This window comes from Fundulus heteroclitus, chromosome 10, assembly GCF_011125445.2.
Source record: "Fundulus heteroclitus isolate FHET01 chromosome 10, MU-UCD_Fhet_4.1, whole genome shotgun sequence".
Classification (NCBI taxonomy): Eukaryota; Metazoa; Chordata; class Actinopteri; order Cyprinodontiformes; family Fundulidae; genus Fundulus; species Fundulus heteroclitus.
This window is the reverse complement of record NC_046370.1, coordinates 2,023,313-2,080,149: the sequence shown is the minus strand read 5'-3', so window position 1 is coordinate 2,080,149 and position 56,837 is coordinate 2,023,313. Positions and strand designations below refer to the sequence as shown.

Here is a 56,837-nt window from a genome sequence, read left to right as displayed (position 1 = left end):
TCTCTCACACACACACACAGTCACATTTAGATGAAGACAACTTTGTTGGTTTTGTTTTAACCAGATGTGGTTGTAACTACTTACTTGAGTAACATTTTGAACAAAATGTACTCTATACCTCTTTTACTTGAGCAAAAATTATGAAATATCGCTACTCTTACTTGAGTAAAATATCTGGTGAGTAACTTCACTGAATAAAGAGCAAACTTGTTTCAATCAAAAATTCACCAGAGACACATCTACAGTTTATATTAAGGTGAGATTTCTTGTTTGTACACAAGTTTTGTTGTTTTAATGGTATTTTCTATCTGCTGAGCTCATTGAGCCATTTACAGGCAAGGTAACCACAGGAAACAGTAGATATTGTTATTGGAAGCACTTTGCACTGTCCTAACTTACTATATATATATATATATATATATATATATATATATATAGCATTTTGAGCTTCAGACACTTTTTTTTAGTTATTTTGAATTGTATATTACCTACCAGCTTCTGACATTGGTTTCCACACTTGATATCATAATTAAATTCGCATTTAATCTGTCCAGAATAAGATTGGAAGTGATGCTAATGGAAATCACGAGAAATTGTTTTTTGGGGTTTTCACAGTTAGCCCTATTAGTCCTGAGCAACCCAATCATGTCTGTACCGAGCTAAATACCAGATGGGAACGCACTTTCAACACTTTTCTTCCGACCGCTTTTAGTCCACATTGTTCAACCAGGCTGAACCTCAAGCAGCAGAGGAAATACCTGGACGTCTCCTGGTGTAAAAAAAACCAACAAAAAAAAAAAACAATCTAAGTCTGCAGCTGTTCAACATATAACGATTAACCAGAGAATATAGAATTTCTTTTGGTTGAATTTTTATTATTTTTGGAGTTCTTGTGCCACTCAGGATAGTGAGCCATGTTGCCTTTATCCAAAAATGTACACATATTTATGATAGAAAATAAAAAAATAAGTTACAAAGTAATTATTTATAGCCATCTTTATTGGTCGATTTAAATAAAATCAAGACGCAGGGTTATGCGATATTAAGTGATGTCATAAAACCCTAACCTGACTCTTGCCAGATGAATTTCGCTCCGCCTAGCTTCACTCACATCCATCTGGGACATCTCCCATAGAGAGTGATTTCTTCAACCAATTTTATTGTCCAGCCAATCAGGACGCAGGGCTGGAGTTTCATAGATGTGACGTAGTGGAGAAGCGACCATGAGATTCAGACAACAATGGCGGCTCGCATCGAGGAAGCAAGCGTTAACATTGATGCTGCTATTTCTTCTGTGTTGTCCAATCTACCTGATATTGTTTCATTAAAAGAACATCAGAGAACGCCTCTGAAGGCTTTTGTTGGTGGAAACGATGTTTTCGCCCTTCTCCCGACTGGATTTGGCAAGTTTTGTTTTTTCCTGCGTCGCTCTCATCAGCGTCACGGCTTAGCTTCGGTGTGAGTGGTTGAAATAGCACGTCGATATAGATGACAGACAAGTGGCTTATCCAATCATATGCAAGGATTTTTGATAAGGCCCAGCCTTCTGTAACACCATTCCTATGGATCTGTTCCAGATGGATGAGAGGAGTTAGGCGGAGCGAAATTCATCTGGCTAGGGTCAGGTTAATAAAACCCAACATTGCTCCCAGATTACTAACCATGAGGTAAACATTAGACAAACTGACTAGGGGGAGTCATGCTATAATAGCTGGATAAACCTACATCTGCAGCGCTTTTATTGGAACGGTACTCTGGAAAACACTTTTCTTCGTGTGAACAATGATCACACTGCAAAAACTGATCTAAAAATAAGTAAAACATTCTTAAAGTTAGTGTATTTATCCTTGATTTGGGCAGGTAAATAAGATTTTCTGCCAATGGAATGAGTATTTTGATCCCTAAAATAAGATAATTAGACATGCTTCACTTGAAATAAGATGATGGAGATGAATTGTTCCTATTTTAAGTGCAAAAATCTTATTCCATTGGCAAATCATCTTATTTACCTGCTCTAATCTATGGCAAATACACTAATTTTAAGAACATTTTACTTATTTCTAGTTCCGTTTTTGCAGTGCACGACCAGCGCAGACGTGGGTACCGCTGTGAAGCAGATTTGCTAGACATGGTAGACAACGTAGAAAAACAACAACATGCACTAATCTGAAGTTCTGGCATAATTGTGTTCTCTAAAATGATCTCACACATGCAGCAATCCCTGCGCAGCAGTGTGCCGTGTGTCTACATGTGTAAAAAAGGAAAAGTCTTTTTTTTTTTTTAAGGGCACGAGCAGCGAAACAGCGGGACTCTCCCTACTGCAGCTCCCTCCATGCTCGCTGCAGCTGCAGAGTCTCTCCGATGTGGATCCTTTGGTGTCTCTTCAGGTTCTCCCCTCGGCTAAAGCTCTTTCCGCACTGGCTACAGTAGTAGGGTTTCTCCCCGGTGTGGACCCTCTTGTGCTTCTTCAGGTCCCCCGCCTGGCTGAAGCGCCTGCCGCACTGCACGCAGCCGTACGGCTTCTCCCCCGTGTGACAGCGCTGGTGGATCCTCAAGTTGGCGAGCCGGCTGAACGTCTTCCCGCACACGACGCACAGGTGGAGGTGGCTGCTCCCGTGGTGCTCCAGGCGGATTTCCCTGCGGCTGACTGCAGCCCTGTTGGGGTGTGTGCTGCTCCCCTGCGTCCTGTGTGAATCGGGGTTTAAGCTGACAAAGACGACCTGTGAGCCGGGGTTCTCCGTAGAAGAGCCGCAGCTCAAGTCGACACATCCGGGTTGCTGTTGTTGCTCTTGTGATGCGTTCTGGGTTTCTGTTTTCACGGCATGCAGAAGGATCGCGCTGGTGTAAGAGTGGCACACGTTGTTTGACGGCGCGGCGTCTGAGTCCCTGGTGGCACGGTGCGACGCTTCAACTTCCTCACTCGTTGCACTCGTCTCCTGTGGTCGTGCTGTGCAGAACTCGGCTCCTGATTGGTCACAGTCGGCGCGTCGCTCCGGCTCTTTGGGTTCCTGCTTCACACCGAAATCGCGTCCGGCGCCGTTCGGCTCTGTGGTGCTTACATCCACATCATGTTTTTGAAATGGGCTCAAATCCTGTCGCCGATCCTCCTCGTCATCTGCTTTGTCGCGTAACGGCTTGGCTGCAGATTTAGATTTTAAATAAAAGAGACGTGTTTATTGTTATCCATCATGAATTAGACCGCTGACAGTAAACAGGTGAAGACAACGCTCCGCTCACCTGTGTTTTCTTTGGTTAGTCTGAGCCGAAGCTCGTGCACTGTTCTTTTCAGACTTTCGTTTTCCCTCTGCGTTCTGGACGTTCTCTGTTGGTACTCGGACACCGTCTCTTTCACCGCCTCCAGGACCTCCTGCACGGCTGCAGTCAGCAGTTTGGCCACGCGGGCGTTCAGACGTTCCAGTTTAGACATCCTAAAACAACGAGGCCAGATTAGGGTAACACAAATGGGATTGATAAAATGCACCGATTATGAGAACAAAAACACTTCCGGTTACAGCTAAGACAACCTGAGAGACGTTTTGATTCCAGGGTTCCTACAGCATAAGGCAAGTTAAATTCAAGACTTTTTAAGGCTTTTTAATGCCACTTGAAATAAAAAGTTAAGACCAAATTCACGATAAACAAGATAAACCTGGTTGCGACAACTTCACCCAAATGTTTATTTTAACATAAACCATTACTTTCTGGCCCAGTAGACATGTTTAAAATTTTGAAAAACATTTCATATAGGAAGAAAGCTAAAAAAAACCCCACAAATTACAGATATATTTTTTAACAACTACTGAACTGAATTCACAAACTATGTTTTGTTCCCTACTAAAATAAACTATAAATCAGTTTTAAAAACCACAACATAACCAGTGCCAATTCTTTTTCCCAGCTATGGTCCGGCCGCAACAGTTTTTATTGGTTCCAATAATGGTTACATTGAGCCGTTCAGTAAATTAAAAAATATATATTTGTGTCAATTATTTTACTGTTTGGTAAGGATTACAAAAATAAAATCCTACTTATGACCTGGTAACAATTTTAAGACCTAAGAAAGACTGATTTAATACATTTTAATGCCAATTAAGGCCTTAGTTTTATGTTACAGAATTCAATGCCTTTTAAGACTTTTTAAGGATCCGCGGGAACCCTGGATTCAATTGGCTGTAGGTAAATGAATAAAAGCGATAAGTTTCATGTGGAGAATTGCAAAGACTTGAGATCCGTTAGCATTTGAAGAGAAAGTGTACCGACTAGGCTTTTACAGGCCCATCTTTGAGGTCTGATTTTCTTTGTGAGAACTAAAACACCAACAAACGTGTTTGTTTGTTTTCCGGTTTCTTTTAAAAGATAGTGCCGGATGTTTGTGCAGTTGTAGGAAAAGGCAAGCAGCTAGTCAAACATAATACACTGCTATATTAAATATTTAATGAATAAACTTTCACTTTTAGGATGTGGTGTAACGAGAAATTGAAAACATTGATGGGCACCCGATGAATCTTCAGCTACTGCGTTATGCTGTCATGTCCATATGGGCTAGCCTAAAATGTTTGATAATATCCCCACATCTTGTTGAATCTATGTCACAAAGAACCAAGACGGGGGCAGAAGGCTAAAGCTGTGCCTCATAAAGTGGCTGAGGATGTTTTATATTCACAGACCTAAAAATAGGGTGTGTTTTAATTAAAAGGATACTGAAAAAGTTCTGTTTTTCGTCATTTGATCAGCAGATTAAAAGAAATTGGCTGATTTTGATCAGAGCCTGACTCATCAATAAATAGGTCTTTTTAGTCTTTTCCAAGGAGAAATTTTTATAAGCTCTATGACCCAATTAAATGTGGATCTTACAGCTCAAACAAACAATAACTTAAAATTCCAATTATGTAAAACCAATTATGCCCAATCCAGGTTGTTTCATTCAGTCACTATAGCTTTATCTCCCGTATTTCCCCATTGAGGGACAATAACAGAATTTCTATTTTAGTAACAATAATTATTCTATAGCTATAAAATCTATAGCTATTATTTCGAAGAAAAAAATTGCATACCCGTTTAATATCAAAAGTGTATCTGTTACGATTAAAATTCCCTTTATTATTAATGTACATTGGAATAATAAAAACTCTTGATTAAATGTAATTTTGCTGTCTGCATCCCTTTGTAAACAGCTGGTAGCCAGCTAGCATTAGCTACATTAGCTACATTAGCTCCGCTCCGTTAGCTTCCCCTTAAACGTCTCGGCGGTGGAGATACGCAGAAACTTGGAGACATTTTTTATCCGGAACCACCCTGACCCAGTTCGGCTCGGTGTGGACCGGTTAACTTCATACTATATTGATACAAGAGACAACAACACTGACCTATGAACGCCACCGAGACCTCAGGAAGCACAGCGGAAGTGACGTCAGCAACCGGGTCGTTTTCAAAACAAAAGCCGACATGTGTTTTTATAAAAGCTCAGTGTTTGCCAAGTCCGTTTAATATGAGCTACTTTGGGCTTTTTTTTTTTTTTTTTTTTTTTTTTTTTTTTTTTGGCCTCGTCTTTGACCACCATGTGGATTATCACAGCTCAGTGATTCTGAAATCTGATTAGTAACATTTTATCTAGGGAAATATTTAAAAAAACCGTGATTTCCAAATCTCACAGGTCTGCAATTTTTGGCTAAATAACATTTAATGGATCAGACGTGTCCTTTAGGTGTCTAATTTAATTACTTGTTTTAGAGTTTAGATTTTTATCATACTTTTTACCAGAAACTTTCAGGAAGCTATACTCAGCTATATTTATCCATAAATCCTGATGAATCCAATCAGTTACTTCGACTGCAGTCATGTCTTGATGACATCAAAAGCTGGATGACTTTAAATTTCCTGCATCTAAATTCTGACAAGACCGAAGTTTTAATCTTTGGGCCAGAGTCCTCAAAAAATAAACTTCTTAACCAATCACTTAATCTGGGTGGCATTAACCTGGCCTCTGGTAATAAAGTAAAAAATCTTGGTGTTATTTTTGACCAAGACATGTCATTTAAATCCCATATTAAACAGGTTTCCAGAGTTTCCTTTTTTCACCTCCGGAATATCGCCAAAATTAGAAACATTCTGTCCAGGAGTGATGCTGAAAAACTAGTCCATGCATTTGTTACTTCAAGGCTGGACTATTGTAAATCTTTACTATCAGGAATTCCACAAAATGCAGTTCAAAGCCTTCAGCTGATCCAAAATGCTGCAGCAAGAGTTCTGATCAAAATCAACAAGAGGGATCATATTTCTCCAATTTTAGCTTCCCTTCATTGGCTTCCTGTTAAATCAAGAATAGAATTTAAAATTCTTCTTCTAACGTATAAAGCCCTTAATAATCAAACTCCATCATATATCAGAGCTCTGATTACCCCGTATGTTCCTAACAGAGCACTTCGCTCTCAGACTGCAGGTCTGCTGGTGGTTCCTAGAGTCTCTAAAAGTAGAATGGGAGGCAGATCCTTTAGCTATCAGGCTCCTCTCCTGTGGAACCAACTCCCAGTTTTGGTCCGTGAGGCAGACACCCTGTCTACTTTTAAGACTAGGCTTAAAACTTTTCTTTTTGACAAAAATTATAACTAGTGACTCATGTTACTCTCAGCTACCTTTATAGTTTTACTGCTATAGGCTTAGGTTACTGGAGTATATCAGGATCTAATTTTCTCACTATATTGAGTTCTACTGTTCTTCAATTATGCATTATGTGTTGTCATTTCTGCTTTAACTTTCTGTTCTCTCTCTTTTCTCTTCATAGTAGGTACACCTGGTCTGGCGTTCTGTTAACTGTGACATCATCCAGAGAAGACAGATCACCCGCTACTACCATCTAATGTAGAACAGATTACTAGATCAATGTGTGCTTCTGTGCTTTTTTGTTTCTCTTGTTGTGTCTCTGTTCTGTCTTCTGTAACCCCAGTCGGTCGAGGCAGATGACCGTTCATACTGAGCCCGGTTCTGCCGGAGGTTTTTTTTCCCCGTTAATGGGTGGTTTTTCTTCCCACTGTCGCTTCATGCTTGCTCAGTATGAGGGATTGCAGCAAAGCCATGTACAATGCAGATGACTCTTCCTGTGGCTCTAAGGTTCCCCAGGAGTGAATGCTGCTTGTCGGGACTTTGATGCAATCAACTGGTTTCCTTATATAGGACATTTTTGACCAATCTGTATAATCTGACCCAATCTGTATAATATGATTGAACTTGACTTTGTAAAGTGCCTTGAGATGACATGTTTCATGATTTGGCGCTATATAAATAAAATTGAATTGAATTGAATTGAATTGAATATAACCATAGCATTAAGTACCGGTCAAACTTTTTAATACATAGACTTGTTTGTTGGCTGCACTTTATGTTCAAGAAGGATTGATGTCCAACTCAACAAGTTATTTTCTTGAATGATAGTATTCTGATTAATAATAATAAAAAAAAGTCAAACTTCTTGTTTTAAACAGTCCTTCTTTCCAAACTTCTTTATTTACAGGCCAGTTTTGTTGCTTGTGGTCAATGCAAAGAAAAGTTTAAAATAAATCGCAGTTCTGGTTAAAATGTGTCGCAATTTTGATTTTTGGTAAAAATAGACTTAATTTTATCAGTGATAAAATAAGAGATTATTCATTGTTTTAACCCTGTAAGACCCACTGTTGCAGAATTACAATTTTTTTTGTTGTCATCACAACTGCAACTGCAATGGTTCAACTGCATTAACATACTCATTGGGTCCTGTTGTTTGGTCTCACAATGCTATACATTTGTATACCCTCAGGTGAAGAAGTCACAAAACCTGCAGATTTTTGCTTGCGCATCATCCCCTCGATTTACTGCACTGGATTTATCTGACTGAATTAAGTCAAAGGCTTTGCATAAATTTTTCTGTGTTTATTACAGTATCTACAACATGTAAATATGTAGTTATTGCGGAAAATGTGCCCTACATTTTATCTAGAGCTTGTTTGGGTGAATGTGGTAGTCAAAACAACCCTGTTTTTGAGAGGAATGTCTTGAGAGAACTTTTCCCAATATAACTTTGAACCACACATAATTTACACATTCTAACCCTCAGCCTTTTATCGGATTATATATATTATTGTGTTAGAACCTAATATACAAAGATATATTTCCTTATCTAATCATTTTAATTTACTTAAGGATTTCTAACCACCTTCAACACTCAGTATTTTTCCCTTATCGCAGAAAGCATGGCTTTCTAACATGTCTACAACACAACAGACGTGTTGTGCATGTCTGCCCTTTGTCTTGGCTATTGATAAGAAAACATTCCAATCAATTGATAGTCAAAGCAGGTGTGGGGGATGCTTGGAGGGGCATTTGCATTGCATTGCTCTGGAACAGGTGTTAATGTTCAGGAATGTAAGGTGTGGCTGTAAAGTGGAGGCTATACTTGCATTCCTATTTTGATGATAATCAGAGTTTAGAATTGGTCGGCCACATAGTGTTGTGTGACCAGTGAAATGTGTGAATGGGTTACTTCAGTGCAATGTGTAAACACTTCAAATTAAAATCTGACTGCCCAGCCAATGTGGACATTAAGCCCCAAGGTGAAATGAACGCATCATGCCCCGTGACAGACATCGCAGTCCCAATACCGATTTTTCTGGTCCACCAGTCACAGATGATGTAACCTTCCTCCACACACCACTCCAATACTTCCAAAAGTTTGTGTTAGAGGACATGATTCAAGCTCTGGTTACAAGTACAAATGAGCCAAGACTACAAGTTATCTCTCGTTAAAAATAAAATAAAAATAAATGTTTGGACTGATCAAACTGAACAAATTTTTGCAAAAATAAAATATTTATATGAGGCATTTGTTCTATTCTTGAATGCTTTTGTATATTTTTTGCCATCAGGATAACCTAGACCGTGATAAAACCAAATGTGTAATTTCCATCATTCCCAGACTTTTTAAATTGACCACATTTATCTATTTTACGGTGCATGACCGCCATCTGGTGGTATTGATGCAAAACAAACACTGGTTTCATTAAGTTGATTTTATTGGATCTAAATACAACCTAAAGATCTGCCATAAAAGGGTCTGAGGACGTTTTGGCGGATGCCTTGACCTCGTTTTGGTTTGGGTTTAAAAGAATGGCGGTGTTACATGTCTGCAGGACATGTTTGTGGTGTTTTTTCTTCCTTCCTCCTCTTGTTTCGTGTTTGCACACAGGTTCAGTCTGCAGGCTGGTGCTAATTGCCCTAATTGGCTCATGATTTGAGAGGAGCCAATCAAGACAGGCCTATATAAGGTGGTCAGCTGGAGAGGAACTGACACGTGTGCTGCTTGGCTTTCCTTATGTAGAAGGTTGTTAGGGGAGTAACTTGAAATCTTCTCTTTTAATTGCTCTCTTCAAGACTCTTGGGTTCAACCAAGTTCTCAGGACATCTGTTTTCTTTTGCGCAACAACCAGCGAGCTGACCCAGCTATTTTCTTGATGACCCCCCAGCTTTTCCACCAGTTCATCTTTCGGTTTATTCCGCAGTGCGAACGGGATCTTCCTGCAAGGATGCACGTTTTTAATCTTTTGTGTTCTCCAGGGAGACATCCAAGTCCTTTGAAGCAGTCTTTATACTCCTGAGAGTGAATCGTGAACATTTGCAGTGTCTGGCGACGTCACTATAAACACTCTTCTGACAAGACTGAGCTTTGTACGTGCCTTTAGTCCCAGGATTGGTTGTGCCCTTGTATCTACAGTCAGTAGCTGTGCTTGTATCTGCTGACCTTTGTGTTTGAAGGCTGCGATGCACCCACATTCATTTTTAACAAGATAACAGGTTTATATGTGCATCCATATCTAACTTGAATGGTATTACGCTCTCATTTACTTTGATTGGCATTATCCATTCCTCCTTTTCAGTTGCACAAGCTTGTACCACATCAACGATGAACTTACTAAGGAGCTGGACCTGTTTCTGTTGAATTTGCATGTTATCTAAGCCATTACAAGGCCTTTGTTAGGCAGTAGTATAAAGCTTGTTACTCCACATTACTCCAGACTTTTTGAATTGTGGAAGCGAAACGTCTTCAACTACGAAAAACAAGTCCAGTTGCTTTGTTTTTTTTACTTTTTTTTTTGGAATGACCATGACCTGGATGACTGAGACTCTTCCCCAGCAAACTCACCATCATCCTCATCTACTGGGTGAACTTTGTTTTGAAGCTGCTTTGCAAAATCTTGCATGGTGATTGCTTGTTGTTGTTGGAGGATTTTCCAAATGCAGGACATGATTTCGGCGTATGGCTGCCTGCACATGTACCACATTAAAACTCTGCAAATTTCCCTCTCTTTTCCTTTTGTTTGTTTAAATGTCTTCTTTTTCATCTGCTCCTTGTGTACCACGTGCAGTTTCACCTCTCCGTAGCGCTTTTGCTCAAGTGGTTTCTGCTGCTCTGCGCATAGCAACACACTTATCTAATGTAAGTCCAGTCTCTCTGAGTGCATTATCCACTGTGCCACAAATGATCCTGTCTCTCACTAATGAATATCATATAATTTTCTCACTCTATAGAGTTCTACTGTTCTTCAATTATGCTTAATGTGTTGTCATTTCTGCTTTAACTTTCTGTTCTCTCTCTTTTATCTTCATAGTAGGTACACCTGGTCTGGCGTTCTGTTAACTGTGACATCATCCAGAGAAGACGGCTCACCCGCTACTACCATCTAACGTAGAACAGATTACTGGATCAATGTGTGCTTCTGTGCTTTTTTGTCTCTCTTGTTGTGTCTCTGTTCTGTCTTCTGTAACCCCCAGTCGGTCGAGGCAGATGACCGTTCACACTGAGCCCGGTTCTGCTGGAGGTTTTCCTTCCCGTTAATGGGGAGTTTTTCTTTCCACTGTCGCTTCATGTTTGCTCAGTATGAGGGATTGCAGCAAAGCCATGGACAATGCAGATGACTCTCCCTGTAGCTCTACGTTTCTCCAGGAGTGAATGCTGCTTGTCGGGACTTTGATGCAATCAACTGGTTCCCTTATATAGGAATTTTTGACCAATCTGTATAATATGATTGAACTTGACTTTGTAAAGTCCCTTGAGATGACATGTTTCATGATTTGGTGCTATATAAATAAAATTGAATTGAATTCCTCAGTATCAAATTCATGTGTTTCACGTAGCGTGTGGAGCTCTGCTGAGTACTGCTCAAAAGGTACTCTTTGCCTTTGGTCATGGATAAAAAAAACAAACTTGTACCTCTAAAAGGTCACATTCTGACCAGCCCTGCTAAGGTCAGATTAGCTTCATCCAGCTGGAAGCTATAATAAACATCCAGTCTTCTCCCATCACATGCAAAAGGATACGAGCTTTCAGGTTTTCATTATCACCTCCTGCTAGGTATATATTAAATCTTTGCTTGAAACGCTTCCAGTTATGAGCAAGATTACCAGTCAGTTGCATAGAAGTGGTTGGATTTAGCTTATCCATGACCGTACGTCAGGGTAGAGGGACATCCACCACCTTCTCCTGCTGTTGGTCGTCTTCCGATTCAGGTACCAGATCCTCTTCTACTTGTTCGATCTGTCCCCTGCTTCCACTTCTACCACGACACGCCATAGCAAACTCTAGTAGCCTGTTGCATCGCTATCATGTCTTTACTCACGTGACCAGAGGCTTTGGGTTGTTTTTTTGTTATTTGTTGTTTTTTTTCTGTGGCAAATCTTCCATCTGTAACTGCTCAGCCACTTCTGACACCATGTCTTGTCCTTCTTTCTATAAGAAACAGACGAGGCGTGTAAACTGTGTTTTTTGTAGGTTTACTTAATAGCACCAGCATAACTCCAAAGTACAGTGCTACATTCCACCACAGACATTATATTATGATATAATATTAATATTATGATAAAATCATATTGTCTATGCATTCCACAACAGCCTTCTTTTGGAGCTACATGCACCTGAACCCCGTTGCATGCTGGATATTGGAGTTCTAGACCTCCCACGCTCATAACATCACAAAAACAGTAACAGAAATGAAGAAAACAAACCCTGACTAGTCAGACTTTGCCTTTTCCTAAGCTTCATAGCCACAGCGGACACTGCAAGGTGCCTGCAAACTTTTCTTTTGCAGCTGCTTAGGGAAAATTACTCTGGGCTTCATCACACAATTGATCACGCCACGGCAGTTTTACAAAACTGTCTGCATTTACACAAATCTAAAAAATAAAAAAAGTGCTTTAAAGGTCTGATTATATATTCAAACCCTTTCCCTGAATCATTGTTTTTCAAAAACACTTTTTTTTTTAAAAAAAACCTGCAAAAACTTACAAAATGCAAAAAACTTGGTGTTGCTTTGCATTATGTGAAAACGCAAAGCGACACTAAATAATCTTAGTTCATATGTCCAAGAGGGATGCACAACGTTCCTAAGGCTCTCCCTCTAGAGTCGTTTCATCGAACAGGCTGAGCAGGTTCTTTGGTTCAAAGTTGGGGCGCGGCGGCGCCGCCTTGTCTGTGGCGACCCAGTTACGCCTGTGCCGCTTAGAGGACGAAGAGCTTGGATGATGCTCTGCGTGTATGGGGCTGGCGTCGGGTGTCGGTGAGAGACAGGAGCCGCTCGACTGGATGCTGGATGGAGTCAGAGTCAAGTTACAGGAGGACCAGTCTCCCAGAACCGACTGCGTAGATATCAGGGACGTGTGGTCGGGGCTCTGCCGGCTGTGCATCGATGAACCTGGGAGAGGAGTGGATGTGCTTTCCACCGGCAGTCGGAATTTAACCCTTTAGAGGAAATAAGAAAAAAAGAAAAAAAAAAAAGCAAATTCAATGTAAATTAAATTAGGGCTGAACAATTAATCGCATTTTCAATATAATCGCGATTTTAAAAAAAAACGCAATTTCCAAATCGCAGAGTCTGCAATTTTTGGCTATGTAACAATCAGGGAATTAGACACGTCCATTAGGTGTTGGTAAAATGTTTAAAGTGGGTTTGCTCCACATGGAAGGGAAGACAGTTGCAGCAGTGAGATAATCTAATTTTATTACTTGTTTTAGAGTTTATATAATCATACATAGCATTAAGTACAGGTCAATCAGTTTAATACATAGACTTGCTTGTTGGTTGCACTTTATGTTCAAGAAGGATTGATGTCCAAATCAATTAAAAGCTGTTCTCTTGAATAATATTCTGATTAATAGAAACATTAAAAGTTCTTGTTTTAAATAGTCCTCGTTTACAAACATCTTTATTTAGAGGCCATTTTTGTTGCTTGTGGTTAATGCAGAGAACAGTTAAAATTGCAATTTTGGTTGAAATATATTGTAGGCAGAACGCAATAATTTCTGCTCTGAGTTTAGATGCTGTGGGTCTTTTAGCAAATAATCTGCACAGTGAGGAAACAAAATGATTTGTTGTTTGTATACGTTTAAAAAGACATGATAAATTAAACTGGGAAAAAAAAATAAATAAAAAATAAATCGCATTAAATCGCAATATTAAGAAGAAAAAAAAATCGCAATTAGATTTTTTTCCCCAAATCGTTCAGCCCTAAATTAAATAAAAAAATACTTCAGGCAGAGGCTAATGAGTTCATATTAGTCAAAATCTTCACAAAAGCAATCCTGAGCACACATGTGGTCAGATTTAATGAATTATGCACAGGAAACCATTTCACAGGTAAAATTATTATACAAGAGAAAACTGCAGTGATGTCTGAAAACAAGAATCTGGTACGCAAGTTTGACTTTATTGTGGATTCACACGTCAAAGCAGGCTCTAACGATTTTTTTTTTAAACATAGTTTGTAAATGAGTGACTAAAGACTGCCTCTGCTAAATTGAGTCAGTAGTTTCAACACTTTCCTTATGTAGAAGGTTGTGGTGAGAGTTAGGGGACAAGGTGAGTCTGAGGTACCCTATACATGTAAAGTTTTGTGAGCCTTTTGTTAGACTAGGATAGTAGGATTTCCGTTATTGTTACTTAGATTAGATGACAGGTAGGCCCCGTTTTGTTTTATTTATTTCCTTGATTTGGCACAGCCAACAGTCTTTTTTCTCCCCCACAGTTTGTACAACTTTTTTGGGATTTTTGCAAAGATCAATCCGTCCATCCATGGACACAGCAACTTACTAAGGGCCACCTACTGACATTAAAGTGGCTTTATGCCAAAATTTCACTTTGTGTGGATTAGAGAAAACCCACAAATCAAAAGCATCATCAAAAGCCCCCGAATTAATCCCACATCCATGCCAAAGATGAGGATGCTGACCTGCACTGCGCGCCATAATGATTCTGTACCTGTGTGCAAAGGTGGGGGAAAGTTCTGGGTCCGTGTGATGCAGAAAAACCCCCTCATCATCCTCGGGACTTCCTGGGTCAGTGTGCAGGGAGCTGAGGCTCAGCGTCGCGTCTCGGTCGCAGCTCTCCTTCGGGGGCGTACGAGGCTCCGGCTTCGACCAGCAAGGCGGAAACGGGAAGGGAACCGAGGAGAGGAGCTTGCAGCCGAAGCACGCCACAAGCTGGCGAAGAGGAAAGGAAGAATTCAGTCATGGTGATCAGATTCGCTTAGTGCTAAACTTATAAACCAGAATCAGCACCTGGCAGAAGGAGATCAGTGCCAACATGGTCTCAGCAACCGTGAGATAAAAGCGCCTTTTCCATCGGCGTTTCCTGACAGAAGGCAGAGCCAGGAGCTCTGAGACTGTAGGTCTCTCAGACGGTTCTGGGATCAGCATCATCCTCAGGACTGACTGCAGTTCCACAGACAGGCCTGGAAATACACACAGAAACAGTAAAAAAAACGTTCAGTATTTCATCCCGATAGCTTCGCTACTGAACGACAGGGAGGCGACGCTACCGTTGGTAAACTCTGAGGGAAGGTGACCCCGTCTGAGCTGCTGCCATCCCGGGCCGCCGTTAGGAACTTCTAGGTTACAGGCGAGCTCCAGAATAGAAACACCCAAACTAAGCACATAAAAAAAAGGAGTTTTTAATGAAGCTCAGGACCAAGCATGGTTAAGGACGTTCTCTTTTTCTACAGACGTACCTAAAAACATCTGCGGCAGGTCCGTATTCCCCGCGCAGCAGCTCCGGAGCCATGTATCTTGGATCTCCCTCCTGGATGTCCTCCTTCGCCTTGCCGTTTCTGCACTCATCATCTCCCGCCTGACTCATGTCCAGCATCAGCCCAAAGTCGCCCAGCTTGAGTCGGCCGGAGTCCGTGATCAGGACGTTGGCGGGTTTGAGGTCCAAATGTATAAAACCACGAGAGTGGAGGTGGTGCAGAGCAGATAGGAGGTCGCACAGGTAGCCCCACGCCGCTGGCTCGTCTGGATCAACCAGCGTTGAGGGGAAAGAATGGAACGGCAGTCAATAAGTCAGGAAATGAGAGTTTCTTTTAAACAGATAATGCTATACAGCATTCTCACTTTTCGTTTTCCTGTTTTTCTTTATTATTATTATTCCGTCGGCGTCTAACTACTCCCGCATACTTCAACAAATTTCAACAATTATGGTGTCAAAACGTTCGGCTCGTTCCCGGCATGCCTGCTATGACCCATGGTTATGCTAACTTTTACACTTTTTAAAATATTTCACTTTTTGTGCGTTTTTGGTTGCTCCCATTGAAATCAACGCAAATTCCTTCAACTTCTAAGTTCTTCAAATTCCTTTAAATTCTTCACATTCTTCAAATAATTTAAATACTTCAAATATTTCACATTTTTGTCGTTTTTCAAACTTTTCAGGTAGTCCAAACGGTTCGAACCCTTCAGATATGATAATTTTTTTTCAACCAATTTCAACAATTTTGGTGTCAAAATGTTCGGCTCGTTTCTGACATGCCTGCTATGACTCATGGTTATGCTAACTTTTACACTTTTTAAAATATTTCACTTTTTGTGCGTTTTTGGTTGCTCCCATATAAATCAACGCAAATTCCTTCAACTTCTTCTAAGTTCTTCAAATCCTTCAAATTCTTCACATTCTTCAAATTCTTCAAATAATTTAAATACTTCAAATATTTCACATTTTTGTCGTTTTTCAAACTGTTCAGGTAGTCCAAACTGTTCGAATCCTTCAGATATGATATTTTTTTTTCAACCAATTTCGACAGTTTTGGTGTCAAAACATTCGGCTCGTTCCCGGCATGCCTGCTATATCTCATAGTTATGCTAACTTTTACACTTTTTAAAATATTTCACTTTTTGTGCGTTTTTGGTTGCTCCCATTGAAATCAACGCAAATTCCTTCAACTTCTTCTAAGTTCTTCAAATCCTTCAAATAATTTAAATCCTTCAAATATTTCACATTTTTGTCGTTTTTCAAACTGTTCAGGTAGTCCAAACTGTTCGAATCTTTCAGATATGATAATTTTTTTCCCCAACCAATTTCAACAGTTTTGGTATCAAAATGTTTGGCTCGTTTCTGGCATGCCTGCTATATCTCATAGTTATGCTAACTTTTACACTTTTTAAAATATTTCACTTTTTGTGCGTTTTTGGTTGCTCCCATTGAAATCAACGCAAATTCCTTCAACTTCTTCTAAGTTCTTCAAATCCTTCAAATAATTTAAATACTTCAAATTCTTCAAATATTTCAAATATTTCAAACTGTTCAGGTAGTCCAAACTGTTCGAATCCTTCAGAAATGATAATAAATTTTTTTTTCAACCAATTTCAACAGTTTTGGTATCAAAATGTTCGGCTCGTTCCCAGCATGCCTGCTATATCTCATGGTTATGCTAACTTTTACACTTTTTAAAATATTTCACTTTTTGTGCGTTTTTGGTTGCTCCCATTAAAATCAACGCAAATTCCTTCAACTTCTTCTAAGTTCTTCAAATCCTTCAAATTCCCTCAAATACTTCAAATATTTCACATTTTTGTCGTTTTTCAAACTGTTCAGGTAGTCCAAACTGTTCGAATCCTTCAGATATGATAATCATTTTTTTTCAACCAATTTCAACAGTTTTGGTATCAAAATGTTCGGCTCGTTTCTGGCATGCCTACTATATCTCATGGTTACGTTAACTTTTACACTTTTTAAAATATTTCACTTTTTGTGCGATTTTTTTGGCTGTTCCCATTGAAATCAATGCAAATTGCTTCAAATTCTTCCTATACTTCCAATTCTTCTAATTGTTCTTAATCTTATAATTCTTCAAATTTTTCAAATTCCTTCAAATTTTTTCAAATTCTTCAAATCCCTTTAAAGTCTTACATTTTTTCAAATTCTTCAAATCTGATTTCAATGTTTTCTGCATCTTCTGCTCAATCATTCTGCAGATTTACATTCTCACTCGCTGTTACGCAGGAACAGCTTTTTCTAGTTTATAAAGTTTTTCTTTTTTTAAACCAGACCTGGACCAGGAGGCTTGTTCTCAGCGTACAGCAGCAGGCTGGTGCTGCACAGCTCCGTTTGGATGAACAGTCGGCCGCTCTCCTCCCACGCTGCCACAAAATCCAGAATGTGAGGATGAGGACAAATGCGCTCGTGGTTCCTGGCTTCTCTAACGCTTCGCTTCCGCTCGCCGACACCCCTGAAGCGCTGGGCAGACAGCTTCACGGCGTACAGACGACCATCCTTTTTGTTTTGCACCTGCAGAAATACAGAAGACGCTTAAAAAAAAGTCTATGTGTTCATTAGGGTACAGTGTCTCGTTTAAACCACAAACTTCAATACATGTTGGGATTTAATCCGATAGACCTCAACTCAGTAGTTCATATTGAACTACTGTATGTAAACGCATTGTTTACATAAATTGCTGCTGCATCTGGATACCGTGAATAGCATACTGTCTATTTCCCATGCATTGTTTGCTTTGTTACATTGTTTTACATTTCAATTGTTTACATAAATCGCTGCTGCATCTTTATCCTGAAAATTAGTGCAATCTACTGTGATTTTTGAAGTGATTTCTAGAGTGATTTTTTTCAAGCTGTATGCAAACGAAATTTTGTTCTGTACGCACTTTGTGCATACAAAATGACAATAAAGATATGTATTTATCTATCTCCCTATCCATCTATAATCTGACGTGGATGAAATTATACAAGGTTTTCAAATTATTCCCCTTTGCGTTGACATATCCTGAAGGCACCATCTCCACAGTAAAACACGGTGGTGACAGCAGCATGCTACGGGGAAGCTTTTCTCAAGTAGGGGACAAAACACCGCAAGAGATTGGGGGAGTTTTATCTTCTAGCACTCTGCAAACATGGAGCCAGAGCTCCAACTGTGAACGGTTCAGATCAAAACCTGGTCTGCAAACCCTTTTTACTGTAACGTGTAACAAGTAGTAGAAGAAAGTGACTTTAAATTTTCTTTCACAAGGACCACACAGACAAATGTGTGTTTCTGTGGCTGGATAGAAACAATGGAACTCCCTGGAAAATGATTTCAAATGTTCAAATATTAACCAGTTTAAATACAAGTACAAATTAAAAATCTTCAAATTATATGAAAAGGAAGGTGATATCATCTGAAATGTACACGGTTTTCTTTTTTGTTGTCAAACATAAATCTGACAGCTCCACTTATACACTTTTCTTTTTGAAATACAAAAAAGAGGTAGGAGTTAATAATTGCTCTTCCTACTCCTATTCTTTTTTGCATGGAGTGTGTCGTTGTCATTGTATTTATGGATTGTGACAGCCACACTTAGTTACATTACTATGGAAAAAAGCATGAAAAATAAAAAATAACATTTGTGTGCTAGAATGGCCTAGTCAAAGTCCACACTCCAATTCCACTGAGGATTTGCAGTAAAACTTGAGAACTGATGTTCACAGATATTATTTCATGTGGCTGAACTTGAGAAATTTTTACAAAGACAAATGTCAGGTTCTGTGTATTCTATGTCCCGACCTAAAACCTTCATTACTAGACATAACTGCTGTAGAAAAGTGGCTCTACAATGTATTAACTCAGGGGCTAAACATTTTTTATAAATAATAATAAAAAAAGAACTACCGTATGCATCTCTACCCTTCCATGGCCACATTATGCATTACCTTATTTTGCTTACTCTATATGCTTAAAATGTCTTCACTGCAAAGAGGAACTTCGGTCAAAAATCTTTGTTTTCGTGCATAAACTCTGATTAAAGCTGATTCTTTTTCTTGTTCTGTCACATTAAATTCCAATAAATTACATTACATTTTTTGGTTTGGTCATATAGCAAAAATAAAAAATAAAAGTTGAACATCAATAATTTAGCAAAGGCAGCGCATTAGGTGTAAGGTTCAAGGTCACAGTCAGCAGGCAAAAACATTCTGGTATATCTACATTAGCTCGGCTAATCTTAACAAACATAACTTTTATACTGAATTAACTTACTAGGTTTATTGTTGCTAGCGCGTACTCCAGGCTGCCTTACATGAATGCACTTCTAGTTTAGACATTACAGTCAGGCAGTCTGGTAGACAGCTCAGGGGTCTTTATCAGTGACAAAGTGTATCGTAATGCTCTGAATATCCATTGAGTGGAGCGGCTTTGTTGCTAACCAAAATCGTACTTACAAATTTTAATAGATTTCAGTAATCGCAACGGCGATCATATATAAAAGGAGCACGATCGTTTTTTTGAGAAAAATCAAGGATTTTAAGTGCACCTTTTAGTCTGAAAAATACAGTACATCCAAGTTTTTTTTTTATGCTCACCTTATAAACCACTCCGAAGGATCCTCTCCCAAGAAGGCCCAAATTAGTGAAGCAGTGTCCAAAATAGGATTTATGTTTACTGGGATCATACTCCGAGCAGGGAGGGGGGGATTTACACAGAGAATCGGACAGCGGCGTCCACGGGGACTGATGCTGAGGGAACATCCTGCTCACCGAGGGCCATCCCTTGGATGGTGGCAGTGGCGGGAGGTAGGAGCCTCGAACAGGGGAGGCGCTGGAGGAATTGGAGGTGGACGATGAGGATAATGGGAATCGGCGCTTTTTGAGGGAGAAGGACTGCTCTGGGTGGGAGAAGTGGACGGGGAGAGGGAGGTGCACCCTGGACGTTGTAGATTCCACTGGAACCGACATTGTGCGAGGATTTCTTCAGCTCTTTTTAATTAGGGTGGCATGCTGGGAAATATAAAAAAAAACACAAAATTAAGAGTAGCAGTGTAGTGGTGCGTAATAAAATTTTTCTGCTCTGATACCTGCAATAAAAGGTTTAAGAATCACTGATGTGTATTAAAAAAATAAAATTTTTGGCACTTATGTTTGGTGAGAAGTTGTTTTATTGTTTACCTTTATTATGCATTTATATTATTATTTTTTTTATCAAAGCCTCAAAATTTACTTTAATTGCAGAAATATGGGGGTCCAAAAATGCCGGGATAAGAAAATATTCAATGATTACCTAAATGTGTAATTGCTAGTTTAAAGTCTAACTTAAATATTAAAATTGTGAAAGCAATAATAAACATGCCATTAAAAAAAAACAAAAAAAAAAATAAAAAACACAAAATTAAGAGACCGTAAATTGTGGACTGGGCATAGGACAACAGGTTTCTTGTGTCTAATGAACATTTGTTTAAACGTCAATGGTCAGCCAATCAACTTCATACTCAATTAATCCCACCTTTAAAATTAATCCCACCTTTAAAATTATGAATGACTTAATTATTCACAGAATAAAAACACGAGGGTACTGGCATATTGAAAACTTTGAAACCATTTCTTTAGGGTTTAGACTTGTTTTTTTCTCAAAGAAAAAAAGGTTGCTTGTCTCTTTAAACCTGTTGGAGCACATTTTGTTGCCATCTTTGGGCTATTTAGACGCCCCTGACATTGCATTGACCTCTTGTTGATGATCAAGTCTTACTGGCCTGAAGATTAGCATACAGACCAGTAGGCAACAGGTCCAGCAGCTTAAAGGTCTCCTGCCTCACCCCAGAAAGAGGGCAGCTATTTACTAAAGGCCACATAATAAATAAAACATGACCCCAAAACAGGTAAATATGAACAAAGGAACACAGAGCATGGAGGATGACCGATACAAACCACCAGAACTAGGCTAAAAACACATTCAAAACCATTTCAAGCCATTAAATCATTTGACCTTGGATATATCTTTAACATAATCTTCAATAAATAGATTTTTTTACCAGGTTTTTGATTAAGTATAATTATGCTCCAAAAACATAGAAGTATGATTTCATCAACTTGTCTCACAATAAACTTAAGAACTAAAAATAAAATTAAGAACAAAAGGATTAAAAACATAGATAAACTTATAAAAAGGGTATCTAAATATTGAGACGCGGCTCGTTTTGCAGTGTAAAACCATGAAAAGATCTTATATGGAGAACCGCTCTCATTGCTGGATCTCATTGTTATTAAAACAAGTTAATATATGGAGTTCTTTTAATATAGAAACCAGGACAGTAGGGCTAATTGCTGGTTAAAAATTAAACATGTCCCACTGATAAAAAAAAAGACACAGCTTACTGTTATTTATCATCTCTATTACAACAGTAAAAACGAAGAGGACAGTTAATGTAACAAGAACCACTTGTTTTCAGGATATAATAGAGATGCACCAATCAGTTGGGGAGTGATCAAAATCGGACTGTTTTTATTGGTCAAAGGCTGAAAAAAAAACCCTGAAATATTTATCTCAAATATTCTCTGTTCTGTTCCTTAAATGCATCAAAACCAAAAGTTCTACAAAGAACCTGAAGCTATTCTTTTTTTCCCCTAATTTGTGTGTTTAGTCTAGGAATAAAACTGAATCGCTCAAAACTGTTATCAGGTGAGACTTCAAAAAAAAACAAACAGAAATGGGTATTAGGCCGATAAAGACTTAGCAAAGCATCTCTTAATTAGAAATCTTTACTGTGATCATCGTATTTAGAGTAGAGTTCAAAAGGAAGGACTAAATCAAGTAACCTGCTACACATTTTAGTTTATGCTTGGAATTAAAATAGATTAAACGCAACAAAAGAGATCAGATAATTGACAAAAATCAGGATACACAGGTCAGACCTGAAAGACAACAGAAAATCAGTAGATACCAGCAAAAACCAGATTGATTCATCTCCACAATATGGTATCTGGTCCCCCACTCCCCATCAAGCTGATACTGAGAAGATCTTATAAAAAGGTGAAATGTAGTATGTATGGTCATCCTAAAGCTGCATAGACAGGATATAAACTAGGCAACTTCTTTTAAGCTGTGACATCATCCATGGAAGACAGATCATCCACTATTACCATCTAACATAGAAAGTACTCCTGGGTCAATGTGAGCTTCTGTGCTTTCTGTGTCTCTGCTCTGTCTTCTCTAACCACCAGTGGGTCGAGGCAGATGAGCGTTCACACTGAGCCTGGTTCTGTTCCTGCTGGAGGTTCTCCTCCCTGTTAAAGGGGAGTTTTCCTCTCCACTGTCGCTTCATGCAAGCTCAGTATGAGGGATTGCTGCAAAGCCATCAACAATGCAGACGACTGTCCACTGTGGCTCTACGCTCTTTCAGGAGGAGTGAATGCTGCTTGGAGAGACTTGATGCAACCTGCTGGGTTTCCTTAGAGAGGAAACTTTCTGACCAACCTGGAGGATTTGATTGAATTTGACTTTGTAAAGTGCCCTGAGGTGATGTGCTGTGCATTGGCACTATATAAATAAAATTGAATATATTTCAATCTAGTTGTTTGCATCTAAACCATCAACCATTTCCCAATTCTAGTCCAATATTTTGCTTGTTTTCAGACATTATTCAATTACCTGAGCAAGGAATTCAACAAGCCGTTTCTTGGGAGTTCTTGTTTTGTGAAATTGTTGAATTATAAAGATAGAACTGAAATAGCTGAAAATATAAATGTACTTTCTTGTCTCTTAGGAGCTGTATCTTATTTATTCATTATAAGAACTGTATTAGTACCTTAAACCAGTTCTTTCAGCAGTGTAACGTCTTCAGAAAACAAAACAAATCAGATATGTTTGTCTTGCTTTTTCCCCTGATATGGTTTTTGCTGCTCCACCGTGGTCCCATCTTTAGGTTAAAATGTCTTAGATATCTAAGCACAATCCGTTTAGAAGGTCAGATAATAAAATGCACAAAGTGACCGAAAACAGCAGAAGCTTAATTGGTAACATGACAAACCCAAAACGATAAAAATAGATGTAAAAAAGGGCTAAAACTGAGCAGTTAAAACCGGGCACATAAAATAAATGCAAAACAAACCAAATATAAATTCTGATAAAAAGTGGAGATGTGGGAATTAATGTTAATTGGCTCAAAGTAAAAAATATATTAAGTTAAACTTTGCACAAACATGCGTAACTGTCACCTGCGTAAAAAAAAAACGCCAAACATTTAGCTGACAATAACAACCAAGCAGCTACAAACGTAACGTCGCTAGCTAACTACCGCCCGTCAAACCCCGCTTTTGAACCCCTGACACCCGAGGGTTTAGTCTAGAAAATGAAAGAAATCATATGACACCAACCATAACCCCGTTTTCCAGTCGCTCTTCGGCACAGATACGCGTTTGTATGTATGTTTACACCACAGCTGCGCCTTCTCCCTCTTCCTGCTCGTAAACGCCTCGCGCCAAATTCTGAACCAGCTCACGCAGCGTTGCGTAGGGTCACGTATTTATCCTCCGTGAATACCGACCGTGACTACGTGCGTTGCGCAACATCCGCAAGCGTTGGTGCAGTACAGTCGGGGCTGGCGTAACTGGCTAGCTAGCTGATCCCTTGAAATGGTAACTTTGTTTAACGATTATTGTTACGAGATTAGTGCTGAACTACAGTAACTGAATTAACGCTGGCTGGTTGGCGTGGAAGTGCCACAGAATGTTGTGTTAACTTTGCTTTTTGTTAGCCTGCTCAAGCTAAACTGGCTATGTTAGCTTGCGTTTCTGATCGCCTAATGTGTGTAATGCTAACAAGTTAGCTACATCGTTAAGCTATTTACTGGCAGCTGAAAATAATTATTTCATTGTCAAGTTACTAACGTTTGTTTTTAAACCCGTCTGGCTTTATTGTGGTTGAGTATTCAGATTGGATACGTGCTAGCTCACAGCTAACTGCGCTGAAAGGGCTAGGTATTCTTCTTCGTTAATCTTCTATGTTTTGTCCGCAGTGTTGACTGTATCATTACGATGCTTTTTTTTATATATATATACCTTCTGTGTTGTGTGTTTTCTTTTTTGTACCAGTAGTTCACAGCAAAAATGGAAGTTAAATTAAAAATACTTAATTCAGGTACTAAATGAAAATCGAAAATAAAAATGCTGTGTGATGCAGTAACTATTTTTGGGATGTCGTCCAAGTAAGTTAGAACTGCCTGCTTCAGTGAAGGCTCAGATTTGCCATTTGGTTTATTGTTATTTCTATGTTGTCTTTGCCTTTGATTATAATCTCTTCAGGTGTATATGTAATACAAATTAAAATTAGCCATAATTTAAGGGTTTTTCAATGTTTCCTTGTCCGATCTGATCAATGATCTGTAGGCCAAATACTGAAAACCCTTCTTTTTTTTTCTTCCCTTTATATTTTATGAACTGAATCCAAAATAAGAAGTGAGTATTTACAGTCAGTACATCCACTGACAACTTACACTTTAATGCTGTTTGTTTTGAGCTTAATACATATTAGATAAAGGGTAAGGGCTTTGTTATTTTTGCATAAATTTAAAACTAATAATCTTGTAACTCTAAGGTCTAAGAACCCACACAATATGTATTTTCTTTCACGTGTTAAAAAACTGGAAGATGTTATTGGTGCTTCTCTAAGTAATATCCAGGCTTTTCCACTATACCAGCAATCTTAGAAATTACCGAAATAAGACTGTTTGAAAAACAAGCAACTTTTTACATTGATTTATATTCAATTACACACTTTTGATGTATGTAAAAAGAGAGTGGCAATTTCACTTTATGCTGACCTCCAGTCCCTCTTAAATTTCAGTTCCAACCTAAACCTGTTATTCTTTAAACTGGGTCTAAACAAAAGTTAGTTTTTGGATTTTCAGAACCAAACCCAGGAAAACACAGACTCTTATTTTGAAGAATCAGTATTTAGTGTAGGATTCACCAGTCTAAATTATGCAAATGTAACTCTTATGGATCTATAAGAGCTGATCTGAAATGTTACAGATTATAGGAAAGAAATAAACGACCTCCAGCGCTGAAGTTGGAGGCCAACTTGTGTTGTTTTAGTATTCATGGAAAATACAAATAATAAAACCTTGACAGAATTTTTTTTTTTTGTGATCAAATATCCACAATGTTGTAAGAGTTTTTGGAAAACAGACATTTGACTGTAGAGAAGTGTGGACTTTATGAATGGGGAAACTTTTAGGTACTCTCAAGAAATTTAATATATTTAATCTGCAAGGCCTGAATGAAGCTGAAAATGCCCCATATTTGTCTTACAATATAAAACACCAGTCAAGCTCAACAGTTTGAACTTAAGAAAAATAGCTAGAGGACAACAATTATGGCTTCTTGTGTTTTACAAGGACGGGGTGCCTCAAAGATCAGCAACAACACGTAACGAGCAGTAACAAATGATTGTGTGCTGATTATCTTCAAGGACGTGTTCCTAATGATCCGGCGTCACAAGACGACAATCTTCACGGACGCCAAGGAATCCACCACCGTCTACGAGCTGAAGCGGATTGTTGAAGGAATACTTAAAAGATCCCCTGAGGACCAGCGTCTCTACAAAGTGAGTTTAAACCTCCGGAGCGCCATATTTGAAATGATGGATCTATGTAACGGAGCGGTTTCCTGCACTTTAAAGCTCTTTTGCTTGTAACGTCTCCATTCTGGTTCTGCAGGATGATCAGTTACTGGAGGACAGCAAAACTCTGGGTGATTGTGGATTCACCAACCAGACTGCCAGACCTCAAGCACCGGCTACAATTGGTCTGGCCTTCCGTGTAAATGGTAAATATTGTTGGATCAATTCGTTTGCCTCTGAACCATAAAGATAACTTACCCTACTTTAGCCAGCTTTAAACTCTAAAGACTTTATCTTGGGCTCTCTTGTTTCACTAAATCACAAAGTCTTAGGGCAGAATAAAAACAGCTGAAATTCAGATAACATTTTTTTTGCTAATTGATGTGTATCTGTCGTATTGAAACACTCTATCAATATTTGTGTCTTTAAATGTCCTTTTATTGAATTTTGACAGATAAATTAATAAAATATTAGCTCTGTGGAGAGCATAAGGCACATTCATCCATCCAGGGCAATGTATGAGAGGTTTGTAAGAAAATATACATAAAAACAAAACAGAAAATGCAAAAAGTGAGTAAAAATTTACCTTAGATAACTTAAGTGTTAGCCTTTAAATCAGATTTTTCAAATTAAGTTTTACACTTAAGTATCAGAGTGTGGCGCAGGACTATGTCTCCACCCCCTTCAAACCTCCTTTCCTTCTGGACATGGAACATGGCTGAGTTAACGTGACCAAAAAAAAGGTTTCCTTTCACAGATCCATTTTCTGACCTTTTTAGATTAATTTTAATCTAATAAAACACCAACTAAACAAAGTCTGCTTTTGCTGCCTTTGGATAAAAACGAACGTGGTCAGGATGGTGTTTCCACTGTCTGGCGGTGTGACACAAAAAAGTCTCTTAGCTGCATGGTTAATTATCTTATTTTACATTAAAACATTGTGAAATTCAAGCAACACTTTATTAATGTGGCCTAACCAACCAAACTAACTGTTGAAGATTGACGTGAATCGTTGTAAGACGGTTTTATTATTAATTACTCAGATTATAGTCCTAAACAGGGTGGCTTTAAATACAACAATCCAATCATTTCTGCTCCCACTGACCACAAAAATACACGAAGAAATACTAATGCCAATTTTGCTTGAATGTATTCCTTTCCATTTCATAGCCACACAGAACTTTTTATCACGCCCACCATCTTCTATCTTGTACTCGTTTAGAAACCATTGTGATCAGTGGTATTACCTGACTCTTATGCATTAGTTTTTCTTTTGGTACTTTAGTCTTTTATTGTGTAACTGAAGAAAAATAATGTTTAAAAACTCAAATCTTGCATATAATTTAATATTTTTTGCGCATTTTCTGTGCAACCTCGCATTGGTTGAGTTTTAACGGCAACATGCATGGTAAAACATGCAAAGGGCAGTGATATTGTTAAATGTTGTAAAAGTAATGCATTATTGGTATACAGAGCATAAATGCACGCAATAAAAAATCTGTTATTTGCAATGTTTATATTTCCCTCAGTCATATGACGATGCTAATGAATTTCGATGTATTTCGCAGACCTTTGGTAGGTATTTGTTAGTCAGATTATCACATTTCCCTTCAGCAGATCTTCAAAAACTAACCCATAAATCATCAGTTGTCAGAGTAGGTGAAAAACATCCCAGGGCAGATCCAGATTGGCACCATGTCGGTATGAGACGTCCCTGGAAAAATAAATCTGAGAACTAAAACTGCAAAAGTAGGAAATGCTCCGTCACCGTGAAATGCACAACTAAAAATTCCTTATGGTTTTCCCTCAAGGTGAAATTTATTTGACTTGAGGGCCGGGCGCTGGTCGTTGCATACATTCAAAGTTTTAAGTGCAAAATTAAAGCGTCTGCAAAAGGACCAACTGTGTGTAATTTTTTTTTTACTCGCCAGGGGAACCTTTTGCAAACGCTTTAGCAGCTAAAGATTTAAAGTCAGCTATTTTTTCCTGGACCACTCGGTCTACTGTAAGGGAATGCAGTGTTTATGTCTCTGATGAATAATTTCTACCCGCTGCAGGGCTCCTTGTCCTCATTTGGTCGTATTTCAGAGAAGTCAACTGGAAATGTTGATCAGAACCATCTTTTTGTGCCGGGTGTAATACAAAGTATTTAGAGAATAATATACGATTTAATTACTCATGAGATTTGAGCATTTTTTATGAATGTTTATCTAAATGGATTATTTTTTAAAAAGCATCACAACAGAAGCATGAAAATTGCTATGAAATGGTTTGCTGTTCACGGCGTTCATACACGAGGCAACAGCTCTGCATAAAAGGAAAACATTTCAAAGTAGAGAGAGATTAAAAACAGAAGAAGCAAATGTTTCAAACAGTTCACTGGTCAGATTCTTTGATCAAAAGCAGCTGCAAATTAAAATGCTTTCAGTCCTGATTCCAAGGACCGAAGGGTTTAAAGATTAGGGTAGGGCTGGGCGATATGGATTAAAAAATAAATCTCTGATTTTTATCATACCAAATCCAATTAATCGATTTTTTTTTTTTTTTTTTTTTTTTCCTCCTTTTTGTTTCATAAAAAGAAATTATTTTAAAACCTTGCATTTTATGTCAAGCATTTCATCAAGGAGTTGACCTGAATTCAAAGTGCAACTAAAAACAAGCTGAGAAACATGCTTGTAAAACAAGATGGCAGCCGTGCCATTATAAACAATGAAAATATAACAAAACATTTGCTGCTAGTGGTATTACACATTGAGCTAAGAACAGGCTTCACTGCACTTGTGAACTTCAAACTAAGTAAAAAAAAAAAGTAAATAAGTAAATGAAGTACCTCGCATTATAGTAAAAAAAAGTTTCTACTTAACAATATTTTGATAATACATTTGCCTAAACATATATCCAGCATCACATGCTGTTCTCTTCATGGAAACCCAATGAGTGTATTGGCAAAATAAAATCCACATTTTCCAAAAAATGAAATCTTAAAGAATTGTAAATCCGAATTAAATCGATTAAATCGATTTATCGCCCAGCCCTAGATTAGGGGTCTGTGAATCGTCCCAAGGCTCTAAAAAAGGCAGTTTTACTGTAAATGCTTTTATTTTGTTACGCAACCATCTCCCTCCTAGAGTTTTAAAAGTGTTGACATCCTGTCAGTCACCTTGTCATTAAGCAACCGGGCTAATTTGACTCTCCTGCTTGGCTCGGCCAACAGTTGGAGGCGTAAACTCCTGCAGATGTCCTTTCATGCGTAACGCGCTCGCTGACGTGATTTACTCTGCTGTCACAGCCAAGCTCATGTTTCTCCGTCTTCTCTGCTCCCCCCCCCCCTCCTAGATGAGATGTTTGAGCAGCTGCACGTCGAGGCCTTCTCCAGCCCCCCAGAACTCCCTGATGTGATGAAGCCTCAGGACTCTGGTAGCACTGCCAACGAGCAAGCGGTGCAGTGATGGCGATGGATGGATGGATGGAGGGAGGGAGGGGAGGGGGGCTAACGACGGAGGGAAGGATGGGAGTGGGTGTGTGTGGATTTACTGGAGTGAGGAAGTAATATAATTTAATGAATGCGGACATTATAGGTAACCGAGCCTGCCCACGTTACCTTCATGCCATCACATCAGCATCCCACCTCCGCCCCCCCCCTCGCCAAATTACTTCATGTCTTTCTTTTTATCTCTCTGGTTTCCACCACCGTGTGCAGCCCCCCGGCTCCTTGAATTTACTCTTAAAGCACCGACCGTCACACAAATTTGGAGCGAGAACGTTTGGTTTTGGAACGTGTGAGTGTATGTAAGCGTGTGTCTTTTGAGTTGTTATGCTTATCATGATCAGCATCCCGGACCCCGCCGTGCCTCAGCGCCCCCCCCCCCCCCCCCCACCCCACCGGATGTAAAATGCTCGGGTAAGAATTCAGTATTTGAATCAGAAACAGAAAAAACTGCATGAACAACATCAAGGGCCTCGGAACGGCCTCTGAGACTTTTACTCGGTCTGATCCCTGCAAGCCTTTTACTCCACATTATCAATTGGACGCGTGTAGGAAAGAGCCGTTTTTGTTTCTTTTTTTAGGATGTGTGAGTTGTCAGTCAGTCGTGTTTCATGCACTGAGACCAAAGGCAAGCCAGCAGACGGATGCATTTGGTCAAAGCACATTTGGTCCTGTCACATACAGTAAACACCGGGTGAGAACGTTCTTGTGTTCTACTTTAATTATTATTTTTTTTATATATACTTACACCATGTCACCGATATTATTATTATTATTATTATGGCACCTCTTAACCCCAGGCACACAAACAAAGCTTGTAACTGTGAGCTCGCTTAATTAAAAAAAAAGTTTTTCCTGTTTTGTTCATTTTCATTCCTCTGCCCAGCAGTTCTTTGAAACACACTTTTTTTAATTCTTTTTTTTAATTTGTATCAAATAACAGTTATATAATTCACAGGAAGGCAGGACTGAAGCAGCAACATTTCCTGTTTAAAAAAAGAAAAACTGGAAAGCTTTTTTGTTGTTGAAGTCAATGAAGCAAAATAATGCCAACTATTACTTATCCCCCAAAATTTTTGGATTATTAAAGTTTCAGTATATCTGTGCTGCTCAAAGGTCACTAACATATTTAAAAATAACAAAGGGTGAGAATCCACTTGGCTGCCCCTGTTAGCTAAGAAACCTATGTGCCATGCAACAGTCGGGCCATAGTGTTTAATACAGGTTAAAATATTAAGTCATTTAATTGGTAAAAGTCAAACTTGTATAACTTCATGACACACACTGCAAAAAGGGAACTAAAAGTAAGAAAGAATTTCTTGAAATCAGTATATTTTTCCTTGATTTGAGGAGCTAAATAAGACTATTTGCCAACGGAATGAGTATTTTACCCCTAAAATAAGATAATTAGACATCCTGCACTTGAAATAAGATGATGGAGATGAGTTGTTCCTATTGTAAGTGCAAAAATCTTATTCCATTGGCAAATACTCTTATTTAGCACCTCAAATCAAGGAAAAATGCACTGATTTCAAGAAAATTTCACTTACTTTTAGTTCCCTTTTTGCAGTGCAGTGATGTATTTCAACCATTTCAGTAAATTCTAAAAGGCACATGCAGTATCTACTTTTTTTTTTTTTTTTAGCTTTTTAATTATGAATGCTATTCCTTCATCAAAATCATGTCCAAACTGGTGTTTTTGCTTGATTCATGCATGTCTGAGTGATCCTTGGGTATTCTGCTGGCCAGGACTGGTCTATGTAGCGCTGTCATTACCTGCCCCCCCCTCCAGGAAGTACCTACCTGGACTGCGCCGCCCTGCCCAGTAACAAACACGCCCAGCAAGCAGTGATGTGAGGCGGAGCGCGATCATTTCTTCTCAAAGTTGAGACGACGTGGCTCTTTTAGCACCTAGTCTGCGCGGCAGCTGCTCTAGGGCGACCCCACACGGGGAGAAGCGGCGTTGCAGTGAATTAAAACAACTTTCTTCTGGGTTGGACGAATAGTACCAGAAAACAACTAATACTTCATAACAAATAAACCACATATATGCCTATAGTTGACTTTAGAGTGCTTAAAAAGCAGAATATAGAAACATTAATTTTCTTGGAAATCTTGGATATTATTGCAGGAATCCCAGCCAGGTGAATAGTGGGCTGTCCATGTACTGTATAACATCTGCACTTTATACTTGGTCTGGGCTCCTCTTTTTAAAAAAAAATAGTTTCAATGCACCATAGCATGAAGGCGCTCAGCCGAGGTGTTTGGGAACCCCAGATTGCTTCACTAGCGGCCTTCACCTTGTCTGCCTTGTTGGGCCAAAAGTCTCTCGTCTTTCTCTAAAATGTCCTGCAGGCCTCTGTGCTGTCTTAATGAAACACAGTGGAGCATCACAAGCAGAGGACAAAAATCACGACTGGTTGCTGAAGCTTCACGCTGGACGTTACACTCATGAAGCTTGTGCACCTTTTCTACCGCATTTTTTCCTTCCACTCAACCTTCCACTAATAGGCTTGGGTACAGCACTCTGTGAACAGCCAGCTTAGCAATCATGTTTTGTTTCTCAGCCCCTTTGTTGAGGGTTGTTAGTGTTTACCGACCACTGAGCTATATAATACACTGGAGTGCTGAATTTACAGAAAAACTGAAGTCACTGGCTGCCATCTTGCTACTCCCTACTCTCACAGAATCCCATAGGATTTGGTTGCAACAACAAGCAGTTTTCTGGCTGTGTGAAAATGTTTCACAGGTAATTCTACAGTCAGTGAATGTACTAACACTATCAACTACTAGGAAATTAGGTGCTGAAATATTTTACACGTTATTCATATTAAATCTTTATGTATATATATAAGTATGTGTATATGTATATATATGTATACACATATGTAAATATATGTTTTTGTATATTATATATTTATAAATGTTAAACATATATTTAAATGAATAAAGTGCAAAATATTTCAGCACATGACTTTCTCAGTACTTGATATTTTTAGAACATAACATAAAAGTATATGGCATTTGACATTTTAAAAGTCTTAAGCCCCCCCTGAACATGAGAAAATCCTCGTTATTTGATGCTGTAGCGCACATATTCCCTAGTTATTGAGGGAAAATAGGGAGTACCAATATGGCGGCTGGTGGCTTCAAAGCGACTCCAGCGGAGTCGCTTTGAAGCCACTCCACTGGATACACGGTGATTTGCACTCCAGTGTATAATATAGCTCAGTGTTACCGGCCCATTGTTAAGGCAGTCTTCCATATGATTGTATAGACCAGGTGATTAAAATCCATAATTTATTGGTCCTATGTAATTTTCTAGAAATGAATTTGCACTTTTGTTTGATTGGTCTTGAGAGCAAACGGTTCTATTGGTTCACACTTTGTCTTTTACATTGGTATCCATAAGAGCTCCCTGCAGCACGTGCAGCTGAAAGCAGATGAATAAACTTAGAGAAGGCCCGCAGAAAGATGCACATAGACTTTCCGTATTTTTTAAGTTCCTTTTAAATATGAGAACAAGCGTGAAGCTGTTACTGGATGAAAACGGACACGGATGTGGCCAAACGTTGACCAGGGGTGCCCATGACCACCTTGGACCTGAGCCTCAAATTTCACTACGACATCTTTATTCAACCACAGGTAAGGTATTTGAAGGTTAACCGTGTTTGTAGAAACATTCAAATAAAAGAAAATTAATGCACCACTGCAACAACTGGAAGAAACATTTAATGTTGAAGTCTTGTTTATGTCAAGGGAGTTGTATTTCTGAATCTAGCTTTTTTTTTTTTCTTGAGACTTAATACTGCAGCAATAAATATTGGATGAAAAGGTTAAATATGAAGGTCTAGTTTTATGGCAGAGCAAACCTATTGTGGCACGGATGAGCTAATTAAAGGCCGCTTTACAACAGAACAGTTAAAAAACTGAATCTTATTCTTAAAGCTGTGTGGGTGAGCTTTCCAAAGCTGATTTACGAACAGCTTATTGCAATCAGCTTAATAAACTAGTGGCCAAAGCTGCTCCAGAAGCTGCCCGTTGCAGTTTGAAGAAGATACAAAGCTATTGAGGACAGATGAGGTGGGAAAATGTCCGTGGGTGTGGTTTAATTTGATAAATCTATGGGAAAAATTGCAGAAACATGTATTTGATGTGAAAAATTTAAGAGATACTCAGAAGGTCATCAGTTACTTTCAAGGTAAATTTGAACGAAAAAACATTATGTAGACCAAAAATAAAACAAACAGATAAGCTGTTTAGGCCGCCTGCTCCCTATCAGGAGCAGCTCAGTGGAGCAAATCTCTGGTAACTACCTGGAGTGAGAAGGACAACAGCTGAGCCAGAAACAAGCATTAAATGCCTCCTTTTGCTGCCTTCTGTTTCCCTCTGTAATCAGAACTTGGTTCTTGGGATGACATCCGACCAAACTTGATCAACTTCCACTTCTAAGCTGGAAAGTTATCTGCTAATTGATATCTTCAACGACCAGGCTAACTATTTAGCATTTCAAGCTAACATCATGTGTGTTGCTCTGGGTATCTGTTCTTTCAGACTCTAGAGGAAGTTTGTTCACGTAACAAAGTCGTGCTAAACTTTTCTTAGGGTGAATTCAACCATGTCATAATTGTTGTCATTATCAGTTGTTTATGCAAGGCAGCCATATTGGATTTTGAAGTTGAAGAGAAATGTTCCATTTGCAATGCTGATTTAAAGGACTAGTGCTTTTTGTTGTTTGTTTGTTTTTGTTGATAATTTTGAATCTTGGGAATGTCTGCATACAAAAAGATTTAAATCATTCAACCAATCAATCACTATCTAAATAGCCATTGGACATTTTTTTGTCTTTATTTTCCCTTTATAGGTTTGTATGAGATAACGCCACAAATAAAAAAGTCATGTTGTGCTGTTTCATAATGTCTGTCAATGTAGTGGTGCGTAATAAACTTTTTCTGCTCTGATACCTGCTATAAAAGGTTTAAGAATCACTGATGTGGATTAAAAAAACACAATTTTTGGCACTTATGTTTGTGAGAAGTTGTTTTATTGTTTACCTTTATTATGCTTTTGTTTTATCAAAGCCTCAAAATTTACTTTAATTGCGCAAATATGGGGGTCCAAAAATGCCGGGATAAGAAAATATTCAATAATTACCTAAATGTGTCATTGCTAGTTTAAAGTCTAACTTAAATATTTAAATTGTGAAAGCAACAATAAACATGCCATTAATTCAGTAGGAGTATTTTAATTATTCCAATGTTTCATTTGTGGTATTGTTTGTGTATGGCAACACATCATAAATGTACCCCCAGACTGAGTGGGCGTGGCTATTGGTTTCAGGTCGACCAATCAAATATTGGGGTTTGTTGCCAGCGCTACAGGGACTGAAACACGAAAATAATTTAATAAATACTAAAATAAATAGTTTTAAATGTAAAACATTCAAATTCTATTAAAAGAAATTTTGGTGTATGCATAGATACTTTTTATTTACTGAAGGCATTTTTTTTCTATTTCAATTTTAGCAAATATAAATATTTCTGAATTTACATACTCTATTTTACAATTTTTTCTGGAAAAAAAATCTACATTTCACAAAAGAAATAAAAAAGGAAAAAAATCACTTAATTAAAAAAAACACGTGTACATATGTCTTCACATAACTTACTGCTTTACCCTGCTATGTGTTTTCTATTTGTAAAGATGCCGACAGGACACATAGAAAAAAAATGTAAGATGCAAATCATGGTGCCCCCGCCCCCCCCCCCCCCCCCCCCCCCCCCCGATGCACAAATATAACATTTTCACCAAAACTTTTTTTTTTTTTCAATGCGAGAGCAATTAGGAGTTTAATAATTTTTGTTTTGAAGGAATTAAGCAAAGTAGCCTGATTTCAGCAGAGAAAAAGACCAGTTCATTATTATTAAAATAATCTCACAGGTTTCCCTAGGCTGGTTAAAAGAAGAAAAGACAAAAACTAAAATAGTCAGACTTATTGTCTTTGTCTAAGCGTGGGTCTATGTGTGTTTGGCATTATATATGGCTGTTGCTTTATTTAACCAAGCAGCCAGGTCTGCTTTTCAGTTAAAGTCACGGGCTGTGGTCCTATTTACTATCAGATTAAACCCAATTAAAAAGTTGTTAATGAAAGATTGAGTAAAAAAAAAAAAAAAGTTATTCAAACAGTGAAAATTTCACTCTAACATTCATTATCAGGCATCTGAGCTGGAAAAGCAAATCAATAGCAAAAACTTTGGTCAAGCGGGGATGGCCGCAAAAAAAGCAACCTGGGGGCCTGAAACGGCCCTCGGGCCGCAGTGTGGACACCCGCTGCAGTAAATGGCAGTGAGTGATAATTCAGCTCCAGGAACACTTGGTCGCAGCACTGGTCCACCCAGCAGCTGCCCCTCTGAATCCTTCAGTTTCTATCCCAAATATGGACCGGGAATGTCCAGGATGACGTCATGCGTCGGGTGGGGGGGTGGGGGGTGGGGGGGGGGGATGCGGGTTCGTAACTGCATTTATTCAACTACGCCTCCTCTGGTCTGAAGTCATGCTGGTAGGCATTGGACAGGAAGAAGAAACGGGACGCTCTCCTCTCCCTTCCCTGTCCCCTCCTCCCGGTCCTCCTCCTCCTCCTCCTCCTCCTCCTCCTCCTCCTCCTCCTCCTCCTCCTCTCCTAGCGGATAACGGTGTCCAAGAAGTTATTCCGGACCTGGGGGAGACAAAAGCGCGCAGTCCGCCAGTCCAGCGTCGACGCACGGCCATCGCTCCTAAATGCGCTGCCTGTAGAGCGGAAAGCAGCCGGCTGAGATCAGATCATGGAGGATTTGGGTGAGTAGCACAGCTCATCTTCCTCCCCTGCTCTGTAACTACATGCTGGGATATCTTGAAGGGAATCTGCGGGACGGGGCGGTCGCCTCAAACACAGGAAATGTGGTCTCCGTTGATCCTGGCAGTCCGGGCACAGCTCGTTGTTTTTTGTTTTTTTTAAACAAAGACGCACAGGAGGCTTTAGAATAACCCATAAGATGTTTTCTCCCCTTGTGTTTAATTGTAACGCTGAAGGAATATGATGTAGTTTTTTATATATATATATATATATATATATATATATATATATATAAATGCATGTATTTTCTTTAGCCGCCCCCCCAGGTTAAAAGTTTATAAACCCACCTTCTAAGTGTTTTATGTCTCCGCCCCAGCCTGGAGTGTCCTGCAGCCTCTAACAGCTTTTCTTCCAGGATTGTTCTGCACTTTTCCATCTTCCCATTAATTATTAGCAGCACCCCCGCAGCATGATGCTGCCGCCACCGAGTTTTACCCTAACGCGTTCAACGTGTATCATCGTGGCTGTGTGCAAATACATGTCCCATTTCTCAGATTTTCTTTTTTTAATTAGAAAATTATGGATTTTTTTTGCCTTCTTTGTACAAATATTGACTTATGTTAGATCTATGTTAACACCACAGCATAACGGAGCCGAGTTCTATTATGGTGTCATCTGACCAGAGCATGTTTGCCTCAACTTGTGTGAAAACCACAAACGGGATGTCTCATGGCTTTCTCTTTTCCCTTCCTCCATAAACGGCAGATTTGTGAAGCGCAGGACTAAAACATGTCCTGAAGCTACCCAAGCTGAGGATCTCTGCAGCTCCTCCAGAGTTACCACTGGCCTCTTGGCTGCTTCTTTAGACATTAAGCAACAAAATCAACACCATTCTCCTTCCTCCTCTCAGTTTTCTTGTACTTTGTGTTGCTCGGTCTGACCAAAATCCCAATAAAACCCATTTTAGGTTGAGGTCGTAACGTGGCAACACGAGGAAAAGCGGCGTGAATACTTTTGGCAAAAACCTTGTAAGTGCTGAACATTTTATTGCAGTTAACAAGTATGAAAGCCACACATGCGCTCTCAACACGTGGACCAATAAATTACTCCACATCTGCCCGACCACCGCTGAGTTTTTTTTTCTTCATGCCCGGCCTGCTAATTCAATAAAGTCTTTGTAAATTAGATTTGAAATGATCCTCAACCGTCCTCTCCACCCATTATCCCTGACGAGTTCACGGTGGAGCGGAGAAAAAAAAAAAGACATGCTCCTTTTAAAAGAGTTGCTGTGTTTAAAAACACAAAGGGATCTCTTTTTTTCTGTTTATTAGTGCTTTTTTTCTGCTTAAAAACCTACTTTTTCAGAGGGTTTTAGAGTAACTGTGTTAGAAAGGCCCTGAAATAGCCCAGAGCTACTCTTCCATCTCAGCAAGCCACATAGTTCGAGGAAGAAGAAAAAAAGAGAGAGGGAGAGAGAAAGAGAGAGAGGAGGTTTTTCTCTCTGCCGCCCATTCGCCATTTGCTTTTTCCTTTTTTTCTTTCATGCAAACTCTTCGGGTACTTTTGCTTCTCAAGCAACAGAAAGGAGAATGGCAAGATGTAGCACATCTGGGCACATCTGGATCGTATTTCATGCGCTGAGGCGGCGTTTGCCGGGTTAGTGTTGGTCTCAGTTTACACCAGTTTTATTTTTTTTTTTGTGTGTGTGTGTGCGGATCGGACGAAGCATTCGTAGAGTGGGACCACTTGTTAGAGGGGCTCTTTTGGCCAAGACAAACAAGTCAGCAGGCAGAGCTAAATATGGTCATAATTCCCATTAAGAGGACTTCAGCTCCTTATATGTGCAGTCTGTATACGTGTGTGTGTGTGAGTGTGTGTGTCTGAGATATGACGAGACACAGCAGGCAGTATGGTCTGTACACGAGCTTCCCAACACATGGCCGCGCCACAAGTGTGAATCATCTGGGTGAGAAGGTGACCGGGGATGATCCAGAGGCGGGATGCGTTCATGTCCTTCGTGTCTCATATCTGAATCATATCTGAATCTCACAAGAAAGAGTTCATGTGTGGTTGAAACGTCCGAGAGCTTTGGAAAAAAGTCAAGCGTCAACTGGACGGAGTCAGACATCATAAAGAGACACAAAAACCTTTTACACCCTATCTTACATCAAAGGTTGAAGGATTTTCAATTATACATGCGGCCCCCTTCAACAAATATTGTCACCCCTGGTAAAGGTTTGTTAGTATCCTTATAATACATGTATTACCTTTTTATTGCAGTAGCTTGACATCATAGTGAAAAAAGTAAAAAAAAAAAAAAACTTTATTCAGGAAAACACATATCTAATAGTTTGTGCAAAATTAGCTGTGACAAAAGTATTAGCTCCCCCTGCTGTTAATACGTTGCATAACTATGGAAGAAATACAGACTCATTAGAATCAGCCTTTTTTCTTTTTTTTTTTACATTGAATTTAGAACACTGAATTTTTTTTAGACATTGAATAGTTTTTTATCCTGTGAAATTATGCATGTGATGTTAACACATTTGCAGGCAAATTTCAGCTGTTGAATCTTTGCAAGCAATTTTTTTTTCCCAGATAAATTTTGTTTTTCAAGTGAATTTTTTGCAGGTGTTTTTTTTTTCCAAGTCATTTTTTTCCCTTATTTTTTTTTTTTTGCAGGTGAATTTTAAGTAAAGAAAATCACATATATAATTTGACAGGATAAGAATTCAGTGTTATGAATTCATTGTAAAAAGAAAAAAAAGGCAGATTCTAATGAGACTGTATTTCTTCCATATATAACAGCCTTTTGCCAACTGGCGATCAGGTCGTCATAAGTACTGGGATAGTATTACATGTTTTTGTTTCACTTTTTAAAGAAAAATTAACCTCTTTGAGTAGCTTTTACTGCTACCTTGAGTAATGTTATTTTGAAGGAACTCTACCACTCTGTCTGTAGGGGGCGCTCAGATGCTATTCCTATCAAAATTGCAGGAAAGATGTCAACACACAGTAAATATAAATTAGGAAATAAAAAATAATGATCACATCTGTTCACTCATAAAACGTCTCAGTCCATTTGGGGTTTATGTGAAGTTATGCACATATGTTTCTATAGCGAGGGACAGATAAGCACATATGCATGTTTGTAATTTTTTGGCTTCCACGTGACTTCATGTTGGCCTTTAATTGCCTATTTAAAGAAAGGAAGGGAATTTAGACTGGACCAAACTGAAACCTGCGGCGCAGAAAGAAAATTCAGAGGTATGAAACCGTGCGTAGACGGATTACCGCATTTGTTGCCTTGATGAATCGCCAATCTGTGTGGAATTAGACGCTCCTGCACGTGTACCTGGGGCCGCCCTGTCCTCACTCCTGATTAAGATAAGAGATAAGATAAGATAGGCGTTATTGATCTCACAATGGAGAAATTCACTTGCCACATCGGTTCATACAAGAAGGTGCAGAGTAGGAAAGGTGCATTCAGTTATATACAGTGACTTCCTTCATATATACAATGGATCAAAAAGGATACAAAAAATACAAAAAGAAATAGGAATGGGTATATGATGTCTTATTTACATACATAGTGATCTATATGTATATAAACATATATACATACATATATATATATATATATATATATATATATATATATATATATATATATATATATATATATATATATATATTTATATATATATATATATATATATTTATATATTTATATATACACCTATATATGTGCATATACATTTGTGTATACATTTGTACATACATACATAAATGTGAACTGACATATGTTCAGGTGGTGATAGCAGCAGAAGTCACTACATCAGGATTATTGCACGGGTTTTGGCCCAGTGTATTAATTACATAATGCAAATTAGTAAAAGATACATAGGAAGTACCCACCTGTCCAAATAGCCAGGGTACCGGTCAGGTCAAATGCAATTCTATTTTTCTCGTACTGGTTTTAACCATAAAAGCTCAAACTCAGAAAAAAAAAAAATGTTGGTTTGATGCTACTTGGGTTGAATAACACTAAATTGAGTTTTAGTTCAATAGATTTGTGTGAGTTTCTTTACTTTTTAGGGTTTTTTTTATTGTCAATTGAAGAAGTTTGCGTTGCCGGCACACATTTTCACAGCAGGTCATACATTTACGTGAATTACCGCACATTTCATGCAACGTTACTTTATGTAGATGCCAAGCTGGGCGCTTAACATTACACCGCAGGTGTTTTTTGTGTGCGTACGCACGCTACGTACATACGGCCCCAGGTCTTTGAAGTCGGACAGGTTCCACAGACCAAAGGCAAACGTTGCGGTGACCAAACTTTTTCTGTGGCCGACTCTGAAATCAGTGTCCAGCAGATCTTCCGTCTGTCACTGAACTCGCTTTAGATCTACCTGTAGAAATCAGTCATCTGGGTCGTTTTACGCAGCAAGGCAGGCAACCATACTTGTGTTTTTTCTGAAAATGTTTGCTTTGGTTTGAGTTCCTTGAACGCAGTTTGGTAAAAGAACACAAATTTATATATAAAAACCAGAAAAAAAAGAACATTAGTAAAGTAGTAAAGTTTAAACTCATCTCTTTTCCAGCAGCAACATTATCCAATCAATTCCTAACACTGTTGGTTATAACCAATTAGTTTCTATAGTATATCTATAAATTATAAACAAGCATCTATACGATTCAGTTATATCTGTGTTAATGTACAGTAACACAAAATAATCAAAACTTCGCAGTATAACAATAATATTACCAGTAAGAACCGACTAATTATTTCTCACATTTGTATGCAGTGATAACGATCTTCGGAAATAACATTCATTCCATGTCACATAATCCACTTATCTAGCTCCAAAGTTTAGTTAATTTACACTGAACGCTTCGCATCCGTGCTTCTGGAAGCGGTTTCCTTGTTTTGTTTTCATCGACATGATCAGTGACAAACTTGCTGACTTGAAATCAGTGCTGCCATCTGTTTCCATCCTGCGATTCAGGCTTGGCGCCTCACCATGCGATAATGCTAATGCTTCACGTCTGCCAAAAAATGCTGCTTGGTGAAATTAAACCCAACTGTAAGGAATGCTTTGTTGTCTGTTTACAGATACAAGTACAGCGCAGACAATTAGCATAATGTGGAAAAGTTGAATGCTTTTTGTCTCTCATTTCGCAAAGTATAATTTGTATAATTTATAAATTTGTTACACAGAGTAAAACATTTTTCATGCCCTTATTTCTTGTAATTTAAATGAAACACAAAATTCAATGTCTCACGAATTTTTTATATTACATAAGATCAATAAACAACAAAAAAAGGAGATTTAACAGGATTCTTAAAAGTTCCTTTCTATGCGCTCTTGGTCTGGGCTCCTTTTGCATGAATTCCTGCATCAATGCGCCGTGGCATGGAGGCGATCCCCCCCGTGGTTCTGCAGACGGGTCCAGGAACCTTCATTGTTGGTTCTGGTGTTTCTCATCTTCCTCTTGACGATACCAGTTTGCTGCACTGCAAAAACAGAACTAAAACTAAGTGAAATTTTCTTGAAATCATTGTAATTTTCCTTGATTAGAGCAGGTAAATAAGACTATTTGCCAATGGAATAAGATTTATGCACTTAAAATAGGAACAATTCATCTCCATCGTCTTATTTCAAGTGCAGGATGTCTAATTATCTTATTTTAGAGATGAATTGTTCCTATTTAAGTGCAAAAATCTCATTCCATTGGCAAATAGTCTTATCTACCTGCTCAAATCAAGTAAAAATACACTAATTTCAAGAAACTTTTGCTTATTTTTAGTTCCCTTTTTGCAGTGTTGCCACTCAAGCACAGAACCATCATGGTCATTGGACCAACTTTTGGTCCCTTTGGCAGCGTGGGCCGGCACCAAAATGAAATCAGCATCTCCATCCTGCAGCTTGTCATCATAAAGACACAGAAAGTGCTCTAAAAGTTCCTGGTAGACGGCTCAGTTGACTGTGGACTTCAGAAAACCCAGTAGACCAGAACCAGCAGCCCAAATAAATCACTAACTGTGGAAACGTCACCCTGGACTTCAAGCACCGTGGATTCTGGGCCTATCCACTCTTCCTTCGGACTCTGGGACCTTGATTTGCGAATAAAATGCAAACCTTACTTTCATCTGAAAAGTAGGCTTTGGACCATTGAGCGACGGTCCGGTTCTGTTCCTCCTCAGCTCAAGTAAAACTCTCGTAGCCGTTGTCCAGGATTTGTCTGAGAGTAGCTGCTCTTCAGGCAGGATTCTGCTTCACTTTCCTGCTCCACACTCTGTCCTTCCACTAAACCCTCTATGAATACAATATTTAACTTTTTTTCCAACAATATTCACATTTTCCAACCCACTGAATTGCAGGTTTTCATGATCTCTAAGCCACACTTATCAAAATCACAAGAAAAAAAAGGCCTGAAGCATTTGCCTCTATGTGTAATGAAGCTGTATAATATACAGGTTCCACTTTCTGAAATAAGGGACAAGAAAATTTCAAGACGTTGTAATTTCCGAAGCTGCCTTTAAATTTAACACCCACGTGAGCAAACCTGTAAGTGAGCAGTCCTTTTGAAACAAAGACAAGTAAGCCTGGAGCGCCTCATGGCTTTTATAAATTACAATCGCTACAAAAACAACTAATCCATGCACCATTATGTAATAAAAAGGACGTGAGGACTGGTATGCAAGTAAGAAAATAGACCGAATAGCTTCTTATCTGCGCTGCACGCTCAAGTTTTTAGCATATGGTCTGAATTAAAAATTTAAAACCTGAATTATTTATAAATTGGACTCTATTAGGCCCTAAAATCTCATTATAATATAGCCTGAATTTGACATTTCTTCTTTTTTGTTTCATTTCCTTCCCAGAGTTGTTTTGAATCTATTTGTCTAATTTTTAAATGTTTTAGACCTAATATAGAATGTGATCTAAATTACTACAGAGTATCTTTTTCCCAGAGAAAGATACAAAAACAAACACACGCACACATTTAATTACCTGTTATATTTTTACTGTGATTCCCAAAAGTTAGTGAACATTTACTTTCCCCGTCTGTTGGATCGGTGTTGTACATCATCTTGGATCTCATTCCTCAAAGAACAGCTTCACCTTGCTACAATTAACATTTCATTAGACTTGGGTCAGCACTTTCATTTATTTCCTTATTTTTCCCAAAAGCTTTGTTTCTTCGGGCAGTTTTTTTTTCTTTTTTCTTTACAGATTGTTTGCAGACCGATGCTGCATACAGCCACAGCCTCAATGCATAAAAGGCCTTAATGTAAATTGTTTTATTGCTTTACTATCTTATCAAGCTGTTTTTTCAATCATTTAATTAATTTGATAAACATTTATTTATTAATCAAGTCTGGGGAAAATGGTGAAGTAAAAAAAAAATTCTTGTGCAGAAGTTATTGCCACTTCAATTGCTGATTAAAAACAAAAGTAAAACCGGAAGCATTTTTGATGTAATGCTTACATTTTCAGTGTCTTGAAACTTTTCACTTGAAATCCTCGATTTCTGCGACAAAATGCTAATTTCTCTTAGCCACTCTTCAAAGTAGGTGGCTGGCCAGCCGGTGGAGTCAGTTTGGATATCAGCCGCCAAGCACTCTTCCTCCTCTGCTTCCTCTGCACACTGGCATGTCTCAGATATGAATGTCTGTCCCAATAACCTCAGCGTGAAGACGGATTCCCCTCCTGAGTGCTGGCAGCTCCGGCTGTGCCGTCCTCCGGCTGATTTATCTCTGAAGATGCTTGTTGTGCTCTGTGTTGTGTGCGCTCTGACTTCCTGCTGCTGTGTTGGTCACGCTGGCTGTCTGTCTCTCCTCAGGACTGTCTGAGCCGCCTTGCTACCCTCTCAGTCCTCGTATTGTTGTGTTTGGTACGTAACTGTCTGTGCATGTTTGTGTTGGATCTTTGCTCCCAGCCACGCATTTGCATACATCCCTTATTTAGATTGTGTTGTGCCGCACGTCTTTTCTTCACTTTTCACTCTGAGCACGGTCAGAGATTATCGTAAATGTAGAATACGGACATTAGACTGTACGCTGTTTAAATTACAGTCAATTCAGCGAAACCTCTAACACTTTGACGCTCTCTTTTTTTCTTTCCAGATGCCCTTCTTGCAGACTTGGAGAACACCGGCTCTCCTCTTCCTCGGTGCCCCGTCTTGCTCACCTCCGACCCTCCACAGAATCCCGATGCCAACTCCCACGACGCGGCCCAGGCCCGGCCGCCGCCGCCAGCCTACACGCCGCAGCAGGTGGGCTCAGGGAGGCATTTTTGTGTCATGTTGCTGTTTCCTCACCTTTACGGCACGCCTGTTCTCTCTTTCAGACTGTTTCTGCAGCGATGAAGTCTTCAACCAACTCCAACCCGGACAAATTATACAGGTCAGTCCTGTGTCCTTTATCCCATTTTTTTCAATTCAATTCAATTTAATTTTATTTATATAGCACCAATTCATAATACAAGTCATCTCAAGGCACTTTTCAAAGTCAGATTCCATCAGATCCTCCAGGTTGGTCAGAAAGTTTCCTCTCTAAGGAAACCCAGCAGGTTGCATCAAGTCTCTCCAAGCAGCATTCACTCCTCCTGAAAGAGCGTAGAGCCACAGTGGACAGTCGTCTGCATTGTTGATGGCTTTGCAGCAATCCCTCATACTGAGCATGCATGAAGTGACAGTGGAGAGGAAAACTCCCCTTTTAACAGGGAGGAGAACCTCCAGCAGAACCAGAACCAGGCTCAGTGTGAACGCTCATCTGCCTCGACCCACTGGGGCTTAGAGAAGACAGAGCAGAGACACAGAAAGCTCAGAAGCTCACATTGACCCAGGAGTACTTTCTATGTTAGAGAAGACAGAGCAGAGACACAGAAAGCACAGAAGCTCACATTGACCCAGGAGTACTTTCTATGGTAGAGAAGACAGAGCAGAGACACAGAAAGCACAGAAGCTCACATTGACCCAGGGGTACTTTCTATGTTAGATGGTAATAGTGGATGATCTGTCTCCCCTGATGAACAGAACGCCAGACCAGGTGTACCTTCTATGAAGAGAAAAATGACAGAGAGCAAAAAGTTAAAAGCTGAAATAACAACAAACAATGCAGATTGGAGAGCAGTAGGAGAACTCAGCAGAGTCAGAGTGATTTTGACCAATTTGGACTGAAGAAAAAAGCTTCTAAAACCTAAACACTCTTGAAAAAAAAGCTAAATGGTTTCAACTGGACCAAGTAAGCATGTAGAAATACTCCAAATAAAACAAAATGATCCCTGACTTTTCCTTTCTGTCGTTTATCAAATAATATTTGTAAGTATTCAGATTGTTAATGCGATGCATCCATCGCTCCAGGATGGAAAAGTAAAGGGACTCGGATGTCACATCTCTTCATACTGAATTAAAACAGTTCTCTTACTCAATGTTCTGAGCTAATCCAACACTAGAATAGCACAGAGTTACCGTCCCAGGTGGCTTTTAATCAACAAAGCATGCCCAGAACAAATCTAATCATATGAACAATTTGGAGGTGTGTGCACGTCTCGCTAGCTGAGAAACCCTGAACCAGCGGGAATGTGGTGCATTCTTGCAAACAGAAACAAATGAAAACCTAAATCACGATAGTTTCCTCCTGGTCCTCTTCTTGCTCTCTGGATTTGTTTTTCTTCTCCAGCACTTATTGGCTGAGAGGCGGGGCACACCCTAGACAGGTCGCCGGTCTAAAACAAAGACGGGGGGGGGGGGAATAAATGGCAGAACAAAACTAATAAACAGTCCAACCAGCCACACAATATAAGGCAACATGAAAAGACTCCACACCAACAGCAGAAACAAGGAGCACAAGGAAACAGGAAGTAACACGGAACAAAAAGGGCCACGATAAAGATAATAAAAATGTAATTAATCAAAACAGGAAACTACTGATAAGAAACCCCGAAACTGAATATAAACGCAAGAGACGTAACGACACAACAGGAATAAGACCAAGTCCAGCAGCTCCAGGATGCTTTGCGTAATTCCAGCATGGTCAGAAGATCAGTCAGGATAGAACATTCCTCCAAACTCAGTTAAGGTAAACGTTGCATGTCGTTGCAACCTTGTCATTTTTTTCCTGGTGACATCAGCTGCATCTTGGTCCAGATGACCTCGTGACTCATTTCTGAACAGGCAGAGCTCAGCAGCGACCGAGATCAAGCCTTTTTTTTTTTGTGGGAGGAAGTTTCACAATTAGCTCAACGCTGAACTCCGCTTGTCTCCTCTGGCCCGCAGCACCGTGTGCAAACCGCGCTCCCCTCGCTCAGCAGATCCTCCGCCTGCCTTCTCCTCCTCCTCCCTGCTGGGCGGAGGTCTGAACGAGCTGGATCATCTGCTACAGGAGCTCAACGCCACCCAGTTTAACATCACAGGTCTGTGAGTTGCCTTTCGTGTCGCTCCGCCTCGGGTTTCAGCCGTTCGGATGGACTTCAGTTTGCTTGTGTTATTTCGTCTGCAGATGAGATCCTGGCACAGTTTCCCTCCTCGAAGAAAGATGAGCGGGACAAGATCAAGGATAAGGCAACGACGTCCTCCTCGGGGTATTAAATGTTAAATCCAAGCAGTTTACGCTCATTTAATGAAACTACTTTAATTGCTTTGCGTTGGTTTTTTAATTTGTGACTTGCAAACTGCCTGAGCATCACTCACAGCTTCCTCCACAGTTAAAAGCACCTGTTGTTAAGATGTGTCAAAAATATAATTAGTGTTTCATTACACAGAGGTAATCTCACACAAACACGCACAGAAAGATTCCACATTTAATTTCACTACGTTCATCTGTGTCGGAGGATATGCCAAATTAAGAAAGAAATGTCTTTAAATAAAACAGAGGTCATAAGGTGTATGTTGAGACAATCCACAAGAAGTATAGATCACCTCTAGAAGGTCCAATTTCTAAAAAGGTGTTTTGTTTTTTTTAGATCCGAATCATCTCTGATTGTTTGGCTTTGTTTTCCAGCTCTTCTAAGCCATCAGCAACCTCGGCCACCATGGAGTTGGACAAACTGATGGCTTCCCTGTCTGACTTCAGAGTCCAGACTACAGTAAGTTATGTTACACTTCATTATAAACGATAAAAGTTAGAAAATTAAACTGTGGACTCAGTGTTTCTTATCCTGCCACTTGCCAGTGTATGAAGTATATGGGTCGCTTACGATGCGTCCTTGTTTGTTGTAGTACTGTGTTTTTCTGAATATAATTCACACTTTTTTTATAGTTTGGCTGATCCTGTGACTTATATTCAGGTGTGACATGTGTATTAAATATATAACATGTTTTTAAATGGTAATTCTTACTGACAAACATGAACCAAGGAGTAAGTATTACCGTCTGTAGCCACAAGAGGGCACTGTAGGCTTTTAAATACTGAATGGTGCTCCTGTACTACTTAAAAATTAATTGAAAAATGAACTTACAGACGAAAGTCTGTTTCAGCATGCATTCACGCAGCGGAGCGTTGCATGGTGCAGCTCGAAGGAAGAGTCCAGACCGCGACAGAACCCCGTCATTGGGCGGTCCGTGAAGCTAACAACAGCTAGCGCTAGCTTATGTCGTCCAGGTGGTTTACAACTTAGCTGATGCACGTTCAACAACTTTACTGACCTTTTTATGTTACTCAAAAATATCCACATTGTACTGTTAGCTTAGCAAGAAGCACCGCTGTGCTGACAGTATAAATTTCACCCTAATATTGACAACTTTCAGCGTAACTAGCAGTTGCGCTGAAATGCGCTAGCAAGAACATTGCCGGTAATTCCTTGCCTGGAGTTAGTGGCTAGTCATGCTAATTTACCCCAATTCAACCTCCCTGGTATGCTCCATGTTATTCAGCCTGATGCAATTGTGTAATTGGATAAGTTTTTAGTCATGGATTTGTGAAATACATTTCTAAATAAATATGACTTACATTCCAGAGCGACTTATAGTCTGAAAAATGTGGCATGTGGGGACTGAAGGGTGTAGAGTTACAGTTGCCTTGTGTCCCTATATTGTTTTTCTCTCCATCATGCTTGACTACCTGGGGATAAAAGTTTATTTTATTTTACACAATCAGCCATATCATGTGTGAAAACAATTATGAGTGTCCCCTATAGGTCAAATAATCTTTTGCTGAATTATTCAGAAAATAGTACCAAGGTGGGCGTGTTTCTACTCAGGGACCGCATTTGTAGGCTCAGACACATTGGGGGGAGTCTGGGATCCGGCCGAGAATCGGTAACAGGAGGCACACTCCGAGCAGAGGTGTCCAAACAGAGGTCTGCGGTCCAGGCTTTGGGTTGAGAGGCAGGAGAATCCAGGAAAGATCAGAGGCAGGCAGGCCTGGTCGAGAGGTGAGGCAGGAGGTCAATGTCCAGAGATAAGAACCCAACAGGAGAATCTAACTTGGCCAATGCAGAAAACAAGAACGAGACAGGTGAAGATCAGGAAGGCAATTAAGGAACGCTGGATGGTCTACTCACAAGAAGGCTTTTACAAATCTGGCAGTTACCCACTGGGAGAGTCTGGAATATAAAGTCCTCCTCGCAGGTGCAGCGATTTAACTTAATTGGAGCGGCGGCAGGTGTAACTGCTCAGACCTTGATTACCTGTGCAGCAGCAGGGCGTTTTTCAGGCAGGATCAGACATAATACATAATCATTACAGTCCTTGGCATCTATCAGTCTGGGAACTGATAGATGTCGTTCATAACATGGAACAGTAATGACCCATCAGTGAACCAACGACGTATCCAGGAAGTCACGAAAGATCTCAGAACAACATCTGAGGCGTTGCAGGCCTTACTTGCATCGGTTAAGCTACAGTTCAACAATTAGAAACCCACCAGGTAGAAATGGCATCTATTAGAGAGAGTTCCTCATAGTTCCCCAAGAAACATCTCGATGGACTCCAAGATTTAAAAAAAATAATAATAATAATTGCCTGGACTCAGGAAACAGAAGTGGAACATTTGGAAAATGTTCATATTGTTACATCTGGCGTAAAAGTAATCTTGGGGCTGCTTTGCTGCTTCAGGACCTGTACGACTTGCAGAATTATGGCACCTAAGATAAGCAGCAGAACAGTGACTAAATGCACACCAGCAAGAAAACCACTGAAACAATTAAGGCTTTGGGGTGGCCTAGTCAAAGTCTGGGAGTTGTAGTATGACCATTCAGGTTGTTGCTGCTTAAAATCCCTCAAATAAAATTATAAATATGAAGCTGTTAGAGGAAGTAGGGACTTCTTTTTGAGGAGGTGAAGCAGTTTTGTCTTCATGAAGTTGTTTTGGTTAAACTGTTGAGTTCAGCTCTGGGTTATAAACAAATCCCTTATGTTCTTGTGGGAGGGGGGGGGGGGATTTTAACCCACTCCTACTTTTTTTCTAAACATCCGTGGTTCTCAGAGGATGAAGGTTAATGACTTCTGGCATCTATTTTACAGGATCTTCTGCAATCTGAGGTCAGATCTCAGCTGTGCAGACCAAGCTTTTGCATTGGCTAAGCTCTTTGTCTCCCACCAGCCAGTTCCAGCCGTCAGCCCGGTGGTCACCGCCGCGCCGCAGCGTCCCACCACCCCGCCGCAGCAGCCCGCGGCTCCACCGCAGCCCTCATCTGGAGGCTCCCTGGACAGCATGCTGGGGCTCCTCCAGTCGGATCTGAGCCGACAAGGAGTCCAGACCTCCTCCAAAGGAAACTGCTCGGCCTGCCAAAAACCGGTTGTAGGACAGGTGAGCGCCTCCATCATCGTTTTCTGACGTCTCCTACCTGCACCACGTTGTCACGTGAACAGGTGTTGTGCGCAATCACAACAGGTGTTGTGTGCAATTCTGTTCCCCCGTGAAAATCTGTTTCCCCCGTGTCGGGAGCGCGATTTGCAGCCGTTTTCCCGGCGCTTCTAGTTGATCTCTCGGTAAAACAACTCCTAAAATCATGTCGAGTTTAATTTAATTTCAGTTTAATCGGCAGCTGTTTACAAAATTGTAAAATAAAAATAAATAAACGAGGTCTTTCAGACATCTCCCGAAAACTTTGGGAAATAAAGAGCAAATGTTTCTAAATTCTCAAATTATGTGTGATAGCATGTAGTATACTAGAAATTTCCTTAATCCGGTAAACCAGGGGTGTCAAACTCATTTTGGTTTAGGGGCCGCATTCAGCTTAATCTGATCTCAAGAGGGCCACACGAGTAAACTCATTGCAAGATTAAATAGAACTAATAAATGTGGACTTATTGTTGATTTTTATATTAAGTTAATTTCACTTTTACACAATATATTATGAATAATCTCAGCGTTTTTAAGAAAAGTATGTGCAATTTCAACAATAATTTTACTCAGTTAAACATTTACTTGTGCATTATGCATAAGAACTGATCACAGTGATTATACAATGTTGAAAAACATTTATTCACATTTTTTGGAACTTAAAAACACTGTCCTGCATGATAAAATACATCAAACAGATAAAAATTAAGAAATGATTTAAATTTTTCCACACCTGAAGCTTAATCTGGTAATTAAAACACAGCGTGGACAATATAGGAACTGCATATTTTCAATTAAACGAAGTACATGTTTTTTTCAATAATTGTTTTATCATTCTCTTCCTTTTATCTTGTCCACTTGTGAAAGTCAAATCTAATGAGCTCTTTGTGGCATCTTATTGCCACATTGCCAGACAGGACACTGGAAAAAAAAAAAAAAAATGTTTATAATGATAATGCATTTAGCCACAGGGCCGGACTAAATTGTTCGGCGGGCCGTATGTTTGACACCCCTGCAGTAAACTGTCATATTTTACATTACAATAGGATGCACTGGGAAGTCTACACTCTTGTGTTTTCAGGAAGTTTTATGCTGTTTCTCAATTGAGAAACAGCCATAATGTTTGTGTCCTGCTATCAACCATCCCATCATCCTCTATCAGCAATGTAAAATCATAAATACACACTACGTGCTGGAATAGTGTTTTATTGCTTACTTTTATTTGCCAGGTTAAAGTGACAAAAGTTGAAAAAGACCGTTTATCTTGCCATTTAAAATAACACAAAACAGCGTAAGAAGACCTCGTTTATTTATTTTTATTTTACAATTTTGTAAACAGCTGCCGATTAAACTGACTGTTACAACCTTGACATGATTATAGGAGTTGTTTTTACCGAGAAATCAATTAGAAGCGCCGGGAAAACGGCTGCAAAGCGCGTTCCCGACACAGGGGAAACAGATTTTCACGGGGGGACAGAATTGCGCACAACAACACCGGCACATGCGCGGCCGTGAATCCAACTTGCCCGTGTGCGGACAGGTGGTGACGGCTCTGGGGAAGGTGTGGCACCCGGAGCACTTTGTGTGCACGGAGTGTGAGACGGAGCTGGGCAGCCGCAACTTCTTCGAGAAGGACGGGCGGCCGTACTGCGAGTCGGACTACTTCACGCTCTTCTCGCCCCACTGCGCTCACTGCAGCAAACCCATACTGAACGTGAGCCACCCTGACACACTTCACTATGAAAACCCAGACCTGTAAAGGCTTATCTTCACCTCTACTTTCCCTTCTGTTGTCATGTGTCTTTAGAAAATGGTCACTGCTCTTGACAAGAACTGGCACCCGGAGTGTTTCTGCTGCGTCAAATGCAGCCGCTCATTTGGAGACGAAGGTAACGTGAGAATCAGGCAACAAGAAACAGAAAAAGACTTCAAAAATGTAAAATGACTCAATGCTTTACTTCTTTATGGGTTTGCAATATACAACCCTATAGAGAAGCCCTAGAACCACCTAAATTAGATGCTTTTTTCTACAGTTTCCATTAAATAAATAAATAAATGCATAACTTCTGCTAAAAATTTCCTTGAAAGTTTTTGGCGATTTTAAATCTAAATTACAAAGTCTGAGGAGCCAAAAATAGACGAAAGTCTACAATTGCAGACAGCCTAGTAAAGATTACTTAACTACACGTCATCCACCCGTTTCCACTTGCCCATCACTGTCAACACTGCAAAAACAGAACTAAAACTAAGTGAAATTTTCTTGAAATCATTGTAATTTTCCTTGATTAGAGCAGGTAAATAAGACTATTTGCCAACGGAATAAGATTTCTGCACTTAAAATAGGAACAATTCATCTCCAACGTCTTATTTCAAGTGCAGGATGTCTAATTATCTTATTTTAGAGATTAATTGTTCCTATTTAAGTGCATAAATCTCATCTACCTGCTCAAATCAAGGAAAAATACACTAATTTCAAGAAACTTTCGCTTATTTTTAGTTCCCTTTTTGCAGTGAATAAAGGCCACTAACTCCACAAAAAAAAAACTCTTAAAATTAATAAATAGCCATTATAAAGACTTGGTGATCCAAGATGCTCCTCCCTGGGTCTCAGTGGATCCCCGTCCAACCTCGTCCAGGTACAGGTCCGCCCGTTGGAAATGGAGCGACCCATTTCCAGTTTCCTGTCAGAGATTTTTATTCACAATAAATTAGTATTTCAGAGAGTCCTTGATGCCCGGGGGCTTCAGAGGAGAAACAGGCCCACAGCACCACAGAACCTCCTCCATTTTCCACAAAGCTTGATGCTGAAAAGCTTAACTTTACTGCCATCCAATCTGGATAAAGTCCTGTTACCGTTTAGGAAACTCAAGTTTCAAAAGGTCACGTCAGCACACTGCAAAAACAGATCTAAAAATATGTAAAATGTTCTTAAAGTTAGTGTATTTGTCCTTGATTTGAGCTGGTAAATAAGATTATCTGCCAATGGAATGAGTATTTTGACCCCTAATATAAGATAATTAAACATCCTGCACTTGAAATAAGATGATGGAGATGAGTTGTTCCTATTTTAAGTGCAAAAATCTTGTTCCATTGGCAAATTATCTTATTTACCTGCTCAGATCAAGGACAAATACACATATTTTAAGAACATTTTACTTATTTTAAGTTCTGTTTTTGCAGTGCACCAGGCACCGCTAAGAAACACAACCATATGTGAGTCTCTGTGTGTTTCTCATAGAGCTAGAGGCCATTACGAGGGACCAATTAACCTAGCATGCATGTTTTTAAATGGAGAACCTGCAAACACCGTGCAGAAAAGACGAGGTTTGGTTGTTACTGGCTGACTTGGTGATCTGTTTGTTGCAATTCCTGCTTCTTTGCCATCCTTCTCACTGAAGATACGCTGGTCAAATCCTTCCCCTGTGTAAGAAGACTCTGGTCTGAGTGGAGGAAGACTTGCATTGGGCATCGTGTCTTACACTGCAAAAACAAAACTAAAATTGAGTCAAATTTTCTTGAACTGAGTGCATTTGTACTTGATTTGAGCACGTAAATAAGATGATTTGCCAATGCAATGAGATTTTTGCACTTAAAATAGGAACATGTCATCTATAGCATCTTATTTCAGGTGCAGCATATCTAATTATCTTATTTTAGGGGTCAAAATACTTATTCCATTGGCAGATCATCTTATTTACCTGCTCAAATCAAGCACAAATGCACCTATTTCAAGAAAATTTGACTTATTTTTAGTTCCGTCTTTGCAGTGTATAGATACTTCAGAGAAACGCTGAGTCATAGATTACTCGCCACAACTTCCTAAAACACTTTGATAGACTTAAAAAAATGAAAGTATAAACGTACAAAAAGGCTTCAGTTATGGGTATTTGGATTAAAAACAGTTACTTCTTAATGAATAAACCTTCTGAAGGTGCGGAACACTTTTAGTTTCATTAACGATTAAATCAGCAGATTGGACTGGATATTCTCACTGTGCGAGGTGATTTACATCGGGCCGTTCTTCTGAGTCGTTGTAAAGCTGCGTTGTTTCCTCCGGCAGGTTTCCACGACCGTGACGGCCAGCAGTACTGTCAGCAGTGCTTCCTGGCCCTGTTTGCCTCCCGCTGTCAGGGCTGCAGCCAGCCCATTCTGGAAAACTACATCTCAGCGCTGAACTCTCTCTGGCACCCGCAGTGCTTCGTATGTCGGGTGAGTTTTTGCCATTTGATCCGCAGCGGCCCGGCGTGCTTGGATCTGGGCTTGGGAGGAAAAAAGGATAAAGTTACGCTGCAAAAAGGAAACTAAAAGTAACATTTTCTTGAAATTAGAGTATTTGTCGTTGATTTGAGCTGCAAGTTTAAATGATCTGACGATGGAATACAATTTTTGCACTTAAAATGGGAACAATTAATCTCCATCATCTTATTTCAAGTGCAGGATATCTAATTTTCTTATTTTAAGGGTGAAAATACTTATTCTATGGCTGATAATCTTATTCACGTGCTCAAATTAAGGACAAATGCACTCATTTCAAGAACATTTAGCACATTTTTAGTTCCCTTTTTGCAGCATATAAAGCATCATTACTTTCTTATTAATACTATCACTACAAAAAGGAGCAAAAAGTAAGTAGAATTTTCTTGAAATTAGTACATTTGTTCTTGATTTAAGCAGATAAATAAGACGATCTGATAAATAAGACGAAGATTTTTTGCCCTTAATGTAGGAAAAATTAATCTTCATCATCCTATTTCAAGTGCAGCATATCTAATAATTTTATTTTATGGGTCAAAATACTAATTCCATTGGCAGATAATCTTATTTACCTGCTCAAATCAAGGATAAACACATTTAGCAATCAGCAAAACATTTAACAATGTTTTGTGGCAAAATCGTCATTTTTTTCCACTTCAATTTTTTCAGACTAATCTTTTTAAAGTGTTTCAATTAGATATTTATAGTAAAGAAGTTTAATTCAGGAGAGTAAGTAAATTTTAAATATACAGTCATATTCAATAAATAGGAATACGTGTCCCAATGAGGCTCATATCAAATAATTTTATTCTATGGGTCAAAATACTAATTCCATTGGCAGATAATCTTATTTACCTGCTCAAATCAAGGATAAATGCACTCATTTCAAGAATATTCTACTTACTTTTAGTTCCTTTTTGCAGTGGTAGGGTTGATAAGAAAGTAATGATACTTTTATTCAGATGAGATGGAGGCAGGTTATCCGTTGTGGCGCGAAAGTAGAAAGTTCTCCTTTTACATTGTTTTAGTGTCTTTTTCCTAACTTAAAACTAAGTTCTGGTTTGAAAGAACATAATTTAACACCTAAATCTGTTATGAATCACTTTGTCTTACGACCTGTAGGATTTTTTTTTAGGCCAGAACTAAAAGCTGGCTCAACTGTTCTCTGCTTGTTGTGCCGCGTCTGAATCCTCGTCTCCGTCCTCCCCGCCTGCAGGAGTGCTACACGCCCTTCGTCAACGGCAGCTTCTTCGAGCACGAGGGCAAGCCGCTGTGCGAGGCGCACTACCACCAGTCCCGCGGCACCATGTGTCAGGCCTGCCAGCAGCCCATCCTGGGGCGCTGCGTCACCGCCATGGGGGCCAAGTTCCACCCCCACCACCTGGTGTGCCACTTCTGCCTGAAGCCGCTGAGCAAAGGCTGCTTCAAGGAGCAGGAGAGCAAACCCTACTGCCACCCCTGCTTCATCAAGCTCTTTGGTTAGGGACGCAGCTTCCAAAAGCCACGTGACATTTCTTCTTCTTTTTTTTTTTTTTTTTGCAGTTTGTCTTAGTTATTTAGTGTGGGAGTAAGGATGGAGCAGGGCTCACCCACCGCCACGCATATTTCTTTATTAAAAAAACTGAAGTGGAGACAAATCATGAGTTAAATCGGTGCCAAATGTTTCTCACCTGCACTTAAATTGAGCTTTTTGTTTTTTTTTGCAAAAGGAAGTAAAGAAACAGATTAAATGTGTTGTTTCAGTTCAAGAGATTTAATGTTATGAAAGAAAATTCCTTATAATATATTTGCTTTTTATTGCTACAAGTACACATTTCACTGCATTTGCCTTTTTTATATATTGTTTGCTGATTGCTCAATGTGTTTATGTAAGCTACCTTATGTTTAAAGTCAGGTATCATTCACTTACTATTGCTCTATGCAAAATGTCAGATGCGTTTCTAGAAATAAAAATGTTTTTATGAGGTTTCGTGTTCTTTGTTGTTTTTTTTATCATAGAGTTGGAAACTAGAATGAAGAACATGATGGACAATATTTACGATTTAAAAATCATTTTGCACTTTCTGCTATTGAATAAAATATATATTGAGGTAAAAAAAGATGTGAGTAATGGAAAAAGTGGTAAATTAAAGAAAACACACTTTTATATCTAATCTTAGGCTTTAGACAAAAAAGAAAATATATTTAAACCTTGCAGTTTGCAGCATAAAATATAAAAGAAGTCACTGGAAAGGGTGTCCAAACTGCGGCCCGGGTGCCATATGTGGACACTGGACTGATTTTATGTGGACGCTGATTCAGTAATGATGCAAATTTGTCCCAGGAGTACAGGTGGTTGAAGCAGAGGGAGACTTTTTTATTATCATTCTTTTCAATTAGGGCAAAATCGTTACAAATCAAAATCTTTTTACAGTAAAAAATGGTGGCTATAACATAAAGTATCCATCTTTAAATGACTACACTTGCTGTGTTCCCTTTAATTTCACAGTAAACAGGACAAAATGTATCCAGCGCTGATCTCTTGGGGAAAAACAGAGCAGATGGAAACAAATGCTGGTGCTACAGAAAACATGTAGTCCTCACCTGAAGTAATTTTTCATAAACCGCAAACCATATTATTCACCGATTCAGGCTAGTGTTCACATCCCACCACAAGCCTGTACCTCAGAAGATGAAAAAGAAGATGAAAAACAGCTCACTGACCTATATTCCTTATTTTTAGGCCACTTTAGGACTTTCTCATCAATGAAAACCTCTGAGCCTGTGGTTAGAAAAGCTAGGGAGTGTTTTTGAAGCATC

The 56,837-nt window shown here is 39.3% G+C and overlaps 4 protein-coding genes across 6 annotated transcripts; 2 read left to right on the top strand and 2 right to left on the bottom strand.

The window, feature by feature from the left end:
* Positions 1-2,269: 2,269 nt before the first annotated feature.
* On the bottom strand, positions 2,270-5,420 carry LOC105916104 (zinc finger protein 180). The gene is made up of 3 exons (XM_012850421.3): positions 5,367-5,420; positions 3,238-3,428; positions 2,270-3,139 (listed from the first exon to the last, which is right to left on the bottom strand). The coding sequence occupies exons 2-3, from the start codon at positions 3,425-3,427 to the stop codon at positions 2,316-2,318; spliced, it is 1,014 nt and encodes a 337-aa protein (XP_012705875.2). The 5' UTR covers position 3,428; positions 5,367-5,420; the 3' UTR covers positions 2,270-2,315.
* Positions 5,421-11,780: 6,360 nt separating this feature from the next.
* pkmyt1 (protein kinase, membrane associated tyrosine/threonine 1) lies at positions 11,781-23,534 on the bottom strand. Its single transcript, XM_012850417.3, has 8 exons — positions 23,423-23,534; positions 19,640-20,053; positions 17,339-17,576; positions 15,025-15,307; positions 14,836-14,942; positions 14,576-14,748; positions 14,277-14,497; positions 11,781-12,760 (listed from the first exon to the last, which is right to left on the bottom strand). The coding sequence occupies exons 2-8, from the start codon at positions 20,009-20,011 to the stop codon at positions 12,406-12,408; spliced, it is 1,749 nt and encodes a 582-aa protein (XP_012705871.2). The 5' UTR covers positions 20,012-20,053; positions 23,423-23,534; the 3' UTR covers positions 11,781-12,405.
* Positions 23,535-23,561: 27 nt separating this feature from the next.
* On the top strand, positions 23,562-30,012 carry LOC105916107 (elongin-B). Of its 2 annotated transcripts, XM_021309459.2 has the most exons (5): positions 23,601-23,683; positions 24,501-24,502; positions 25,518-25,652; positions 25,765-25,873; positions 29,004-30,012. In XM_021309459.2, exons 3-5 carry the CDS (start codon positions 25,530-25,532, stop codon positions 29,114-29,116), a joined length of 345 nt encoding a protein of 114 aa, XP_021165134.1. In that variant the 5' UTR covers positions 23,601-23,683; positions 24,501-24,502; positions 25,518-25,529; the 3' UTR covers positions 29,117-30,012. The 2 variants fall into 2 exon arrangements, with proteins under 2 accessions (XP_021165133.1, XP_021165134.1); XM_021309458.2 differs by lacking the exon at positions 24,501-24,502 and having other exon boundaries at positions 23,562-23,683.
* Positions 30,013-35,822: 5,810 nt separating this feature from the next.
* On the top strand, positions 35,823-56,003 carry LOC105916103 (transforming growth factor beta-1-induced transcript 1 protein). 2 transcript variants are annotated; one of them, XM_012850419.3, is made up of 12 exons: positions 35,823-35,988; positions 43,841-43,891; positions 44,124-44,272; positions 44,347-44,402; positions 46,277-46,413; positions 46,500-46,581; positions 47,001-47,085; positions 49,542-49,748; positions 51,325-51,498; positions 51,592-51,673; positions 53,845-53,993; positions 55,255-56,003. In XM_012850419.3, the coding sequence occupies exons 1-12, from the start codon at positions 35,976-35,978 to the stop codon at positions 55,519-55,521; spliced, it is 1,452 nt and encodes a 483-aa protein (XP_012705873.2). In that variant the 5' UTR covers positions 35,823-35,975; the 3' UTR covers positions 55,522-56,003. The 2 variants fall into 2 exon arrangements, with proteins under 2 accessions (XP_012705873.2, XP_012705874.2); XM_012850420.3 differs by lacking the exon at positions 43,841-43,891.
* The last annotated feature ends 834 nt before the right edge of the window (positions 56,004-56,837 follow it).

Bases quoted from the DNA above. Each gene is read 5' to 3' on its own strand.
- LOC105916104 (XM_012850421.3), bottom strand. From the start codon at position 3,427: ATGTCTAAACTGGAACGTCTGAACGCCCGCGTGGCCAAACTGCTGACT. The intron at 3,140-3,237 runs GTGAGCGGAGCG...CTAAATCTGCAG, and splicing joins ACTAACCAAAGAAAACACAG to CCAAGCCGTTACGCGACAAA.
- pkmyt1 (XM_012850417.3), bottom strand. From the start codon at position 20,011: ATGTCGGTTCCAGTGGAATCTACAACGTCCAGGGTGCACCTCCCTCTC. The intron at 14,749-14,835 runs GTAGCGTCGCCT...GTGTATTTCCAG, and splicing joins TCCCTCAGAGTTTACCAACG to GCCTGTCTGTGGAACTGCAG. The intron at 12,761-14,276 runs GTACAGAATCAT...TTTCCTCTAAAG, and splicing joins TCCCCCACCTTTGCACACAG to GGTTAAATTCCGACTGCCGG.
- LOC105916107 (XM_021309458.2), top strand. The intron at 25,653-25,764 runs GTGAGTTTAAAC...CTGGTTCTGCAG, and splicing joins AGGACCAGCGTCTCTACAAA to GATGATCAGTTACTGGAGGA. The intron at 25,874-29,003 runs GTAAATATTGTT...CCCCCCTCCTAG, and splicing joins TCTGGCCTTCCGTGTAAATG to ATGAGATGTTTGAGCAGCTG.
- LOC105916103 (XM_012850419.3), top strand. The intron at 49,749-51,324 runs GTGAGCGCCTCC...GTGTGCGGACAG, and splicing joins AAAAACCGGTTGTAGGACAG to GTGGTGACGGCTCTGGGGAA. The intron at 53,994-55,254 runs GTGAGTTTTTGC...CCCCGCCTGCAG, and splicing joins CGCAGTGCTTCGTATGTCGG to GAGTGCTACACGCCCTTCGT.